At 38.9% G+C, this 72,089-nt stretch overlaps 1 protein-coding gene across 2 annotated transcripts; it reads right to left on the bottom strand.

Annotated features, from left to right (window-relative positions):
* Nucleotides 1-33,224: 33,224 nt before the first annotated feature.
* CRLF2 (cytokine receptor like factor 2) lies at nt 33,225-57,851 on the bottom strand. Of its 2 annotated transcripts, none has more exons than XM_069849970.1 (9): nt 57,740-57,851; nt 47,889-47,987; nt 41,977-42,088; nt 41,067-41,239; nt 39,376-39,515; nt 38,474-38,636; nt 36,782-36,896; nt 35,650-35,734; nt 33,225-34,451 (listed from the first exon to the last, which is right to left on the bottom strand). In XM_069849970.1, the coding sequence occupies exons 2-9, from the start codon at nt 47,962-47,964 to the stop codon at nt 34,179-34,181; spliced, it is 1,137 nt and encodes a 378-aa protein (XP_069706071.1). In that variant the 5' UTR covers nt 47,965-47,987; nt 57,740-57,851; the 3' UTR covers nt 33,225-34,178. The 2 variants fall into 2 exon arrangements, with proteins under 2 accessions (XP_069706071.1, XP_069706070.1); XM_069849969.1 differs by lacking the exon at nt 57,740-57,851 and adding an exon at nt 56,538-56,593.
* Between the last annotated feature and the right edge of the window lie 14,238 nt (nt 57,852-72,089).

Genomic DNA, 72,089 nt, shown 5'->3' with positions numbered 1-72,089 from the left:
TGTTGTTAAAGTTTAAGAAAAAAAAAAGAAGAAAAGAAAAGAAGACAGGAAACTGCATATCTTTTTGCTTCTGCTTTCTGGCTGGCACTAGGCACACAGGTATTAAGGTACTGCAAGATGGATATTGCCATCTTTCTTCCTTGAACTGAATTTAGTGGTTAAGCCTCTTTTCCTTTCTCTCTCTGAGCAGGGAACCCATAGAAAAATATGCGAAAACTGTGAATAAGGCTTTCTTGATTGAGAAGATGCGTCTTAGGGATCAGAAAAAATTTCTTGTCAAGAAGTCAGATTTATCATACAACCATAGTCTTTTCTTCTCAGACCCTAAATACACATAATTACCCCAGAATTCTGTCTCCTGTTCAGCAGGACATTGATTCTATAGAAGAGAGTAATGTGCTAAATCCACTGGAGATTTTTTGGCTACTGTTGTTGGTGTTTTGCAAGCATTTTAGTCAATAGCGATACAAGTTTAGTATAGACATCGGGCAGGAAGAATGCTGTACAGGAAATGCCAAGTCAGATCAGCATTCTACACAGTTCATATTTCGTTTCTAACAAAGGCTAGTGACAGATAATTCAGTCTTGGTCATTTAAGTAATTGCATCATCTGCAAATATTACCATCTCAGTACTCAGCATCCTATCCAAATGACTAGCAATTATGTTAAACAGTTCTACTCAAACACACTGAAGCAGCAAAATGCTAAGGTATGCAGTGGTGAAAACTGCACTTTTAATTTTAGCCTAGATTCAGCCAATCTAGCTTTAGGAAATTAGCTGAGGTCCAGGCTGTCTTCGTAGTTGTCATAGAAAGAAAAGCACTTATAGAAAGTGGATAATCCCACCTGAGTGTCCCTCTTGCAATCTGTAAATAGGCTGTCACGGAAGAGTCTACTTTACTCCCTCTCTTTGTAAAGACAGGCCAGCAGAACTATTCTTTTGGCAGCAAAACCAGACAAATTAGGAGTTACCTTTTCCACACCATAAGACTGCTTAGTTGATGGATTGGCTTCTATCAGTGACTTAGGCAAAGGCTTTCTGAAAGCCCTTTCTCCCTCTTTGGTAGTGAAAATGGTGGATATTGTTTACCTTGACTTCAGTAAGGCTTTCTACACTGTTTCCCAGAACATCTTCATAAAGAAGCTGATGAAGTATAGGCAGGAAAAGCAGTGATGTGAGTTGGAAAATATCTGAATGGCCAAGCCCCGAGTGTGGTGATCGGTGACTTGAAGTCTAGTTCGAGCCAGTAATTAGTGGTGTACCCCAGGGATCAGTACTGGGTTCAGTCATGTTTAATGTCTTCATTAATGATCTGGATGATGGGGCAGCATGCCATGCCCTCGGCAAGTTTACTGATGACACAAAACAGGGAGGAGTGTCTGATATGCCAGACGGTCATGATGACAACATGAGGGACCAAAACAGAATGGAGCAATGGGCTAATCGGGACCTCCCGAAATTCAACAAATGAAACTGTGAAGCTCTGCACCTGGGGAAGAATAATCCCATGGACCAGTGTATGTCATGGGCTGCCCAGTTGGTAATAAGCTCTGCAGAAAAGGTCCTGGGCTCCTGGTGGACTCTAAGTTGAAGATAAACCAGCAGCCTGCTCTAGCTGCAAAGAAATCTAGTGGTAGGATGTGATACTCGTTGACCAGCACTGGCATGTAGATAGGTTGGTATACACATCATCAGAAATAACGTGTAGGGCACATTGATGGAGCCAAAGGGTAGCATGGCTCTTACCCATATTCAAAGAGCATTTACATGATTGACTGCTGCTGTCAGATAACCTGGACATTAAATGTCCCTGACAGCTTTTCAGAGCCATAGCACTGTTTATGATCCTGTGTTTGGTATTGGTGATCAGGTGAGTCACTATGCAGGCATGTCATTACTCAGCCTTCTTACTACCTCAATAAAGTTTGGTATAAAACATATTGTGAGACGACGTTACTGTTTAAACTGCATAGTAACCTGGGCAGTATTAGAAGGAGTGTTGCCAGCAGGTCGAGGGATGTGGTCCTTTACCTTTACTCAGCACTGATGAGGCTACACCTGGAGTTCTGGATCCACTTCTGGGCTCTTCAGTATGACCAAGTCATGGACATACTGGAGAGAGCCCAGCAAAGGGTTATAAGGGTGATCAAGGGACTGGAAAACCTCTCATGTGATGCAAGGCTGGGAGAGCTGGAATTGTTCAGCCTAGAGAACAGAATGCTGATTGGGGTAGTCTTATCAATGTGTGTAAATAGCCAAAAGGAGGGTGTAAAGATGACAAAGCCAGGCTCAGTTGTGGAGATTGACAGGGCAAGAAGTAATAGGCACAAACTGAAACACAGAGGGGCCTATTTGAACACTGGGAAAAACTTATTCACTGTGAGGGTGGCTGAGAACTGGCACAAACTGCCTAGAGCAATTATAGAGTTTCCAACCTTGGAGATATCCAAAAGGCATCTGGACATGGTTCTGGAAAACTAATTCTAGGTGTCCCTGTTGGAGCACAGGGGTTGGATGAGATGACCTCCATAGGTCTTCCAACCTCAACTATTCTCTGATTCTTTGGTGATGTCAGAGAATTTTAGTTTAGAAATTATAGATACATGTCTTTTTCTTAGCGGATAGATTTCCTTCCCACTTAAACTAGCTCAATGTTATTGGTGTAGGTTGAAAATTAGTTTTGTTTTTACACTGATGACAGTGGCGATTGTTGGGCAGAAGCAAACATTTGCCTTCTGTAATGTGCTTGAACTTTCTCTTCCCCCACTTCTCTTTCTGTGGTTCCTCTTTTGCATGATCTTTAAAAGCCCATATCCTTCACTGGAAGGATTTCTTATCTCTGATTTTTGCCATTGTCTTGTATTTGCCCTTCAGTATGTGTTATTGGAAAGTAGACTGATAGCATCAAACTGTCTTTAGCTTTCATCCAGAATGATACCATGGGGCCATATATACCCAATGCTGCCAGGGCCAAAACAGGGTTTCCCTGTTCCTGAAAGTTTCTTCTTCACTTTAAAAAGCTGTGTCTTTAGTGACCACAACAGAGCTCAGAATTTATAGGCCCAGAGGTGAACTCGGGAGTTCAGTTAAAAGCTTCAAGGCAAGAACCTGAAAAGATCTCCTCATCCATGGAAGTTCTGAAGAGATTCGTGGTTCAGTGAGACTTTCCATCCCTTAACACAATTTACATCTAAGAAATTAATCCTGCACTGCTAAATTAAACACTCTCTGACATTCCTCAAATCTAGCTTTACTATCTAGGGGAGTCATGAAAGCAGTGATGAAATACTTCAAATTCTGGATATATATTTTTGGCACTTCTGAACCTAATACAAAATTCCAGCTGTAGACCTGCATGCACCTTGTATAGTCCTATTTCCCAGAGACAGCGTACATGCAGGTGTGATACCTGATACCTTTGGCTTCTGAGGAGGGTGGCACCAAACAAGTTACCATGCAGACTAAACCTACCAGATGGAGCCAAGCTTTAGTAAGCTGTTCATTTGGCCTTTTTCAATGAGAAAGAAAATGCTGGGGACAGGGCCGGGAGAATGAATAGAAGGGAAAAGTGATGACTCCACAAAAAATGAGTGAGTTTTGCTGAAAATGAGGTGAGCCTTGGGGCAAATCAATAATAGAATAGTAACTTAAATTGATAAAATACCTTTCAGCATGGTCTCAAAGCACTATACTGTTATTAAAACCTAATGCCAAATTTAGCACTACAATAAAAAGACAAAACAAAAGCAGTTCCACCATATAGAGATGTATAAAATTCCAAAAATAGAGTAACTCTAAACCCTGAACAATCTTACTTTCCCCCTAACTTTGGAAATATGAAGTGATTTCCAGGGCATTGAGTACGGGGCTACGTTGTTTTACAAAGACAGCCCTAAGGTAAGTAGACGGTACATGTTTTGGGGTAGGTAACGAAATGTTGGCAGAAAGTAAACCTACTTGAAATGCTGTAGACTCCAGGAAACAGGTTTTTAACATTGTTCATAGTCTTTAAATTTGAGACAGTCCAGGAGTTTCATCTTAGACAGGAAGGAAGGCAGGCAAGGAATCATAGAATCATAGAATAACCAGGTTGGAAGAGACTTACCGGATCATTGAGTCCAATCATTCCTATCAAACACTAAACCATGCCCCTTAGCACCTCATCCACCCGCCCCTTAAACACCTCCAGGGAAGGTGACTCAACCACCTCCCTGGGCAGCCTCTGCCAGTGCCCAATGACCCTTTCTGTGAATTTTTTTTTTCCTGATGTCCAGCCTAAACCTCCCTTGGCGGAGCTTGAGGCCATTCCCTCTTGTCCTGTCCCCTGTCACCTGGGAGAAGAGGCCAGCTCCTTCCTCTCTACAACCTCCTTTCAGGTAGTTATAGAGAGCAATGAAAAGGTGGTCAAGTTATTTGGCTCATTAAAAGATGTGAGTTATGCAAGAAATCAGGCTGTGATTTTAATGATCATTTTTTGTTTCAAGAACACGTGCATCTACCAATAATTATTTTTTTTATTGTGGGTATAACTGAGAAATATGGAGGATTTTTTTTGAAGCTTATGTCTGGTGTGAGCGTCCTGTTCTCTCCTTACAATTAATAGGGAGAAATGGACTTCTTCATGCATCATTCACCTGCCTTACTATATGTATCTTCATTAGGAGATGATGAATCGTGCCCTAGAACTTCTGTTTCCCTCCATCAGCTTTACAAAGAGTTTGGTAGGACAGGCAAAGAGGTCTTCATTCAATCAGATTAATTCTACCTTGGACTAGGACCTAAGAGAGAGAGAAATATTTTCTACTTGAGCAGAAAAATAGGAGGGGCAGAAAATACCACATGGGCCCAAACTTCAAATAGCCAACTTGGAAAATAATGGAATTTTGATGAGACTGTTGTAGGTGTTTCTCATCTGCCACCAATCAATTTTGGAGTAGTTAATGACCACATCCATTTCTAGGACATTTGTGTAAAACATTTTTCTTGCTTTACTATACTGAATGCAGTTGGCCAAACCAGAACTACATTCAGTTATCAAGACATTCATCTGTGTGTCTGGTAATTTATAAAATAATCTGTGTTCTCTGTTTTGTGCTTTCTTCCCTCCTTTTATCTCTCTGATTTGTTGCTGAGGGGTTAACAAAATTGTGGGGAAAATAATAAGACAAACTGTTTTTAAAAACTTTACTTACTGTATACACAAATTGAAAAATACTCTCACAATTATACCAAAAAGGCTTCTTTGTTTTCATATAACTTGAGCAACTATATTGTGACTGAAAGCTGAAGAAAAATGCAAAACCAGCAACCTCTTGAAATTAATATCCCAGAGGAAATGCACCATCCTTTCCTCTCTAGCTTCACTTCAGTAAGCTGATATCTAAAAAATGGCTGTGTAATCATGATTTGATAGTTTGAACTCAACTAGAAGGAACTGGGAATAGGATCAATAATCTACAGATACTGACTAAAAACTCCAAAACTATAATTAGGTATGGATGTGAAAAATTCAGTTAAGTGGATTTAGAACATAAATGAAGAAATAATCTAAAAATTAGCTGTTTCCCATAAGGCACAGAGGAGAGAGATTCTATTAACTGCTTTAAGTAATGATCTGCTGTCTTCTGCAACTGGAAACAGAAACAACAGTAAGGCCAGTGCTCACAGGGCATCTCCAAACTTCCTCTTTCCACAGTCCTTCTCGAACAAACCCAAGACTATGACAGTAAGTTTGTTCAAAATACTGAATTTTCAAAAGGTGTGGAAAGTCATTCTGGGAGGGCATGAGACACAAATGCTTCATGACCATAGCCTGCTATGAGGAAAACAAAGGAACTGAATGAGACAACAGCCTATATTAAAATAAATGAAAGACAGAGAACATTTTCATTTTGATGCAGTTCACGTTCTAATGTATTTTGCATATCAAGAACTGAAGCACATCAAAAATGAGAAAAAAGGAATGCAACTACTACAGAAACAGAAGTTAGTGGAAATGACCTGGAAAATTATGAGCCAAATTTGTCAGAAATGGAATTTTTTTTCAATCTAAAATTAACAAGGCATCATAGAGTAAGGAAATGAAAAGTGGTAAGTAAAAAGAATGAACCTCTGGTTGGTTAGGGGAATTAAGGTATAACTGAACAATAATATATATGGTAGTAAAAGTACTGCTATTGGTAAGAGAAATATGAAGAACGTGGATGTCTAAAAGCACAATTCTAGACCCAGGAAGAAAAGAAAGAGAGGTGGGTATATATTAACACAGGGAACGAGGAGGAGGATGACCAGAAACTTGAAGTAATCCCCCTCCCAGTTCTGCCCAAACACTGATATCTCACTAAACCATATGATGCTGCTCCTTCACCCTGATGGGGGGTAAAGTCCCTCCGGGTAGGACTTCATCTTGCAAGTGAAGAGAGGATGAGTGTTCCTCACCATCACCAGGTGAGGGTAAGTTTTTGTGTTTAGATGTGAAGTAAAATAGGATTGAGAAAAGGATTATTTAGGGATCCATGGGTGGACGTTTGAGTTGAGGAACAGCGGGGGTTGAGGAATAGTATATTTACCTGTTTGGGACTGTAGTTAAGAAAGTTAATTTTCGAGGTAGGTTGTATAAAATGATGAAAGAAGATAAAAGAGTAACCCACATATATGAGAAATAACCAGGACATTTATTATCTTTTCATTGTGAAAAAAAGAAAGCCAGCTTTGCACTATATGCTAGGAATTGCACCTTAACAGTGAATTGTCAGGTCTTAGCCTGGCACGGTCAGAATAACATTGTAGAACCAAAAAATAACATAATACAGGCTGATAAACTGTGCATTTGTAACTCAATAAAAACCATATTTATAAATGTTAAAGTTTCAATTGACCCTGTCAAGAAAAAGAGAGTTTTACAAGCAATGCAGGTAGATATATCAGGTAATATACTGTAAAATAAACCCATTTGCAACCTAGGGATAAAAAATAACTAAGAACAACATAGACAAACAGCACATTGTTCTCTATAAGAACTAACTGAGAAATTGAAAATCACTTATTAGCTAAAAGTCACTTTTGTTTTCAGAGTTAGTGTGAAGAATGAAGAGGAAGATTAAAGGTCATCTAAAGAGGAATGAAAACTAATAGTTTTCCTATGAGCCATAGGCAGAATCAATTCTTTTCTTTTTATTGTGTTTATGGTATCTAAATATATTCAGGGAGCAAGAGACTGCTGAAATGCAATAAACTTCCCCTTGTAGGTTGAGAGAGTTGAGTACTGGACAAAGGAAATGACACAAAGAGATAACAAAGTGTTAGAAACGCAAGGCCTGAATAATATTTGGAAAACAAGGAACTTTAAAATTACAACTTACATTATATTCACTGCCACAATACAGAATATATGAATATCTTCCCTCCCAAGTTCTCCTCGATGATCAACTGCCATCATCACTTACACTTGGAGTTAATATGCTGGTAATTAAAAAGAAAATAATACAGACAGATACTGAGCAGAATTACACACCCTGACCTCATAAAAGTACAAAAATTATACAAGTGCCTTAGAAATTACTAAGAGAAAATGCTAAAGATGAAACAGATTAAAAAATGTTATGGGTTGGTGGCAAGCATTAATGAGAGGAATCTTTATTACTGAAGTTTCCCATTTTTAGAAAAGAGAACAAGAACTAAGAAAAGAAAATATATTTTAGAATCCTGGAAGTTTAGAGAGTCCAATAATTTTAAGAAATTACAAGGAAGTGAGAAGAAATTTGACTTACTGCAAATTAGTAAAATGGAGAAACTTTAAGATACAGTTAAAACAAAGAATGTGACAAAGGAAAAGACAGGCAGATCTGTAACAAGAGGGCTTCAGAGAAAAGTCCTGGTTTGACAATAATTTTGGTTAGAGATAGTAAGACACTAGTATATAGTTCAAAAGAAACTGTATATTATTCCTTCAGGTTCCTAACACGAATACCCTGCATAACACAGTTCTCCAGAAAGGCTCTATTTCCTATTAGTAACTGAAGCAGGTATTGAACATGAGGACAACCTCTTGTCCCAGGTTCCAGCTCTGAAAATTTGCTAAACACAGAAATGTTCAAATAATATACAATTTCTTCTGAACTATATACTAGTGTCTTACTATCTCTAACCAAAATGCAAAAATACAAATATACAAATAATATACAGTTTGAGTTGGAAGAGACCTTAAAGATGGCCTAATTCCAACCCCCCCTGCCATGTGCAGGGACACCTCCCACTAGATCAGGCTGCCCAAGGCCCCATCTAGCCTGCCTTGAACACCTCCAGGGATGGGACATGGAACAGGGGATCTTGAGTGCTATCATACAGCACATGCAAGAGAACCAGGCGATCCAGCTGAGTTAACACGGGTTCATGAAAGGCAGGTCCTGCCAAACTAACCTGATCACCTTTTATGACAAGGTGACCCGCTTACTAGATTAGGGAAAGGCTGTGGATGTCGTCTTCTTGGACTTTAGTATAAATATTATGGTTTGACTGGCAATCTAATCTAGTCCTTATTCAGAAGAAGGTAAGATGACCTTCTGAACTTAGTGTTGTCTCCTCCAACTACCATGAAAGTAAATAGGCAGACACCACCCAGACACTTCCAGTTTATACAGGAATGGCTCCTTCAGCCCCTGTGGTTGAGCAGGTTAGTGCCAGCTGATCTGCAGTGAAGCCAATCTTAACTTCTTTTTACTGACTATAGTGAGCTTTGAACAAACTTGTCTGGCAAATTTAAGGCAGATTTTGAAAACCAGTTAACTTACCAGAGAGATGTAAACATAAGCTAGTATGGCAAAGCAATCAACTACCGATTGCGGGCAGAATAGCCACATTTGCTGGGAAGACCTCAGATCTGGTTCATGTTCATTATGTATCTCGAAGCTTACATGATATTTCAAAACAGTAGTATCACAGGTGGCACTGGCAGTAACATAGTTAAAAACATCTACCTTTCCCTAGAAGCCACACTTTCAGCCACTTTGTACTGCACTAAATTTTTTCTCACCGCATGCTGCCCAGCCTTTTGCAATCCTTCCAACAGGAAGTCAAGGAAGCCTGATGGAGACACTTCAGCATGTGAATTGCTGTAAAAAGTTTTATCAATTATTTGGAAAGAAAATAGAACCATCTTTCCCTCTGTCTGTGAAAATGGCTTGAAATTTGAAAGAAAGTATTATTATACCTATAAAATAATTATTATTTTCCTTGGGGAAAGAAGAAAATTAATTCATATATGCTCAAACTATAAAAATCTGGAAATCACCTCTTCAGAACTTCTTAAGAGGTTGGCTCCTCTAATCTCTGAGTAACCATGTGCATGTGCTTATGAAAACAAGGCGCATATGAATTGCAGCCTCAAAAAGGCCTTTACCTTTGCTTTCTGTGCAGTATGCTCAATGGCTGCAGAAACAGTTTCTGAATGCTTACACTGCTCACCTTGCCCACCTTCTGAGGATCATAAAGATTTCTTGCACTCCACAGTTACATTCAGGCCAACCTGCACTATTTTTCACTTGTGAAATAAACAATAGTGATGAAAGAAATGGATTAATACTGACACAAGGTAACAGCATTTTCACTAGTGTCCAAAGTGGTAGTCCTTCTGGTTCTTCCACAAAGTTATTAGGTTTTACTGGATAAAGAAATTAGGGAAACTGCCAGTTCTGAAGCTGGGAGCTAGCAATTTCTCACCTGTAACATTAAGCAATTATAATGTTTGTCACCCCACAATATACTTGCTTAGTAAAGAAATGTTATGATTACAAAATCTCAATGCAAAGAGGGAAATTAGAGAATTACAGTGGCTTGTGTGCATGCATTAGGATACCATCTCTAATTACACAGCCATACCCACCCACAGGACCCCTGCTTCATTCAATGGACAAAGCAGGCTGTGCTCACAAAATGAGCAGCCATGCAGTATTTCTTTTTCTTCTCATCATTTAATATGTGTCCCTATGCCTAATTTTCCACACACCATCCAAACCTTACAATGAATACATAATTATTCCTTTCCTAATGGGCTTTTCCCTGGTGCTTTTTTTTCATAGTAGCTTACTTATTAACAGAAATTAATGAATTTATCTTCATAATGTCCCTGTGGTATCATTCTCCCTATTTTACGGATAGGGAATTGTCAAAAGTGCCAGCTAATTTGGGGTGGTAATTTGAGATGCCTGAGGTCTGATTTCCCAGAGTATATAGCAGTATGTATGCTCAGAGAAGTGCTCCTATAAATCTTAGTGACTCCTGCAAAATAGCTGGCAATTCTTCAAAAAAAGATAGCATGATTGTATGTCCAAAATGTGAGAATAAAGGATTCATGCAATTTTCATAGCAAATATCTGACAAGGGCAGGATGGAATCTGGTTTCCCAGGAAAAGTAAGTGACTTTTATCAAACCTCTTTTTTATTTGTCTACCTCATGCAGTGCCCATTTCCAAAGCACCAAGAGCTCTTCAGTCATAACACAAAACTGATTCATGCCTAAGCACTGCTCATCCTATATTCCTAATGAAGTGGATGTCTTATTATTTTTAATTTCAATCCTCAGGCATAACACATATTCATATAGTGATGAATTAAACTTAACTTTATTTAGACATTTTCTAATTTAGGTCTAGTGGGCAGTTTTGCAGTTTAAAAATTCTTTCAATGCAGAACTGATTAATTTGAACATAAAGGATGGGTGAGGGGTGGGAAATTTAAACAATGCCCATATATGCATGCGTCTCCATAGAAGCAAATTCACTGAAGCAGAATCAGGGCTGTTGGGTGTGCAGAGCAACCCTTTATTCCTCAAAGTGTGGTGGAAACTGGAAAAGGAAGGAAAAACTTGCCGTGTGGACCTCCCACTAGAGGGGGGTGGAGGAACACAGTTGACCAGTAACTTTGGAGTCTTGTAACGAAGTGGAAATGTTGAGATTCTATAGCTGTTATTTGACACAATTGTTAAGGGTTATGGATGTATTGGAAGAGCACTAGGAAAGTTGTGGCAGTCTTATTTTTCCCCTTTCCTATACACATGTGCTATATGATCTTGATCACAGGACATCTGAGTAGTAGCTTCATTATTCCTTCTGTAGATATAGCTATACCCGGCTGTCCTCTACCTATGTCCTACAGGAGTGTGTCCTAATGGATACAATGTATTCTGTGTTCCTCCTCCTCCTAGCTCCAGGTCTTCCTTTCTTCGTATTTTTTCCTTCTCCTCACTCTCAATATCTGCTTTTAATTCTCCTCCTTCATGGTTTTCCATCTTCCAGGGATGGATTTTTCTATCTCTTAGCTCAGTTCAACTCCTGAAACCTTATTTTTCACCACATCTCTTTCAAACCTCTACCCCTCACTCCTCCATTCCTCCTTCCCACTCCTCTCCTCATTTCCTGCCCTGCTTCCAAGTTCATCTGTCCTGTGAGATGCTGCAGGGATGGAAGAATGTGGTGTGGTCTCAAAGTGAGTGCATGTGGCATGCATGACCAGCTCTGGTAGAGCCTACTTTGCTGTGCTTGGGATGAAGCTGCCCAAAAGGTGGCAGCCACACGGTAAAGCAGCAAGTCTGGCAAGATTTTACAAAGTGCATATCAGGTTTTAAAGAGGTGGGAGATGTATGATTTTACACAAGTTTATAATTTGAGCAAATTTACACAGCATAGTCCTTATATAAATATTACCTTTATAACAAATTTTGGAGGAGCCAGAACATTTCCAAAGCACAATTTTCTATTTTTGTCTCTTGTTTTTAATGTGATCTAAAGAATATTTTCTACATCATTCTCCAAAGTAGCTACACGATTTATGCTGAGCAACAAAGTGATGTCTGTTACTCAAAAACCTTAAAAACCATAATAGAAACAAAAATTTCTTTCAGCAGTCCAATGGCATGGGGCTCTTCAACTCTACAGTTGAAGTTTGTGAAGATATAAACAGCTAGGAAGTTTTGAAGTGTGTAGCGATGTGACTTTTAATGATGTGAATTAACATCATATCTGTTGCTCACCTCCTGCATTGTAAACCCACCCTAAACATTACCAGAGCTACTTTAGAAACTAAAGAGGAATTTTCAACCATATTTTGTACAGTTACCACAAACCATGAAATAACACAAGTGACAGATACTTGCTTGAATGAGTACTCAGTGAAGACCTGTCCGTTGATGGCATGTTCTCAATTCATATGTTTAAAACCAGGTTTGACAAAGTGCTCCATCCTCTCATCATAGTAAATTATTTTGGTTCCTCTGTCACAGCAACAGGATAAAGTGACATATTAATATGTCACTTAATATGCTCCTATAAGAGTGAGATCTGTCACACAAATTACACTGAATGTTTTATAGACTTATTGATCTTATTGTGGGCCACCAACTGCTTTAATAAGTTTGAAAGATATTCCAGCACTGATGTCAAGAACCTGTTCTAGAATGCCCAAATATAGAGACAAACTCATAAAAGTAGACACTCAACTTTTAAAATATTCTGAATGGCTATAAAGCTTTGAAGGAATACATTATTCAGATATATTTTTTTTAATAACCGAGACCAGAAAAGTCCTGCCTCAAAAAAATACAAGTAAAACTAATATTGAATGTCTCTACCCACATTAAAATTATTCATATTCGGTATGTTTTCATTTACTATTACTTATTTACATCTTTCAGAGAATTGTATTAAATTATAATAATAACTTAATTCTTGAGATCAAAAGAATCTGCATTTAATACTTCTTAGGGACAATTGTCCATGTGGTCTCATATTATCTTGTTGGAACATCAAAGCTTGTCTGAGATTTCTGCTGCGAACCCTGTGGGCAGATCCCATGTTCACATGGAAGCTATTGGTTGAGATTCAAGACTGACTTTCATGTAAGGGAAGGAGAAAAAGACTATCTCATACCTACACATGGACCACCAGGAGATGCTTTGAAGATGGAATGGAGACAAAACATGCACTGTGTATGAATGATTACTTAGGAACTTCTTTCATGTGACTGCTGGGAAGAAGTTTTTTTTCTAATGGAAAGACCTCTGACAGACAAGGAGAAAATTGACATTTCCATATGTTTTCTTTCCCTGTTTTGCCTGTGAGTGTAGGCATGTTTTGAAAGGCTCTTAAATGAGTAGTTGTCGCACATAGGAATATCTTTTTTTGAGAGATTATACGATGGCTATTGACTATGTAAAAGTCAGTGGAATAGACTGAGCTGGATGTCTTAGCTGCACTTCATTCAATTGAGAGGAATAGGAATCCCCAGAAGTTATCCACACTGTCTTAGATATCTCAGACAGGTTGAACTGCTCTCTAGAGATACTTATTGTTTTCCATAGGGAAACACTAGAAGATTTGTTTGAACGGATGGGAGACAGCTAACCTTGGTCAATTCAGTGAGCTAAATGCCATGCTTTGCTACTGGTTTGCTTTTGGAGAAACTGCTAAGGATGGCAGAGTGTTTGTCTAGGCCATTGTTCCTAAATATCAAGGTGCAAAGTACCACTCAAAGAGCCATCTTACTAGCATTTATCATTTGACTCCAGGGAAATTCTGTGAAGTTTGGTGTGACAGCTAAAGACCAGGCACAATACTATGGACATATCAGGTGATGCTAGATTCCTATGTGAGGATAATTAAATCCAGTCATAGAATCATAGAATCAAAGAGTAGCTTGGGTTGAAAGGGACCTTAAAGATCATCTAGTTCCTGCATTCAGGTACTTACGTTTAGATAACTGCAGCTCGGGGGTCAATCTGACCTGCACTGCTCACCTGGCATTAAGAAACTTCCTTTGTATATCATTTAATTGTTGATTCTGCAAGTGTATATATACTTTGAAACACCCAGAGGTCACTGGAAAAGGATAAAAAGAGACCTTAGGTAGCACTTATCCCAACTCAGTTTAAATGGTTACAGCATGCATTCTTAGATCTGACTAGATTGTCCTGAGCTTACATTGATATCAACAGAGAGAGACTCTGGTGTATAAAATACCTTATCTACTTTTTATATTTTCTTTAGGATTAAATGAATGGATCCCCAAAAGTGCTGGTTTTTTCTGTAGTGGTTATGAAAGGGCTGGAAGGTGACTAGCCCTGAGGTAACATCTGCATGAGAGCTGGTCAGGTCTAATGGTGAGAACCAGCTGCTCTGGCCACCATCCACCTAGCAGCACTCTCGAAAGGGCATGTGAAACCAAGTTATGTTTTGTAGAGGCATGACTAATGCTGAAAGCCGTGGAGAGAGGCTATGTGGCCCTCTTTGTGCAGCTGAAAGTGACATTATCAGCTCAGCAGAAAGGCTGAGTTTGCTGTATTTGACTGATCCTTAACCTCTTTAGGGAGGAAACAGTAGGATTTAATTCAAAAATGAATTGCTACCTTTTGTCACTGCTTATTTAGGAAGCTGCCTCTCTATCCCTTGGTTGTGTATGAGCTCACCAGTATGACTAAATGAATCCCAGGAAACCCTTATGAAGTTTTCCTCAATCAGATTTTTTTAAATTTGTGTTCACATGATGGCACTTTCTAATGAGCAGGAAAGCCGGTTACTCAACGTATGGGGTCCTGTGAGACTGATGGATGTCCACCGGGTTATTTGAATCATGTGCCTCACTACAGTGTGTGGAAAACTACCTTCAAACATCACTGTTTAAAGACAGAGAATAAGATTGGAGTTATTAGACTGAAATAAACAAAAAATTTTGGTAGCCTATTCTGCTGTTGGTAATTGCATAGTTTACACAGATACATGAAAAATCTTCCAAGTAAGCTGAAGGGGTACTCTAGTAACACTCATGCTTTAATATGAATTTAGAATAGGCAGTGTGAATTCATTTTTATACACTTATTCAGTTTTTTAAACTAACCATTCTGTTTCCAGATACAGTGATGATATCAGTGAGACATCTTCACTGGAGACTTTGAAAATGAAGATAATTACTAAGAATCCAGAAGCAAGAAATATTCTCCTGGAATACAATATAGGAGAAGAATAGCAAACAAACGTAGTTCTCACTTTTTGAGAAAGTTAGAAGTAGCACCAAACAAAATGGAGAGCTCGTTTTTTCTTATTTGGAAATACCTGAAAGATTATATTAGCCTTATTTTTTCAGTATTTGTGTAGAGAAGAAATTGTGTTGGTTTTTTATTTTTGTGCTGGAAACCTTGTTTTGCATGTTTACACATGTAGTATTAAGCCAGTATGTAGTATTAAGTATGCAGGCAGAAATTGAGAATATTCTTATGTACATGTCTCACTGGACTGTTAACATAAAAGCATGAAAAATTTTATCCCTGAATATTTCATTGCACTTGCTGGGATTGTTGCACCAGGGAGAAACACCTGTTTGGAAGGTGTTCTTAGGGAAAGTGGCCTGAGTGGTTTTTCATGTTGGGTTTGGTGGAAGAAATACAGGCTACTTCAAGCTATTTTCATCATGTAGCTAGAGTGTAAACAATATTCTATTTTGAGAATACATGATGTGCATATAGGTTGCCGAGTTGATGTTTTAAGTAATTTTTAGTGTTGACTGGAAAGCTACAGAAATCAAACTACCTCTTTATCTTCATCAAACTTTGTAATTTGCAGCGATATCAGTTCTTATGACCAGCAAGGCTGTTCTTTGTCTTCAGCTGTCTAGCACGTTTTATAGCCTTCTTTATTATGATGTGCATGCTCATGTTATCTAATCTGTAAGACCCATGAAGGCACCCTGCACTTAAAAAAGTTAATATACTGAAGCAATAAACTGAACTTCTATGCAAAATAACATAGGGCCTTGTGATAGTGATAATTTTCCAAAATACCCAGAGGTAGCTGATTGTACTGTCTGAGTACTGCAAGGACAGAAATACATCTGATACTAAGATGCATTCCATGTTGTTGTGTGGTCCAATAGTTTTTCTGTGTCTTAGAGGACATATTTTTATTAGATTTGCTAAATAATTTTGCCCTTCAGGCTGCCTTTGTTTTCACAGTTTCTTCCTTGCCTTCAAAGACTGAGCTGCAAACACCTATATAAATGCTGACACATTGTGTGAATGGCGTGAGACCATCTGTATTTCATTTTTAACTGTTTCTTCTTTTGGAGCCCTGAGAGTAAAATCCTATCCAGACTTTGTTTTCTACTGTTTGAGAGCTAAGTTTACTACAGCATGGGTGCTCCACTTTCCTCACCCACCTACCTCTCTGCTTCTTTTTTAGTTCAGCTTTTTGCTCTGTGTAGATGCTGCCTATAATTCTGTACAGTTCATGTGGTTTCTAGTACCACACAAATGTAGAAAAACAGAAAACCAGAAAATTGTACCACACAATTTTCTGTTTAATGATGCCTTACTAAACATGATAAACAATATTTTTATGCAAATGTTATTGCATATAACAATATATATTATGGCATGGGTGTTATCAACTGTCACCTCAATGTCACACAATGTCCTATTTCTTACACTGCTGCTGGTTAAAAAGTAGATTAACTATGCATTTTGCATTTACACAGTCTGTCCAAAATAGTTTGCTTATCTTTAGGCAGTGATCTTGAAAGAATGGAGAAACAGGGTGACAGGAACTTCATGAAGTTCAGAAAAGAGGTGCAAAGTCTTGCACCTGGGCTGGAACAACTCCAGACACCAGCGCAAGCTTGGGGCTGATCAGCTGGAAAACAGCTTGGCAGACAAGGCAAAGCTAATAAACTACAAGTTGACCACGAGACAGCAATGCACCCTTGCTGCAGAGAAAGCCAATGGCATCCTGGGCTGCATTAGGCAGAGCTTTGCTAAAATGTAGATGTAGCTGGTCCTTCCCCTCTGCTCAGCAGTGGTGAGTCACATCTGGAGTGCTGGGTCCCATGCTGAGATCTTCAGTGCAAGAGACACACAGCCCTACTGGAGCAAGTCTAGTGCAAAGCCATGGAGGTCATTAATGGGCTGGAGCATCTTTCATTCAAGGGAAGACTGAGAGAGCTGGGACTCTTCTGCCTGGAGAGGCTTGGGGGAAATCTTACCCATGTGCATGAATATCCAAATGAGGGCAGTAAAGAGACAGATTCATGATCTCCTCAGTGGTGCCCAGTAACAAGACGAGACACAATGGACACAAACCAAAAAAAGACAAAATTCAATCTGAATATAAGAAAGCGCTTTTACTGTGAGAGTAGTCAAATATAGGAGAAGGTTTTCCAGAGGGGTTGTGGAGTCTCCATCCTTGGAGACACTCAGAATTGAACTGGATGTTGTTCTGGATCACCAGATGTGGTCGACCCAGCTCTGAGCAGGTGGCTGAACTAGGTGAACTCCAGACATGCTTGGAAAGGAAAAGCAACATGATCTGTAACCGTCCTCTTGTTTTCAGGTTTTATTGTTCTCTAGGAATGATTAAGTTCTTTCCTATGCAATACTTGGAAGTCTGGAATAAAATTTAAATTTTAACAGCCAATGGAGGATGTTTATATTGCGCTGGTTATAAATGTTCTGACTCAGCTGTACAGTTAATGTGTTTGCAGTACAAAATCACATAGATGGCAACATAAGTGAGACTTCTAGTCGTCACTTTCAAAAGTGTCCTTTCAGTCAGATTGCTCTTCCTTTTTTCAAAGAAGACATCTAGTTTTTTCTATTAATTTCCCTGTTGCTGCATGAATGGCACTGGACAAAATGTTACATACTTTCACTGACTTTCAGCTCTAGTTTCAAAAAGCCACATCAAAATATCTTGCAATAAAACAAACACAAGCTGGATTTTCTTTCAGCATTTGACAGATATCACATTCTACTGACTGCCAAGCAGAATATGAGGAAATACTGCCGATCTCCAACATACAACAGTGCCTATTAATGCTGAAGTAGCTTTATGGGGATGTTGCAAATATTTTTCTTGGTTTCTTTAAAGACACTGTCATGTCAAACCAAGTAGTACTGTAAAAGGCTGATCTATAATATCTGAAGTAAAATTATTCTTTTGAAACACGTCATTCAGTTCTCTGAGCTTTGTCTCTTAAAGCTATGACGCTTAGATGCTCCCATTTTCTCCTTATTCCCTTGAATTCACTGCTGAGGGCAATCCTCCCACTGAGTCCCATGGTAGCAGAAGCAGCACCTGAGCCAAGATGTAAAGTTTGAAAACAATTCTGATTTGACTGATTTCAACCCAAGTTGTGGAATAACTTCATAGTTGTGGGTTCAATCAAAATTAAGAGGAAGTACAGACTCTTCTGACTGCTTCTCTTACCTCTTGGTTTTTAATCTACAACATATTAGCAGTTTTATCTGTTTTAGTCCAGGGAGGTGGTAAGCAGCTGAGATTTTTCTGATGTGGAGACCTTCTCTAGTACCTGGGTGTTCAAATCCTTTGTGTCATTGATTGTGATCTAACATCTTCTGCAAAATAGCATGCAAGACATATGAGACGTTTGCACGCATTGAGATACCATGAGTGATAACTCCACTCTCAAACATCTGTTGAACCCCTTGTTTACTGTTGCGCTTTGTACTGAAGTTCAAATATTTTGGAATGAATGGAGGGAAAATTGCACAAGAAGCCCCCAACTCAGCTTTAGTATTTTTATGAACAACATCTGCAGAATACGGTAGAAAACAAAAACATCTGTTTCTGGTGGCTGAGCTGTATTGTGCCTTTCTAGTGACTAATGTGAAAACCTGAAGCCAAGTTGTTTGGGGTGTTGTCTCCTTTTTATTTATCATGTAAAAAGTCCCCGGCAAACTCAATACACAAAGGTAAGATACTTACAAGTGGAGCAGGTATTAGTGAGCTCACTGTAAATCTCGTAACTTCATCCTGGCATCTTCTAAATGAAGAATATTTTGAATGGAAATTAAGATTGAGGTCTTGACTACCTCGTGAGACGGAAATCCCAAAACACATCAGTTTTCTGATGGTAAGTAACACCATTGCTCAGGGCAAGATTTAAAGTAAAATGGAGGCAGACTTTTACCTGTGTCTATTACTTTCAACTGGTCTATGACAATTTAATGCACTGGAAATGTTGTTTTCCTAGCAGATCGGTGTGCTTGGGTCTGCTGATCTGGACTGCGTTTCATTTGGAGAGCCATGAGATGCTGTGCACCGCCTGTGTGAACTGGTTAGGGGCTGTGGTGTCCCACTGCACCTATGAATGCACTTTAGTGGTGTTAGAATTAATACTTGAAAATATACTCGAAGAATTCAAGGCAAAAACATTACTTACTGTTGTAATTGGCCAAATATATCTTTGAGGTTTAGGCCTCATTGTGCATGCAAAATTGAAATGTTCCCTTCATTTTACTAGGGGGAAGGAGTTATCCTCCCCTTGCCCTCTCCCTGCTTAACTTTATAGCTCAGCAGCTAGAGGACTCACAGGAGAGTAAAAGTCAGTCTCTTCCTGCTCTTCTTTTTAGTAAGAAGGATCTCAAAACCATGGTTCATTTGTGTATGCTGCTCTCACCCATCTTTTGAAGCTCAACTCTCTCACAAAAATAAACCCCCTCCAGCTGAACTGGCTTAGAAGGGTAAAAGGATAAATGGTTCTGCAGTCCAGATATTCAGATGCCTACCAAAAAGGGAGCTGATTCCTTTTCTACACACCTCATCACATTAAAGCCATTGGACAATACAGAGCTGTTTGTGCTGAGATACAGCAGTGTAGGTGATGCATAGAATTATAGAATCATCAGAGTTGGAAAAGACCTCTAAGACCATCCAGTGTAACTATCAGCCCAGCTCTACCATACCTACTAAACCATGCCCCATCTACACATTTTTTTGAATGCCTTCAGGGATGGTAACTCAACCACTTCCCTCAGCAGCCTGTTCTAACGCTTGACAACCATTTCTGGGAAGTAATAGTTCCTAATATCCAATCTAAACTTCTCCTGATGCAACTTGAGGCCATTTTCTCTCTTCCTATTGCTAATTAATTGGGAGACCAACATCAACTCCAGTACAATCTCCTTTCAGATAGTTGTACAGAGTGATGAGGTCTCACTTCAGCCTCCTTTTCTCCTGGTTAAACACTCCAGTTTCCTCAGCTGCTACTCATAAGACTTGTGCTTCAGACCCTTCACCAGCTTCATTGCCCTCCTCTGGACACACTCCAGCACCTCAATGCCCTTGTAGTGAGGGGCCCAAAACTGAACAGAATATTCAAGGTGCAGCCTCACCAATGCCGAGTACAGGGAAATGATCACTTCTTTTGTCCTGCTGGCCACACTGTTTCTGATAGAAGCCAGAATACTGTTGACTTTCTTGGCCACCTGGACAAACTTCTGTTTCGTGTTCAGATGGGTGTCAACCAACATCCTTAGGTCTTTTTTGCCAGGCAGATTTCTAGCCACTCTTCCCCGAGCCTGTAGCATTGCATAGAGTTATTCTGACAGAATTACAGGACCAGGCACTTGGTCTTTTTAGACCTCACACAGTAGACCTTAGCCCATGGATCCAGCCTGTCCAGATTCCTCTGCAGAGCCTCCCTAACCTCAAGCAGATCAAAACTCCTGCCCAATTTGTTGTCATCTGCAAACTTACCAAGGGAGCACTCAATACCCTCATCCAGATCACTGATAGAAACAAGATTGACCTCAAAACTGACCCCTGGGGAACAGCACTTGTGATCAGCTGCCACATAGAATCGTAGAATAGTTAGGGTTGGAAGGGACCTTAAAGATTATGTAGTTCCAATCCCTCTGCCATGGACAAGGACATCCCACTAAATCAGGTTACCCAGGGTCCCATCAAACCTGACCTTGAACACCTCCAGGAATGAGGCCTCCACAACTTCTCTGGGCAACCTATGCCAATATCTCAACACTCTCATGCTGAAGAAATTTTTCCTAATATCTAGTCTAAATCTGCCCCTTTCCAGTTTATACCCATTTCCCCTCATCCTGTTACCACAAGCCTTTATGAGAAGTTCCTCTCCAGATTTCTTGTAGGCCCCTTTCAGGTACTAGAAAGTCATTATAAGATCTCCTCTGAGCCTTCTCTTCTCCAGGCTGAACAAGCCCAACTCTCTCAGCCTGTTCTCATATGGAAGGTGCTACAGTCCTCTGATCATATTTGAAGCCCTCCTCTGGACCCGTTCCTACAGTTCCATATCCTTCTTACTTTGAGGATTCCAGAACTGGATGCAATACTCCAGATGAGGTCTCACAAGAAAGGAATAGAGGGGAAGAATCACTTCCCTCAACCTGCTGGCCACGCTGCCTTTGAAGTGTCCCTCTCCATCTTACTATTGGTGGATTTAAGCTCTTCCCCAGTTAAGAGGTAGACTAAGGACACTTTCTTAAGGAGTCATATGCCTTGTATGGATCTCCATGCTTCTGTGCAAGTGACAGGTATTACAGGTATCCCATACTTTAAGGTAATTTTGCTGAAATGTTTCCTCTTATTTATATAATTCCTAAGCAGCTCACTCAGTCTCTTGAACTTACTAGACCTATTGCCTGCAATTTATCAACCCATCTTATTTCCTTATTAAAAAGCTGAAACAGATTATATTCTTTCCTTTAATAACCTTCCAAAAACATAGCAATAGAAGCTGCTTTTTAATAGAAGTCTTTTGCAGAGCAACATAGAGCAGGAAAACATTTAGAAAAAATAGTGATGTTTGGGCGTTTTGATACAAGGAAAAACAGAGAAGAAGAAAGCAAAATAGAGTGATGAGAGAATATTTGTTCTCTGCTATTACTTGTAATGACAATGTTACATGCTTCAGAAATGTAAAATTGTCCTTTTGATCCCTCCTCTGATAATATTTTCAGCCTGCCTAGTTATTTACAGGGAAATATTTTTTTATATGGTCCATTTTTTTTCTTTCTCATACTTATCCTCTAAGACTAGGACACCAGAAGATCCAGCCACAAAGCAGGTAGATATGAATCTTATCACTGCTCTCAGAGATTTCAGTTTGAGAAAGAAATGGTGTGATTTCATTAGGAAAGAGACACAGGCTCCTCCATCTGCAATCTGTGATAGAGCAACCCCTGTGGGGCTTTGGGGCATGGAGGGAGGCCGGGGTTTGCCTCCACTTGTTCTGCTGGCCTTACTGTACCCAGGTGAGGAGAAGAGAAGAAGCTCAAGCAGCTGCAGATTCTCCTGTTGCAAGTTTGGGTCTTCTTTCTAGTCTTGCCAGATGGCAAGCATGGATGCATGCAGGGACCAGATATACTCTCATCCTGAGTGCACATCTGCTATTTCCCATCCACAAAATCTTGTGTTAGCAGTTGCCAGCAAGAAACTGAGCATGAGCAAGCCCTGCAGATGACACTAATTCATTTCACATATCATAAGAGTTACAAGAAATCTCTACAATAGGATGAGTTATTATTGCATTTCTTCTCCTATTGCATAATACCACTCTTTCAACCACTGGATTACTTAGTAAAAGATGTCTACTTAGATACTCAGTGTCAAAAAGTCAATCAGGGTCATGTTTTCTTTTCCCATTGAAAAGCTGGCTATTGTCCATGGTATTTTGTCAAGTTTAGATTTGCATAGCTTTTTTTAAGAAAATGATTGTATCTAGTTCAGTTTTGCAAGTATTCAATGAATGTGACCCTCCATTTTCATCTTTGCAGTTCATACTGTTTTCAGGAGAAGGAAAAAAACTAAACCTATGTTTTGCATGACTGAATTTAGTGAGTTTAAGAATGTAACTTCTAGGTTCATTGCAAAAGAAGCAAGAAATTTCTGCCTAAAATTATGCATATATCCAAATTAATTGGAAAATATTAGTGTAAATTTAAAAATAAGCAACAAAAATAAGGGATAGTAGAAGTTGCAAGACTGACTTCAATAAGTCCTGTTACTTATTTTTAAAAAGCCATGTGGTTTCCTCCTATTCTTTCTCTCACTGAAAATCGGACATCAAAAGCAAAGGAAACAGTATAGATGTTCAATCTCTCAATGTAAATTGGCTCAGCAATGGTATAGCTAGCACATAAATTGCATGAGGAATAAATATACAGCTTGTTTGTTCTTCTGTTGAGAAAATACAGTTCAATTAGTCTGGACTATCGCTATGATGCACCGTTTCGCCCCTTTTGTGGGATATAATTAGGAACAAGATGCAGCATCTGAGGGACTCATGCCTTTGAAGAACATGACAACTTTTGAATAAATAAGAAGGAAAATGTGAAAGTTGCCATGTACCCTTCTTCTCACTGTGGGGAATTGAACAGGCCTTTTCCTGTCTGGCCATTTAATTTGCTCATTTGTAACTAGACTTGCATGAATCACAGTAAGCCTGCTCTGAGAGTCTGGCTGCATGGCTGTGTGACCGACTGTCTGGGAAATGGGAAAGGAGGAGAGAAAGACAGGAAAGAAAAGTGAACAGAAGAAAAAGTGGTGACAAAATGTTGAGGAATGGCAGATGAGTGTTTAGGGAAGCTTCCCATTATTCCCCTTCCAACTACTCACTATGAGACAGTAGTTGAAAGCAGAAAGCCAACCTACTATTCTGTTCAATAAACCATGTGGAGCAAAGGATCTTCAATTTTGCTACAGAGCTGCCCAACACACTCCTGCAAAAGCCAGAGGGTAAATGCAGGAGAAAGCTTCATTTTTGTAATGTAAAGAAAGTGTCTCTTATTTGAATAGTGAGGTAAAATGCAGCACTTTTTCACTGACTTAGAAAATAAAGTTTTGTTGGAGGCAGCTGTCTGTCCTGAAAGGCTTAGGACTAAAGTGATGCCCTTGCAAGCCTATAACCTGTGTGAGCTACAGTAATTATTTCAGACGATATGTCATAAAGTTGAAAACAACCCTGATACAGAGATGGGTGATTGGTTAAACCACATAACTGAAAAGAATAAACCACATAACTGAATAGAATATGTGTGCTCAAACTTTTCTAGCTTGCTAATATTTTTCTGTGTTGTGCTACATCCGTCCAAACCTTCTTAGGTTTGGTGTAAAAAGCGTACAATCGTATTTCCATGAGGCATTTTGTTCTCCCCTTCAGACGCTTTTTATTTAGATCAAACTTCTCATACTCTGTCTTATCTCTTGAGCTTTCACTAAACAGTGGTTCAGCCTGAAATTATAGTGTGCCCGGAAGTGCTGGCTCCCAGCTCTTAATTCTAGGAACTGGAGCAGAGTGTGACATGGGCATCATGCATCCTTCCTGCGGAAGAACTTCCTAGCCTGGCTGAGGGCTATCAGGGTCTAAATCTCAGCAGAGATGGGCTGTGGCAGGAACTGGGAGAGCTTGGGTTTTCCCAGTGTCCCCAACACCCACAAACACTGAATGCTGTTAATCTGGAAGTCTCGTGTTGTACCACATTTGACAGAATCATCATCAGTATTTCCTGTTGCATAGATCTTGTTCTTCATTATTCTGTAAATAATTTTCTAGCTTTCCCCAAGAACGGAAATTTTTCCTTTCTTGCTTTATTTTGAATTTCAGTGATTCTCTATATTTTATTATCTTCATAAAGGGGTGTTATTAAAGTTAATATCTGAGATATGCGGGTAATTTATTTGTTTTATTTCTAGTCCATTATATACAATGTGAATATGATTGTTTATATACACAAAAAGAACATTTATATCTGTAAAATACAATATAAATATCATCATTTGCAAGAGAGACTTAAATGCCTTTAAGTCAGGAATGCTGCTTCAACAGCACACTCCAACATGATTTTCTGCTTGTTTTTTTCTACAATAAAATTTCAGGAATATATACTAAAAGGTTTTTAATTCAGACAGAAAAGCATTTGCTCAAAATTAAGTGATTTAATTAGGGTATCTAGCTAGCTCCATAGACAGCTGTACATATGCTTGGTTCAAATGAGAAGTAACTAAACAATAACTTCTGGGCCTTACCTCTCACTTTATTGTTTGAATCATTACTGGAACAGGTTCTTATCTGTTATAAATCACTGTGATTTCTTTGGTTCTCATGTAATTATGCCAGTTTGTATTAGATGAGAAGAGCTGAGCTGAGCTAGATTCTGCTCATCAAATTATATGCAGCTTGTATTAGTTTAAAATCCATCACGCTTTGTGGGAGTGGGAGTCGGACCCCGAGTAACGATGAAATCTCAATGTGAGTATAGTCGTTCTCCTTTATTCATAAACACAACACTCCTTATATACTTATTCTAGCAGAGCACAAGCTAATAAAACAACTTACAATTGGTCCTACTGTACTGTCCATGCACCTTAAGTAGTTACAAGATTGGTTAAAAGATGTTAAGCATGAGAAGGGGGCTGGTACAATGGTCTTGGCGTTTTAGGGACTTTCCAGCACTGAGTTCCGTACTTTTGTTATGCACTTCTTCTATCAACATACCAAGGTCAGTTTTAAGGAGGAATGCCAGGCCTAGTCACAAGTGTTAACCCTGGATTGTTCATTGCTATCAAATCACATCCTCGGTTGTCGAGCCATCCTTCCACAATTCCCCCTTTTTGTTTTTGAACAAGCCAGGCTTCATTAGTTATGTGCAACAGCATTTTTCTTACACATGAGATGGATTGTGACCATCAGGAGGTTGAGTGCCTGTGGGTCAAAATCAGAGGAGCCCACCAGAAGGTAGATTTTGTGATGGGAGTCTGTTACAGACCACCCAACCAAGGAGAAGCAGCTGATGAGCTCTTCTATGAACAGCTGCGGTCAATCTCTAGATCGATGCCTCTCGTTCTGGTGGGAGACTTCAATCTGCCTGATATCTGCTGGGTGTACAACACAGCAGAAAGGAAGCAGTCTAGGAGGTTCCTGGAGTGCGTGGGAGACAACTTCCTCGCACAGCTGGTGAATGAACCAACAAGGGAGGGTGCCCTCCTAGACCTGCTGTTGCTGAACAGAGAAGGCCTTGTAGGGGATGTGGCGGTAGGTGGACGCCTAGGACTAAGCGACCATGAGATGATAAAATTTTCTGTTCTAGGTGAAGTGAAGACGGTGGTTAGCAAGACTGTAGCATTAAATTTCCAGAGGGCAGACTTTGATCTCTTTAGCAGGCTGGTTGGTGAAGTCTCGTGGGAGACAGTACTCAAGGGCAAGGGAGCCCAGGAGGGCTGGGAGCTCTTCAAAAGGGTGGTCCTAGCAGCTCAGGAGAAAGCCATCCCCGTGTTCCGGAAAAAAAGCTGGCAGGGGAGAAAGCCAGCTTGGTTAAATAGAGAGATCTTGAGGGATATCAAGAAGAAGAGAAATGTTTATGGCCTCTGGAAGAAGGGACAGGCCTCTTGGGAGGACTACAGGAGGGAAGTGAGATTGTGTAGGGAAAAAATCAGAAGGGCTAAGGCTCAGCTAGAAATTGGATTGGCCAAGTCAGTGAAAGATAACAAAAAATCTTTCTACAAATATATAAATAATAAAAGGCGGACTAGGGAGACCATACAGTCCCTATTGGACACAGAAGGAACAACAGTAACAGGGGATGAGGAAAAGGCCGAGGTACTTAATGCCTTCTTTGCCTCAGTCTTTAGTCGTAAGGAGGGTCGTTCCATCTGTGTACTAACCCAGGAGCTAGAGGAGCATAATGAGGCTCCTGTGATCCAAGAGGAGGTGGTCAGAGCCTTGCTAGCCCGACTAGACACCCACAAGTCTATGGGGCCGGACGGGATTCACCCTAGGGTACTGAAGGAGCTGGCAGATGTGCTGGCCAAACCCCTTTCCATCATCTTCCAACAGTCCTGGAAGACTGGGGAAGTCCCACTGGACTGGAGGCTGGCTGATGTTGTGCCCATCTACAAGAAGGGCCGCAGGGAGGACCCAGGAAACTACAGGCCTGTCAGTCTGACCTCAGTGCCAGGGAAAGTCATGGAGCAGGTGATCTTGAGTGCTATCATGAAGCACATGCAAGAGAACCGGGTGATCAGGCCCAGTCAACATGGGTTCACAAAAGGCAGGTCTTGCCAGACTAACCTGATCGCCTTCTATGACAAAGTGACTCGGCTGCTGGATGAGGGAAAGGCTGTGGATGTGGTCTTCCTGGACTTCAGTAAAGCCTTTGACACAGTTTCTCACAACATTCTGCTTGAGAAACTGTCAGCCTCTGGCCTGGACAGGCGCACACTCTCCTGGGTGGAAAACTGGTTGGCTGGCCGGGCCCAGAGAGTGGTGGTAAATGGAGTTAATTCCACCTGGAGGCCAGTGACAAGTGGGGTTCCCCAGGGCTCAGTGCTGGGTCCAGCCCTGTTCAATGTCTTCATCAATGATCTGGATGAAGGCATCGAGTGCACCCTTAGCAAGTTTGCGGACGACACTAAGCTGGGTGGAAGTGTCGATCTGCTGGAGGGTAGGGAGGCTCTGCAAAGGGATCTGAACAGGCTGGACCGCTGGGCTGAGTCCAATGGCATGAGGTTTAACAAGGCCAAATGCCGGGTCCTGCACTTGGGGCACAACAACCCTATGCAGTGCTACAGACTAGGAGAAGTCTGTCTAGAAAGCTGCCTGGAGGAGAGGGACCTGGGGGTGTTGGTTGACAGCCGACTGAATATGAGCCAGCAGTGTGTCCAGGTGGCCAAGAAGGCCAATGGCATCTTGGCTTGTATCAGAAACGGTGTGACCAGCAGGTCCAGGGAGGTTATTCTCCCTCTGTACTCGGCACTGGTGAGACCGCTCCTCGAATCCTGTGTTCAGTTCTGGGCCCCTCACCATAAGAAGGATGTTGAGGCTCTGGAGCGAGTCCAGAGAAGAGCAACAAAGCTGGTGAAAAGGCTGGAGAACAGGCCTTATGAGGAGCGGCTGAGAGAGCTGGGGTTGTTTAGCCTGGAGAAGAGGAGGCTGAGGGGAGACCTCATTGCTCTCTACAACTACCTGAAAGGAGGTTGTAGAGAGGAGGGTGCTGGCCTCTTCTCCCAAGTGACAGGGGACAGGACAAGAGGGAATGGCCTCAAGCTCCGCCAGGGGAGGTTTAGGCTAGACGTTAGGAAAAAATTCTTTACAGAAAGGGTCATTGGGCACTGGAACAGGCTGCCCAGGGAGGTGGTTGAGTCACCTTCCCTGGAGGTGTTTAAGGCACGGGTGGATGAGGTGCTGAGGGATATGGTTTAGTGTTTGATGGGAACGGTTGGACTCGGTCATCCGGTGGGTCTCTTCCAACCTGGTTATTCTGTGATTCTGTGATTCTGTGATGACATTACACAACTAAAAAGTGCGATCCCTATAACTACCATTATCAACAACATTAGTCCTATCTTTAACATGCTTCTTACAAGACCTATAAAGAGGCAATATTTAGCGTTTAAAGAGTCCACAAGCTCAAGTTCTTGTGGCTCAGGTCCAATTGGAAGTTTATCATCCCACAGGTCATATGAGTTAAATACGTGACTCATGTTATTCCACCTAAAAGGAATTGTGCTAGTAATGTTAAATTGTCATTTTAACATTTGCATCGATTGAATAAAGTGTAAAATATTTCTCATGGGGACTCCTATGAGACAGGTCACAAATGGTGCCAAGCTAGCACAAAGGCTAGTGGTATTTAACGCTCGTACAAGAATAACCCAAACATTTTGTCATAGATCGAATAAACTAGGATGATAAACCGCAATGACCAAGTTTAAAAATCCCAAATACAGCCAAAATTGCCTCATTTTTGTTGTTGCGTCCAGTTATATTATTTCTGTTATACCCTATTACCTTCACACACACACCTTTTTTTTTATAAAATAATTAACAGATTAGTATTTCACTAATGATACTCCTCGCTACAACTACTACAAGTACACAAAACCCACAGGTCACAGTTACTGTGATCGGGACAACAAAGTTCTGATCTCTTCATTTATTCACTCACGTTGTCTTCTTGTGTTGACAATTGTTTACGTGCCAAAGATGATTCTTGATAGGGTCAAATACTTCTAGCTGGTATCCATTTAGGACCACCCTCTTGCGGATGCTGTGAATGTATTTTCCCTTCAAATCCTAATAGGGCTTCCTGTATTGTTGTTGCATTTCGTAACCACCATTCCAAGTCTATAGCATTAACTGGGATGCTAATATCTGCAGGCTGTTGTCCACTGAACTCAATGATTCGAGATCTACCTTTTTGTACCAATTCTGCTACAGCGTCAGGTCAGGTTTGAGTACTCGTTTTTGGTTGTACTCTTAGAAATACCCATTCCAAGATGATAAATCCATCAAGCTCATCTTTGTCAGTGGCATTACTGTCTAGTAAGTGCGATGATTCTATAGGTAAAGTAGAGAGTGTCTCCTCCTTTTTGTTTTGCCATTGACAAATGACGGCATATGGTGATTCTAAACCGTTACACACCACAAGCGAAATACGTATATCCACGGTTCGCTGGGATGACCAAGATGTTTACAACTTGCAAACAATCTTTTGTAACAGGTTATGATGTTTTGTAGTAAGTTCGATCTCATGAGCTGGATCCGCATTGCGTAATAACGCGGTCAGCGGGGCAATTTCGGTGTTTGAAATCCCCATACAGTTACGTATCCATTGAATGTCACTTAACAATGTCTGTACATCTTTTACTGTTTTTAAACAAGTTTTGAGCTCTATCGTTTGAGGCCGAATTTGAGCATCAGTGATATGCCAACCCAAATACTTGCAAGGGCTTGATCTTTGCACTTTGTCAGGTGCAATAACAAGTCCTTTTGCTGTTAACATATTCACTAACGTTTTTAATGCTATATCATCAAAAGGGGCCTCCTGACAACAAAGCATATCATCCATATAATGATAAATGATTGGTTTTGACCATTGTTGACGAATTGGTCGCAAGGCCCATGCAACGTATAGTTGACACCAGGTGGGTGAATTTTTCATACCCTGCAGTAACACCACCCATAGGATTAAGAGCATCCATAATGTTAACGTCCTCCTCATTCTTGTCGACTGCTTTCGTGGCTGGGGCTTAACAGTTGTCACACAGCAACGTGGGCTTGATCCACCTTGCAGGTGCCCAAACTGGTCCTTTATCTGTTAAAACACAAGCAGAACCTCGTCCCCATGTTAGTAGCTTATACAGACCTGTCCATTGCCCATAATAACTGTTTTTCAATAGCACTTTCAAATTGTCTTATACTTGCTCTAATTTTGATGACATGGTTTGTATATGCTTCAACTTGGACACAATTTGATTATCTCTTACTAATCGCAAAAAATTCATTACATATTGCACCTTTATCAATCTGTTTTGTCTGTTTTGTCCCTCCTGATTCCCCTCTTTTTTTTTTTTTTTCTCTTTGTTTTGTTGTTTTGTTAATAATGTTTTTACTACTTGATGGGTATGTTCAATAATAACATGACTTGGTAAATGGATATCAATACTTCCTGGATAATCTATTAGATCTACTTGTAAATTCAAAATACTTGACATGCAGCACCTAGCATATGCTTTTGTCATTGGGATATAAATGATTGTCGAGCCTTGGCCTAATAACTGAACAGTTCTTTTTTCTTCCCTCGGTGATTATCATTGTAATCATTTCAAATCTAGTGACTATACTTTTTTGGGGGTTAGTGTGGCAAAATATCCACTCGATAATTTGTAATGAATCACTTAAATTTTCCTCTATCATTGCCTCAATTATCCCTAAAGGTTGTCTGCACCAGGACCCAGCAGCCGCTGACTAGTTCCAGTGAGACTGGAATGCGCAGTGTTCTCACAAATTGGCATTCCCCTAGAGAGATAACACCGTTAACTCCTCTGGACTTCTTCAAGGCTGAAAGAAAAAAAAACTTAGAAAGGAAAGAGAAGGGTGGGAGGGCGGGGGGTGGGGGGACACTCACACACATACAGCTGCATGTTTTGCTAGGCATTTTAAAACTTTTTTCTTTTACTAGGTATTTTAAAACTTTTCCTTCTGAAACCTTTCATTCCAAAGATCCCCAGGTAAATCTACCTGTTTGCCGGCTTAGTGGACATTTGAGATTGAAAGGTCCCAGAGATATATTTTCAAGATTAATCAAATCCAATTTTTAAGCCTTATAAATGTTTGAAGCGCTTCAAACACACGCACACACATGACCACTCATTTCTCAGCCAGCTGAATACATTCATAAGATGTTGGTTATCACTATTGGATCCACAATTTTTCCATGCTATGGATATTTAAACTACACACGGTACCAGGAACATATAACACTTAAAATATGTAGATGCATTGCCTAGAAAAGTCACATGAATAACGCCATTTTCCAGATTTCTTTTTTATCACAAATACAGGTGTGTTCCAAGGACTATTAAATGGGACTGTATGCCCGTGATCTATTTTGTCTTCCACTAAATTTTTCAATGTACCCAATTTTTCACTCGTTCATAATTCCAATGCCTATTCCCATTGTATTTAGCACATCTCTCCCCCACTAGATTAGTGGAGCGTGCACAACTAAGGGTTACACTACACTTCAAGATAAGAGGCCGAGTTTGTAGGGACTAAGCCAAATGTATTTCAGGGATTCTTATGGACTCAAATCCTTGTGAGCCATGCTCTACAGAGTCAGCTTGGAACACAGCTGCCTTGGTACAAGCCTCTAAACCATGCTTTACTCCTGGTTTTCTGACAATACTTTCCCGTTCTTATCCCATTTTGATTTACACCAACTGGTAAAATGTTTGCCCTTTCCACACTGAGCGCAGATTTTAGGCCCTCTCTCCTGGTGTTGCGTGTGGCAGTCTCTTTTAAAATGTCTCTCCTTGCTGCATCTCTAACAAAATGTATTTCTGTCCCAGATTACAGTCAGGGCAGCAGCTACCAGCTGTGCTTGATAGGTAAATGATCCCAGCTGTTGTTGTAGGTAATTGAGCCATTTCTTATCGTATCTGTTAACAGGCCCTTCTGTAACGCTGAAACTGTCCGGCGGCAGTGGTGGTGGCGAGCGGCGCCCCCCTCAGCCCAGGGCAGAGGCCCCCCTGCGGCGAGCCGCTCCGCGGGAGCTGGAGGGGTGGGGGGGTGGGGGTACTGCCCTCGGCCGGGTGGCTTGGTTCTCTTTTTGCAGTTTTTGGAATCTCCTTTATTGCTTCGTCACTAATTAGTTCCCAGCGCAGACCGCCATGCCGCGCACAGATCAAAGCTTGCAATATTTCAACTTCTCCCTGCTCCTGTGCCTCCCCCCTGGCTTGCACCCGTTGGTCTGAGGGACGATGCGGGGAGGGAGGGGGTGGATCGGGCTCCTCGTCGGTGTCTACCGGACCCGGATCAAAGGGATTGTCGGCCCTCCTGTTGGAGGGTGCACAGGCAAGCGCAGCCAGTTTAGGGGGGTGGGGAGTTAGTGCAGTTGTTGACGATCCTGCACTCGGCTCAGAATGATTGCTCTGCTTTTTAGAGCCGACATTTTTACAGACAGTTCCTTTCATGCCCTTCATCTCTTTTAATGTCTCTAAAACGAGACGCCAGTCTCCACGGATGGCTTTAACCTCTTTTTCTTCCTTTTTTGATCCCAAAATAGTTTTTTGCCATAACGTCTCTCCGTAGTTTCGCCAGTCCGAGACTGAAAATACCATATGCAGGTCTTCAAAATGACCCCATCTTTGACCTAACTGTATCAACCTTATTACCTGCTTTGCGGGTATATCATGCCCTCTCTTAGAGAGGATTCCCGCAAGCAATGTGGCCGCAGCTTCTGTTTCCATAGCTGTGCCTAAGGGATGAGGAGCGACCTTACACCAGCGTCTACCCTGCTTTTGCCCAGGCAGCGCTTCCCTTAGCCGTAGTTTCCCACTCGCCCCTCCTCTCGCTGCTTACCGCAGTCTCAGAGAAATTAAAAAAGCCATAAACCATCCTCTGCTACCAGATGTGGGAGTGGGAGTCGGACCCCGAGTAACGATGAAATCTCAATGTGAGTATAGTCGTTCTCCTTTATTCATAAACACAACACTCCTTATATACTTATTCTAGCAGAGCACAAGCTAATAAAACAACTTACAATTGGTCCTACTGTACTGTCCATGCACCTTAAGTAGTTACAAGATTGGTTAAAAGATGTTAAGCATGAGAAGGGGGCTGGTACAATGGTCTTGATGTTTTAGGGACTTTCCAGCACTGAGTTCCGTACTTTTGTTATGCACTTCTTCTATCAACATACCAAGGTCAGTTTTAAGGAGGAATGCCAGGCCTAGTCACAAGTGTTAACCCTGGATTGTTCATTGCTATCAAATCACGTCCTCGGTTGTCGAGCCATCCTTCCACAACGCTTTTACAGTGCAATTGAAATTTTGCGTAGTTAATTTATTTAAAAAAATCTAGAAACATGGGATATACAAGAGGCCCCAAAAATTGTGCACACCTGGTTTAGATAGGAAAAGGCAGCAGAGTTTTGAGGATTATGGGAAATCATTTGTTAGCATGTTAATCTTACTATAACAGTTTGAGAACAAGAGGTCAGTATACATAACATAAATAAGAAGTCCTAATTTGGGTCTACAGCTGCTGATTACACTGAGTACAGTTTGAACTAAATGCAGCTTACTTAAATATAAGTACTGTTTAAATGACCTCTGCTTTCTAGAAGTTGCTTAGCCATACAACAACTATAAAATACTGAGGACCTGACCTCAGAGGAGGGCATGAAGCCCCACTGTTCTGGAGAAAACTGCCTACACAGGACTATTTACAGGATAAAAGGTGACCAAATACTGTGCATGCTCACTCTCTGTTCCTAGGCATGAGGCTTATTCTTTCTCTTTATAAGACTGTTTAAGCATGTCATGAAGCAGAGAATTTTAAACTGGGAGAAGCAGCTTGCAAAACCAAGAGCTTCTAAAAAGAGCTTGGAAAGCACATCCTACACCTGTAAAAATTATTAGTGTATAGTCTAGTCTTTGTGAGACAATGATCATTAGGAGAAAAATCTTTTTATTTTCTCTCTTCATTTGGGAAGTTAACAGCGTGGTTTGCACTGCCCTACACACACCGTAAGTGCAAGTACTGAGTCTTGTCTCTGTGAACATGTACTATGGAGGATCTTTTGTTCTGTTCTGCCAATGGCAGGAAAATGGGTCTCAGTTTAGTCTTAGAGGTAAATCGCAATTAGAACAACAAATCCTAACTGTATAACTTACCAGAAGTTTGTTTTAAACACTGTTCAACTGTCCAGAAGTGTTGGGAAAGTACAGATCCGAAACCAGACAGCACAACCTAGTGTCTTTCTTGATGTGAATCTACTCATGACAACCTTTTCTATTCAGCCACTCTCCTAAACTCATTAGGAACTTCTACGCAATTTCCAACACATTCTGCATTATGCAGATTTTAAAACATCACATACATGTCATCATTCATTAAAATCTGGAAGCCAGCAAAAGAAGCTATAGTGTTGGATGTTGGCCTCACGCAAGCAATCTGCGTTGCTTTGGGGTCGTCATTTTCAGCTTCTCCTGAAAAAGGGAAGGGATTTTCACGAGGCCCCTGTTTGTCACTGTTCTTGTCATCTTCTTGCTGGCTTTCTGCTTCAATAATGCACTCTGGCTCTTCATATTCTAGTTCAGTTTGCACCACCGCAGGATCAGTTTTGTCTATCCATTCCTAGGAAAATGAAAATGTTGATCTTGGCAGGGACTGAGACATCAATCAAAAGAAACCTGGCTGTTCAGACACTGGTTTCCCTTCAGTAACAGCATCTTTCCAGGATAAGCCACAACAGAGAAGATGAAAAGGAAGCAAAACAGACAAGTGAGACATAAGATAGCAGGACAGAAGAAAGGCAGTGTGTCAAGAAAGCAGACAGGATTCCGCAAGTATATACAACCTCCTAGTTACTATTGAAGCTGTATTAAATACATCTTCATATTTAATCAAGGCCTTTAGAAAACCTTGGATATGTAAGATAGCTGGTGGTCCCTCTTTGATAGAGTCATGCATTCTTTGACTCAAGCCTTGATGTAATTTGAATAAAGACTAAATTTACATGGATATTTGGAGAACATAGCTTTTCTGTATTAAAGCTTCAGTAATAATTTGCATTTATATATTTCTTCTCCAGTTTCAGTGTAAAGCTATCTTATGAATAGAAAGTTTTCAGTTTGTCATTGAAACTTTATTACTGCTCTTAGATGTTGTCATTGGGTTTGAAAAGATAAATATTTGACCTGTTTCTACTCAGACAAAACTTAGTAGTAATTAACATAAAGACAGCTCAATCGGTACAGAAAAATAAATCTCATATGTGATGTTATGGACTCAAGAAGCAGTAAGAAAACAAAAGCAGAAACTGTCATCTATTCATTTGACAGCCACTTTGTGTCTAAATGTTTAGGAACCATACAGCTCTGTGGCTGAGAGGGTGATGCTTTCTACTGTAACTGATATTTCAAAGGCATTGATGCCATCACTGGCTCAGCACTAAGTCTCACAGCATGTCACAAACGTAAAGGACAAGATCAAGTTGAAGTAAGTTCCCTAGGTCTCCTGTGCAGGAATGATATAAACACTAGAATGGCATCTGACTGGATATTGTGCCTCTGGACACCTTTAAATTCTTCACCAGCAATTTCCCTTTCTTTTTCTATAGCAAGTGTCTTTTGACAGTGCCAAAGAAACACTATGCTGATTGTATAAGCTCTGGTATTTGCTCTGTGGGTCCTCTTGGTGATGCCGTATGAGGGTGCTTTTCTCTTGGGTCAGTGTGCTTGCAGTAATGTTTATGCAGAGCAAGTATTAGTAGCTACTTTCAAAGTATTCTTGACTCTAGAGTTTACAGCCTTGATAGGAAGAGAAAGTTTACCTGGAAGTTTCCATTATGATCACTGAAAAGATCAGCAAATTTGTATTTTGGATCTGGTATAGCAGGCATGACTGACTTCTGAAGTCTGCAAAGAGGAAATGAAAATACAAATTGATGCTTTCTTATGGTGCAGTCATTCAGACAAAAATCTACTTCCACGCAGTTCTGTAGCCAGAAATGTATTTTACATGACAGTACTCTAGGCCTGATTTATTTTAAATGTGTTCTAGAGATGAAAAGCAGTTATAACAGTCTGATAATGCCATCAGACTAAGAGTGATTTTCCTGCTGGATATACAGCCAAGCCATCTGGACTCTATACCAACCTCCTGCTAGCCACCAAGTGCTATTCTGCTCCGTGGTGTAGTCAGAGCTTCACATTCCCTGGCTGCATTTCCCTGTGCAGGGAAGATGTTGCAGCAACCACCTGCACTGGCACACTTAGTGAACATAAATGTAAACTTGAAACATATAAGTATAGGAGAAACCACTCAATTTATGATCCAAAAAGAATATTAGAGTTCTATATACTTGCAGGTCTGAAAATACTGCACGTTATTTATTTCTTTATACACAAAAAAACCCCCAACCAAACCTCAAACTTGGGGAATTTGCAGGTTTGGCTTGTTTTTTGGTGGTTTGATTTTTTTAAAAAATCTAGATCCTAAATAAATACAGTCATTCAACTGCAAATCCAAATAATGATATAGTCTTATTAAAGTTGAATACACTCAAGCTTACTTCATCTTACTGCAAATAGACATTGAACCTGACAAAAGATGCAGAAAAGAATGTCCATTCAGAAGAAATAATCATAATTGTCTTCTTGGGGTTTAAGTAGATTTCTAAAGGAGAGAAGAAATTAAGAGTGGAGATAGATATTTTAGATAGAATTTTAATTTGAAATACTGTCTTGATATTGTAGAATTATTCTGATTTTGAAAATTAAAGAAGAATATTTGGAAGGTCAGGATCCATTATCCTTCAAATAGTTATTCATCTGCTAACTTCTGCATCTTCATTATGGCTTCATTTATCAGATAAGAATTTTGAGTGCTGAGACTTGAACCCGAATGACAGCTGTATTTTCATGACATGGTTATTTAGTAGTAACCAATAATATTATATTTACCTCTGCCATTTACATAGAAGAATCGAGAGGATAAGCATCAATAAAAGCACAGCCAGCAGACAACTTAAAACAATTACTGTGTTTGACTGAGATTTTATATCATCGGCACATGAATCTAGGAATAATCACAAAAAAAAATTGAAGAAATAAATTTTGCTTAAAGAGTGAGTATTGCTAATCATGCTAGAAAAATGACTTTTCTTTAAAGAAAAACAAACTAAAACAAAAAAACATGAAAGTTTTTAAGAACAAATAAGGCAAGTTCAATTGTTCAATTGAAACAGAAAAGAAAAGACATCCTTCCTCAAAATTTGCAACAAGAGAAAGATGTGCTTTCATTTATCAGAATTCACCTGGCATGTTACAAAGAATCTGGCTTACAGGCAAAGAGAAGAGACTTTATGAATGAATTGAGTATTTCTTCTCATCTTCATCACATTGCATTGACAGTGATATGGCAATTTTGTGTTAAGGCCTATATTACGTACTCAGAACCATCAAAGCTACAAGTGCCATTTTACATGGAGCCTGAATGTCTTATTTCCCAAGATAAAACAAACAAGCAACATCTCTTCATCTCAGTCAACAAAAAGCCAGCAAACCACAAATGCTGAAAGTAACTAGTGGCAGGATACCGTCTAACACATAGGTATATAACACTAGTGCACTTTTCAGCACTCCCAGTGTTTTTCCCGCGGCTTTTGTAATGGCACCTAAATACTTCAACCTGGACCCTCATCATGGTCTGTAGCTTCCTCAGAATGGGAGGAGGAGGAACAGGTGCTGATCTCTTCTCTCTGGCCACCTGTGATAGGAATCAAGGGGAATGGCAGGAAGATGTGCGAGAAGAGGTTTACATTGGATGTTAGGAAAAGGTTCTTCACTCAGAGGGTGGTGGAATGGGCTCCTCAGGGAAGCTGTCATGCCACCAAGCCTGACAATATTCACAAAGCACTTGGACAACACCCTCGGACATTTAGTGTGAAAGAGTCTATGATATTCTTGAGCACAACATTGTTCATGGCTTCCTCTGACATTATTTGGAGTCAATAATAACTAAAGTCCTGAAGTAAAGTGCTCATCCCAGTGCAGATTCTGTGCCGTTGTTACTTCTGATCCAGGGGCACCCAAAGTGACTGAACCATTAATCTGTTTCCTCTGGACTTTCCTTCCTCGTAGTTGCCTGCTGACAGTGTCTGGTCGAATGGTCCAGGTAGGGCTGTTAGGTGTTCGTCTCTCAGAGGTGCACAGGCAGACATTGCCCTCTGTTTTCCTAAGAGCATTTGCCAGCTGCAGCTGAGGACATGCTTGCAGGCTCATTATTTGCATCACGGAGGAGATTTCTCTTTAGGTCAGTACTGTTGCTACTACCAGTGCACAGCCTACATATACCCATGCTCCAGGATTTTACCCCAGCTTTGTGTATATAGTTATTCTTCAGGTGAGCTAATAGTCCAATGCATTCTACAGAACTCAGATCTGGGTGCACTGGACATCTGGGTGTCTCTTAGTCCTAATAAAGCCTAATAAAGGAGTTAAACATGGGCAATTAGACATCCACACAAACTTTCTTTGGTAACAGAAGATGGAGAACAATCGAAAAACAATAATTTGCTGCATGTTCCAGCCTCTGTTGCAGTTACCTCTTCCCTATTTGTACTTAGCCAATAATGAATGCAGTGCAGCTCTTACCTAATAATGTGCCATTCATCCAAAAGGTTTCTGCTGCCCAGTCACTGCTGTAAGGAACTACATTGCAGTAGGGTACTAGCCTCTTCAGTCTGACCCGTAAATAATAGCATTTCTCTGGATCAAAGCCTTGCTCTCCAACACTGCAACACTTCGCAATTCTGGACTGAAAAGGAAGGTGTATCATCATTAATCTTGCTTTTCAAGACAGTGCTTCAGAATTCTACACTCATTCATGATCACAGCTAGGACAAGCGTTAAGCCAACACAAAACCTCAGCACTGCATTTTCACTTTTCTGAGTTTCAAGGAATTCTACATCTTGACTGACTCTATACTGTTCATAGTCATTCCTCATTATCTAATGCTGAGTCAAAGGTCATAATTGTCATTACATAGCACACTATGTTACACTTGCACATTTACAATAGGCAAAGACACTTTGATCTACAAAATATTTACAAGTTATATTTGAGACTGGAAAGGTTTAAGGCAATGAAATCATATTTAGAAATAATTAACAGTTCACATTAGAATAAATAAAAATCATGTGTCATCTCTTTTCTTTCATTCAATTTATGCATTTTTCTCCTGTTTTCCTTTCTTTTTTTAATTTATATTTTGCTTTATGCCATTATCTTCTGAAACTCCTCTATTCTGAATGTATGACATTTCCTTTAGATTTTCCTCAGCTCTTTGGGTTGTGACTAGGTATAACTCAAAAAGTAAATGATTTCTGATGTGACAAGGATCCAATAGCCTAAAAATATAACCATTTTCTGCTACCAGCTATATTTGAAACTATTGGATGGGAGAACACTTTGAAAACAACTTCATATTGCATTCTACAGAAATGTTACTTCCAGTTCCTTCCAAAGCTGATTAAAAATATCACATCCAACTCACTTGCCAGTCTTTGTCAAATTTGCTTTTGTATTGAAGCTCAAGTGTCAAGCACTTCACAGCTCTGTTTGGTTTATTACAGGTGACAGTAACAGTGTCCTCTTTCCAGGTGAAGGTCACATTTTCTGGTGGATTGGGCTTTACTAATAAGAAGAGAAACAAATTATGTTGTAACTGCTTTAAAATAAGTATTTTGCAGGTAAAACTATTGCCATTCTTTCCTTGTCTTGATGTTTCTCCAAGTAGTAAGTGAAGAATGTTGCCTTTCTTCTTGGAGGATGTGCTTTTGTAGCTAACCTCCCTATTAAACATCAAAATGGAATTTGACACCATGACACTGTTCACCATTCGAGGTGCCACATTCAAAGGTAGGTACTGTGTTATGTCAGGAACCTATTGCCAGTACTTAAGAAAGGAATTCAGCCTCCTCATACTCCCTGTAATCAAGAGAAAAGAAGAGACTTCTTTATTGGAAAGAGACTGACAAATTCAGCACCATAAGCCCAACAAGACACCATTGTGCACTGCTGAAGACTATGTGGGATATGATGGGCATCTACAAAAAGCATTGGGTACCTACCTGGGCACAACTGAATTTAGGCCTCACTGTTTTCACATGGTCCAAAGAGTACGCAAAGGTTTAGTCTATGTACCTTGTTAGTCTTCAGTAGTGGGAAATAATGATGTGAAGAATGTTCCCTCCTTTCTCAATCCTTCTAGTTGCCTTTTTGTATTATGAAAATTCTGCCTTCTTAATTTAAAAACTTGAGTTTCATCCTTGGTATCTGTGCATTTTTACCTAACCCTTTCGTAATTTGTTTTACTATCAGTGAGTGTTTAATAGCCAAAATTTGAGGATCAGGCTGCATCTTTCAATAAATTACCTGATATTGATAAAATCTTGATATATAAATGTATTCTCAAAGTTAGATGCCTTGACAAGCTTTTGTTTAACTCCTTTTGCTAAAACAATATTAATAAATGCTAAAAATGTATTTGGAATATATATATTTTTTCAGATAATTCTGTGTTGGATCTGCATGATTTTTATCAGAAAAAAAACCCCCTTCACTTTAAAAGCTGCAACTATGTGAAATTCTGGAAGATTTTAATAAACTAATCCCACACTAGATGCAAAGTACATATTTGAAGGCAATAGGGTTTTAGTAAAATCAAGAAAATCATCTCTCTGCTAGTAGGAGGATGTCTCTTATGTTGTTAAACTGTACCACAGCCAATCAACTCATTTCTGTTGACATCCAGTGATGGTTTTATGGCAGCCTGTTTGAAAAGAAGTAGTTTGCTGCCTTGCATCCCATGGAAAATGACAAAAGAATAGAAATTTGAGAATATGAGAAAGGTCACACAGCCGTCACTAAGACAAGAAACTATGGACTCATTCATTCTCCTGAAATGAATACCAAGCACACTTGCTCTAGACTAAGCACATCCATGTAATTTAGCATTTTCGTTCCAATTTTGAAATTGTGTTTTGGGAAAAATCTGACTGTCCTATGTAATCGCAATGACAGCAAGGGACGAAAATCAGAATAAATAACTGTAGTTTGGTTTTGGCACATGCATTAATAACATTTTATATACCCATGTAACTGATTTCTTCTAAAACTAAAGACAACTACAAAATCAGTGAAAATGCGGAGACTACCAAAGTAGTTGTCATTATGCATACTTACTATAAAAATCAGATTTTAGTCTTTTAGAATAAAGCTCTTCACTTCCATTGCTGTTCCTGATGGAGATGGCAAGAGTGGGTCCTTCTGTGTCAAAAAGACATCCATAATTATAATCTTGATCCAATAAATAGGTGGGACATGGCTTCCAAATTTTGTGATTGCCTTCATCAAATCTGTAAGTCAAATAATAATGGTCAAGAGTACACTCCTACTAGCTAACACAAGATAATTCCTTCCTGTTACTGTTCCTTCCTCTTTATTTACTTCCTTCTTTTAATTATTTTTTCAAATGTTCCTACCAAGGAAGTCCTCAGGATTTCTTGAAGCAGCAAAGTTCATTGTGATGTGAGTGGACTGATTATTCAAACCTCTTTGATTTTCCAGCACTGAGTTTTGATGTCGTCAGAAAATATCAAGTTTCCTTCAGGTTATTGTCATTGTTTTTCAATAAGAGAATGACTTGATCAAGCACGTGTTTTTATGAACCTATTTCCAAGATTGGACTGCTAGAACTTCTTTCATATATACCACTCAAGGAAGAAAAAGGCCTATGACTGTTTTTGACCAAAAAAGTCGAATTTCTACTAATTATTAATCACATCAGTTAATAAGGAAAATAGATACACGTATGTGGAAAAACCACTGTTGGTAGTACAACTAGCATTAGCATTTAGCACCACAGCAGAGGAGGGACAAATCTTTCACATAAGGTCTATTGTGACCTACTATTCAGCAGACATAGATTTGTACGCTTCTATAGCAGGTTATGAATATAAACAGGTTTATTGCTGGATGGTTGACAAAAGTTGAAAGCATTTTTGGATACAGTTCACAAAAGACTCAAATGGATATAATCATTTCAGCTTCCCAAAGTAAATCCTTTAAGAAGGGAAGAACTGCCAATACTCACGTGTAAGAAAATGACACATTCTCATGGGGAAATAGTTTTCTTGCTGCCCATGTGATCTGCATCTTCTCATTATTGGAATTGATTATTGTGGTGTGGATGGCATCTTTTGAACCTACACAGGACATGGACAGAGAATGTGATTTCAGCATTGAGTATGAAAACTATTCCTTAACAACGGTAGCCATGAGTATTTCAAAAATACGTATGCAATAGTCTCAGATGCTCATAAAATAAGAAGTAAGAATGTCTAAAATGCAAGGAAACAGAGTAAAACAGCCTTGAGAGTTTGAAATCAGAATTTCAGAATAGGAAAATGAAAGCATACACAGCCACATTGGCCCATGTTCTCTGGGCCAAAAGGCATGGGCTGGTTCATGTGTATGTAATGCATAAGGCCTATACCTTGAGGCCAACTTTCCCCTGTGATATCTGCCAAGATTTTCCTGGTAAAGAAAATTATTTGGGAAATAATGCCCCATAGAGCCTTTGTGTAAACTGCCACATGCTTATGGTAAGAAACAAGGGACTAACACCACAAATCAAGACCGTAGGCATCCAGAGTAGATCAGCACAAGCAGGTGTGCTGCGTATTTGAGCTAGTGGTTCTGGCCAAGTTCACTTAACAGACAAAGATGAAGACTCCACACAGACATTATTTCCTCTCCTGACATTCTCCTTATTGTAGCTCTTGCTAGGGACACAGGTATTTTAATTCTGTGTCCATTAGGATTCCACAATCAGACACCGAAGACAAATCTGACATCGAATAACAGAGAAGTTAAGGAGGCAGGGGGATTAGAAATCCGTTTTATATCAAGGAAAAGGACAAATTATTTATTTTGCATACTGTAAGATGTGAAATCATATTTATATGAGGGAACAAAGAGGAAGAAAATCTATCCTGAGCATCAGCAAGAAACCACTTGAAGGTATAACTTGCAGGCTGCTGTCTTCAGAAATGAAGTGTCTACCACCAAAAACTTTTACAGGAATATTCCTGCCTAGCGGGAGAATAGAGGATTTTAGTTTTGGTTGCAGTCTGCATTTTGTACCACTCCAGACTTTTAAAGAGGTTTAAAGTGGAAACATTTTAAAACCTTTCTTATGAGCTTTTTGTCACATACAGTGATCTTGAATGTTCATGGGGATCAGACCTAACTATCCGCACAGTTGCTATCTTTTACTCACTATTCAACACTAAGAATATGAGAAAGGCATGTGGATTCAAGGAATTGTTTTGCTTATTTTCATGGCCAGGGAGGTGGTTGAGTCATCACCCCTGGAGGTGTTTAAAAGACAGGTGGATGAGGTGTTCAGGAGCATGGTTTAGTGGTTGATAGGAATGATTGGACTTGATGATCCGAGGGCTCTTTTCCACCCAAGTGATTCTGTGATGTCTGCGCTGCAGTTTTTCACAACTTCTGTGATTAGAGTTAGTCAAAGCATTTTTGAATAGATGTAACTGTGTTGCAACTTGTTGCTTAGTCAAAATCAGTGAAGAGACAGGAACAACAGAAATCCAAGAGGCACTGGACAGATGTAGATGCAGGTCCCTGCTATGTGACCCATGAGCTCTGGTAAAAAAGATTCTGCTCTTACTGAAGAGAAGGACTTAAAACTAATCTTCTATCTCCTAACTAATGCCTGTATTGTTTTCTCAAACTGAAAAATATAATTTGTTTTTAAGAATGGGGAACTCGGTACTATTACACTGAAGCAAAAATAGAACTTCAAAACTTCAAAATCCAGAAGAAAAAAAAAAAGGCATTTTTCCAGCCAATTCTACCTCTGTTACAAGAGACTACCTAGCCCTTGTTTCGTAACTCCTCAAGCCATTTGTAAATCCTCTTAGCAAGTCTAAGACGTGCTCTTGTCTGTAACTAAAGACACTATGATGCCTAAGTGCCTAACAGCGGATTCTTGGTCTACAATTGCAGTAACACATTTTCATTTTTATGGACTAAATTCTATCACGGTTGTACTGTGCAGTATCTAGTGTTTTGCTTATTGTAATTGAAATCCATATCACTAGTTGGACTTAGATGTACTATAAATATAATTCAACATATATTTAATGCATATTTAAGCATATATATACATTATCCATCTTTAAATAAAATTAAAATAATAAAAAAAAAAAGAAATATTAGTAAATGGACCATACTGAACTGTCCTGAAATGAGTATAGAATGAAGACTTTTCAGTTCTCTTTATAAGCAATAAAATATGTACTTAGCACTTTTTGATAATTAGTCTGATTGAGGGTATTTTCACTTTGAGAAAGAACTGCTAATGTCTATGCTTCATTTATGAAAATAAATCCAGGAAGAGTAATTACTTTCTTAATCACATATTTTCAAGGACAATTAATTTCAAAATTAAGTTACAATACTTCTTCTATGTGCAAAACAATTTGGCACAACAGCAAAATCCTGTTTGTAGGGCATGTTATTAAATAAATTTTTGAGTCAAAGATGAATGAAATTGTTCAATTTAATCTCAGAAGATGACAACATTTCTGCAAAGAGCTGCACACACACATTTTCCTGTGCTTGACAAAAAGTTTTCAAATATCTATGTGCTAAGCAGAGAGGCATGCAGTCTTGCTGGTAGTACATAACAAAGAGTAGGTATCTGAAAGTCCTACCTCAGGCATAGACAACTAAACCAGGCTCTGTCAGGACCCTTAATATGTGAAGGGCACCAGCTGAAGTCCCTCACTTAGACTTGGGAGCCTGAGCAATCCCACTTGAAAATACAGCAGTGTTTTTTTCCATCGTGTAGAGTGAGCTCAACAACCAGCATTTGTCTCATTACTCTCCGGCTTTGAGGTTGCAGCATTTGGCCCAAGAAGTGAAAGGTCTGCTTGCATTGATTTCTAGTCTTAGGCAAATTGTGTGGGTTCAGTTTTTACACGAGCCTGGCCTCAAGTTGCTCAGTATTATAGAGCTACTAGTATCTGAAACCTGAAGAAAGCTTTAAAGCAAGGAGATAACTTTACTGTTAAAAAGTAGGTGTTTTCAGATGCCAAATGATCAGTTAACATTTTTGGGGATCGTGTAGAATTTGCCACAAAAAATGGCTTTAATCACTTTGAGATGTTCAGTCAATTTCATCACAAGGACTGTACAGGAACGGAAAAAAAGGAAGGAAGAGGAGAAAGGGAGTTTTTAACGTAAGTATGTAACACCATTTAAAGAAGGTACGAAAGGAGGGGAAAAGCTTGCTTTAAGCACCTCCAAGAATGAAATACTGCAATACTATTAGTTTTATCCCTCCAAGTTCAGAGTAGTAAAATAATGTTCTCTAAGGTCGCTTCCAACCCAAACCATTCTTTGATTCTGTGATTCTATGCTTAGTCTTTCTGAATGAATTTTCTATTACTGGAGAGTGTAAAAACTTTTTTAAAAATAAAATTATGTTTATAGAAAAATTGGTGGAATTACCACAGTTAGCACCAGTGCATTACTTTAGAGAGAGCACAGAGAATTTGCTCATGCAGATATTTCTGGATACACCTAGCAAAATCCATGGTGCCAATATTTAGATTGAATTTGTCTGCCAAATAAGTGATGTGTACTTGAGAAGTTCCTCGAACTTATTACAATGTGTTCCACAACCCTGATGCTGACAACAGAGAAATAAAAGCATAAAGTAGAGAAAACCCACCCTTCCATCTCCATACAGACTAACTCTTGAAATCCTTTTTCAGGGTGTCACATTTTCCCTCAATTCTAGTGTAAAAAAGACACCAGCATCAAAACCCTGAATCCCATAAAGTTCCTTTAGCTGGGTGTTCGATGTCATCAAACTCACAGTGAGTGAATCAAGGCATGAGTGGCTCTAGAGATGGATAATAAGGAAACCAGAGGGACCATACAAGATTTCCACACACTAAAGACTTGACACTAAGTAAAACCTGAGCGTCTGATCTGAGTAGCACATTTGGAAGGCAACAGAACCCACCAGATACCTAGGACAGAAAAGGCTTTATAAATCTTTTATTTTTAAAGACTGTACTTCTAGAGCTCTAGTGAGATCAGCTTTCTACTGTTTTCTAATTTCAAGACTTATGCAGCCTTTTTGCATGTGATATAAGTTACATTTTGTAAGTGTTCCGTAAAATTTTTGTCTACCTTTTCAAATTATAGCATGTTGTGTAATTCACATTTCAACATGAAAAGATGAATAGTCTAGGTTATATTTTTAAAATTCAAATTAAATTGACATCAAATCCTCTGAGGATACACACCGGTTATCTGAAACATTGTAGTTCCTTGTTCTTTCTAATGTTTTTTCCTTTGCTTTTAACTGAAAAGGTGTTTAGTTTCCTTTTTCTTTTTTTACTTTTTTTTTTTTTGATGAAGTACCTATACTGCTAGAGGCAGAATCATTCATATCTTTTGTTAATGGAAAGACTTAGAGAGAAAGAAAATAGAAGGGACCATTTCCTCTCCCGTTCTTTATGATGGAATTTTTATTAGTCTTCCTGAACACCGTAGATCTTTCTCAGCTAATGTGCCATCTCTTCTACAGTAACTGTAACTATTTAAAGCATTCTTCTCTTAGTGATCCTAGAGATAACAGACCAAAGTAACACATTTATCATTATTCTTTGTATTATGATGATGGGTAGATGGAAAGGTTGAAGATGGCCTTCTGGTCTAGCTAGGTATGCAATATATTGCAGTGCTGCAGGACACATTCTGGTACTCTGGAGCATATACTCAGAGAAAATTATCCTAGTCCACAAATTTGGTAAAACCAGACACGGACTGGTAGGGATTCACAAAGGAGGCTAATCTCACAGGTGCTGCTGGGTACCTAGTTCTTCTCAGGAGAGAGAAGTGTGGAAAATCCCACTATGTCGTGTAGAGAAAAGTACTTTTACAGGGGGGAAAAAAAGAAATTTCCTTGAGCAATAAGTTATGCAAACACAACCATAAGCAAGATTATGAGCAAGTACATTCCACCTCCAAGCCACTTTTCAAAGTTTGTTTTTGAGAAAACAATACTATTAAAGAGGAACATTGTAAAAAGGCTGAATGTGGTGGAACAGATCAAAAAAGAGAAAAAGGAGAGGCAGAATGTCAAACTGCAAAGATAACAGAATGGAACATGCATGTACTGGAACAGTTGCAACCTCATTGAAACATAACAAAGAAGAAAAACCACTTTTGATTTCCTTACACTGATGGAACTTGATAAGTAACCACGTGTTGAACTTCCACATATTGCAGTACACTGTGTAGAAATGACTGCAAAGCGAGACACAGATATGAGCCTACAGTCTTTAGTTGGCCTTACTACTACTCATTTATAAGAACAGTTTAATTTCATTAATTGGAACACATGTGGATGAAAGAGCAACTCCTTGAGTACAAGATTGCTGAATTAAATGCACAACGTAGAGACTGAATTGAAAATCTTTTTTGAAGAAAGTGATAGTTTTTATAGACATTTTGAGGCAAGGCATAATTCTTATAACCCATCAAATTGAGTGCTTTTTTGCAGAAGATAGCCAGACATTGTTAGGCATCACCACACTATGCATCAAAGAAGCACCACAACCAATTTTCAACTTCTGTTCTACAAAGTTGTCTCATCAGTATGGCATGCTTAAAGAATCGAATGTTTATCTCTTTAGCAGAAGACACAATCTTTACAAATTCTGCCTTCATTTTTAGTCAGAAAACTTTCATAGAAATCTGTTATTATTATCATCATTATTGTTTTGTTATTTTTTTTAAGAATCCACTTTCATCTCTGCTGGATATCAATTTCTGTATGATTGATTCTTTTCACCCAAAAAAAACCACCTGAATATGGTAACACATAAGGTAAACTACACACAGAAATATTATGCATTAATTATCAATTTCTTAAATAAATATCTGTGGATTTGAACTTACCAGTAGACTGAGACTGAGAAGCCACCAGGTTGCCCAATGTGAAGATCACTGAACATGCTTCAAAGATGAGTCGCATGGTGGTTGGAATGACACAACAGACTGCGAAGAGATGAGAAATCGTAATTTCTGGACTTTACTCTTTGATCATTTTATACCAGAACTGGAGGAAACTGGAGGAAATGACTAAAGGAAATAAAAAAATAACACATCTCTAGCTATAAACAAATCAGAAGTGCGGGACTTTGGAATGCACACCTTCTTAATTATTTGTTTAAAACAAATAATCAGTTTTTGAGAATATGAATATCTCTCTTGTCAGTACTTGGTTTTGTAATTTCACGGTATTATCAGGGGTGATCATAGCCCTGATCCAAATGAGGACCAGGTAGGTGTGCACAGCTATGACCACATCATGTCAGAGTTGAAGATACTGATCTCAAAGTGCCCAGTGACCCAAGAAAGAGAGGTACGAACAGTCTGCCTCCTCACTTACAAAGCAGAAGCTGCTCCTGCTAGCAGACGTTTATACTGCCACTTCACATACCTTGTGCTCCTCAGCTGGCTTGAACAACTTCTGTCCCCAAATTACAGGCAGAAGTTGTGGCCTCTTTTGTGACAGAAAAAGCTGAGCTACCAGGGGTAGGGAAGCTATTACAAGAAAAGCAAAACTAGAATGGATTTCTTCCTGTGTTACATGGACATCTATGCTACTACAGCTTCCAATTATCCATATACACAACATTATATAAATCTGTAATATGCCTATGTCTTATATATCAATACGCTTAAAATTATACATGGAAAGTGGAAAATTTAAGTGTTTTACTTTAGATTAAACATATTTTAGAAACAACAGAATGCAAAATATGATAATTATCACAATTATCATGTTTAAAGAGACCTGTTATCTGTAGATCTGCAATAAACTGGACTTCAGCTATGTCCATATAGTAGTACAGCAAACGGTAGTGATGAAGCAGAGAGGTGAAGCAGTTGGTGCTGTGGACTCCAGAGCCACACATTGTGCATGCTGCCAGGGGAGTGGGGGGAAAAGGAGTTTTCCCTAGCACCAGTCCAGCCCCATCGGCTGAATGTCTTTTAGTAGTCAAAACCTGCCAGATGTTCTCCTGGAGTTCATTTTCTGGACTAGGTTCACCCAAAAGGAACCCAGTGCTCTACTGTGTGAACAAAATCATGAGGATGATTGAGAGATTCATTTCATAAGCACAGTCCTAAACTGAACTGAAAAAGCAGCATAGCCCCAGTCTGCCACCCTTCTCCAGCAAGAATGCAGGAACACAGACCTGAGTGACAGAGCACTCTCTTCTCTAGGCTTGCTGGCTGCTCCTTTCATATTCTGGTAAAAGTTTACTGCTTACTTTTCCAGGGACACGTGAAACAGGCAAGTACATCAACTTGTGGGAAATTGTTGAGATTAAACGTATTTTAGAATTTTGTTGTACTTACAACAAAAATAGAATTTTGTTGTACTTACAACAACAAATCTAGTTTCTACCCTCATTAAGAATCACATAAAATAAGCTACTCCATAAAACCAACAGGTAAAAATATAAATGGTTGACCTCCATTCCTATCTTTGTTTCCTAGCTGTTCTTAAGTTTTCTCTCTGCTTGCATCAGAAAAAGCACAGGAACCTTCCTTTCACACAGGGGCATGCTTGGGCAGATGAATGATTCAGTCGTGCTGCAGGCAAAGTGGCCTGGGCACATAGACCATAAAGCCTTCAAGAGACCCCATCCCCTAGACAACTTGCTGCTTCAGATTTCTCAAGTACAGAGAGTGGAAGTTTTCTGATTATAGTGATACTACCTAGGGGGCTGGATTGTAGCTGGGAATACACTCTGGACTTCTTCCATGATTTCTGTTTAGGCTTTTTTTCTCAGAGCCTTCCCTAACATGTTCACTGTCCTTTTTAACCAAACAGTACTGTTTGTGAGATGATACCCTTATCAGCTTCGTCATGTCAGCAAAGTCTCCAGCCAGGTGATGTGGCACCACTTTTGACCCAGCTATTCACCTTTCTTGGGTTGACTATCATACCTATGACATGTCCTAGGAAGACCTTTTCAAATCCCAATGACTCTTTGAAAACCCAGCATGACTGCTGGACACACAAGCAGTACCCTGTTAACTCTCTAGTCCCTGCTTTGATCAGGTTCCTCCAGGGATGCATTAATTCCTGGAACTAAAATAACAAGTAGCACAGAACTGAAATACTAAACTAGGTCGTAAGTGATAGTTAATGGAAAGCTGAAATCACTCATGGTTTCCACAGTCAGCATTGCAGAAGCCAGTGTGACATATAAATGAAGGCAGAGAGCCAAAATTCTTTTGTTCTCCAGGACAGGACAACTCCCACATGTCTTCATTTGAGTTAGAGCACATTTTCCTTCCAGAACACAAGTCTTGCCTCCTCTGGAGTGTGATAGACACATTTGTCCCTGTCTGCTTTTTATACAGGTAGAACACACTGGACCATAGACTTCTTAAGACGGGTCATTCATTAGGGGAAAGGGATGTGGAGGACCATATGCAAAGAAAGGCAAATAATTGTGCTGATTCTGAGACACTGCATCTAAAATAAGGTCTAATTTTCAAGTGATGACAATGCATTTTCGCTGATTGTTTCCTCCTACTAGGTATTTTCATACCTTAAGTAACTGTCCCTCCTACCAGCTTCTACTTCCTTTTAAGATACTGAGGGCCTCTTGAATTACACCTTTTAGTGCTTCTGAAACTGAAACCTAGGGCTGAGCTCCTCAGGAATTAAAAACAACAGCAACTGGGTCAAATAAACTGCTTGCTTAAAGCTGATGCACTGTCAAGCTATTTTTGCTGCTGCTAAGAGAAACGTCAGATTTGGCATTAGAGGGATGTAGGGCCTGGGCATCTCCCTCCTATCCTCCTTGCAGGCAGGCACTGGCCCAACAAGTGGGCCAGTCTTGCCTTAGGTTCCGCTTTCTGGAAGGCAGTTCTGATTACTTGGTTCGATTTTTTTCAGATGTGGATGATCTCAGACCATGAACTGAAATGCTTCCTGCGAGCCACAGGATTTATTCTCCCCTAAGTCTTTCTCTGCCTGCCTGTAGGAGTGTAATTGATTAACTTGCCTGCATTTCCTGGGTCATTGCTCCCATGTGGACAAGGACAGAGCATTTTCACAGTGTATCCCCTCTTCAGAACTCATATATAGTGTTGCGTTGGCTTGTTTGGCCTAAGAAAACAAGATACATCCTAGTATTGCAACTTCACATAAAAGGGAAAGCAAAGAGAGAAAGTGAGTTGAAAACTAGCAGCCAGGGCTTGTGATTTTGACTGCCAGTAGAGGCAACTCTTATCAGGATATCCAGAGAACAAAGACAATCCAAGTGAAGCAAGTAAATCAAAAGAAGCCCTTTTGATTTAATTTTGCACTTTGGATCAAACCACACAAACAGCCCTTGGTCCTCTGCCAACTCCCCCACCCATGACAGCAGCTCTCAGAGGTGGCTTCACTTGCCAGCTGGAACCTTCAGCACCTTTACTGGCTTCCTTCAGCTTCCTTTCTCTCTTTTTACTCCTCTTCTTATTATTGGGTTAATGCAAAAATAATTGCCTATTTGTTGTCATAAAATGTGATGCTTATTTTAGATTAAAATTTTATTTAACTGTATTCATGTAATATACGATTTTAAAGCACAAAATTCACTTTACTTTTTTATGCTAATGTTTTGTTTTCACTGTTTATTCTTTTTAATATTATGCTGTCAAAATAAAGATGGGAAAAAAGCAAAATTGGGCAACTTTTCTTGTATGAGTTGAAAAGGGGATGTAAAGCAGCAGAAACTGTTAGCAATATCAACCTAACATTTGGCCAGGGTACCATCAATGAATGTACATCTCAACATTAATTCCAAAAATTTCATAAAGGAAACAAGAGCTTTGAAAATGAATCCTTCTGCAATAGACAACAACCAACTGAGGATCATTACTGAAGGAGAACCATACAAAACAATTCAAGAGCAACAAACAAAGCTGGTGAAGGGGCTGGAGAACAGGCCTTATGAGGAACGGCTGAGAGAGCTGGGGTTGTTTAGCCTGGAGAAGAGGAGGCTGAGGGGAGACCTCATTGCTCTCTACAACTACCTGAAAGGAGGTTGGAGAGAGGAGGGTGATGGCCTCTTCTCCCAAGTGACAGGGGACAGGACAAGAGGGAATGGCCTCAAGCTCCACCAGGGGAGATTTAGGCTGGACATTAGGAAAACATTTTTCACAGAAAGGGTCATTGGGCACTGGCAGAGGCTGCCCAGGGAGGTGGTTGAGTGCCCTTCCCTGGAGGTGTTTAAGGCACGGGTGGACGAGGTGCTAAGGGGCATGGTTTAGTGTTTGATACGTATGGTTGGACTCGATGATCCGGTGGGTCTCTTCCAACCTGGTTATTCTATGAGTCTATGATTCTATGAAGAGGTTGCAGAAGAATTAAATGTTGGCCATTCAAAAGTTGTTCAACATTTGCACCATATTGGAAAATGAAAAAAACCTTGACAATTGGGTGCTACTTGAGCTGAATGAAAATAAAAAGGAAAATCACCATTACAAAGTCTGCTCTGCACTTATTTTGCCTAACAAAAATGATCCATTTCTTGATCACTTTGTGGCATGTGATGAAAAATGGATTCTATTTAACAATTGACAGTGTTCTAAACAGTGGCTGGATCAAGGTGAATCATGAAAACTCTCTCCCAAGCCAATGCTGCATCAAAAGATGATTATGCTCACTTTTGGTGGTTGGCAAGCTTCCACAACAGCTTCTTGAATCCTGGCAAAACCCAAGTGTACACTGTCCTGGGCAACTGGTTGTGTTTGATCCTGCTTGAGTACATGGATTGGACTAAATGATTTAGAGAGGTGCCTTCCAACCTCAGACATTCTCTGATGTGATAACACAAGTAATACCACACCGCCACTTTGCATTTACACATCTGAAGCACTAGAATTCTTATACCTCCCTATCCCTTATTTCCCAAGGGTGTGTAGAGTTAGAAAAGAGAGAGAAGAGCAACCAGAAGCAGGGACAAAATATTTAAAAGGTAAAAATGGAATAGTGTTTTGCTACCTAGGGGAAAAATAAAAAATTATAAAAAAAGACTAAGTTGATAATTGATAAATGTCTCAAGGTTCGTGAATAATGAAATTGTAACTAAGGAGTGACTGTCTTTTCTAACAACATGGGCTTTCCTGACTTCATAAATTAAGTTAGGAGGCAGCAAGATTAGAACAAACCTTAAATAACACTATTTCTGAAAATATCTAGTGAAATGTGTTCCATAGTGAGCAAATTTCAGCTTGGGAACTGATATTTTATTTTCCATAGGCCTAGGAATGCTGATATGGCCAACACCAGTAAGCAAGAAATAAGAGACAGCAGACAGTAGATGAAAGAGGAAAGAGAGAAAAACATCACTTGTCTATTCACAAGGAATAGAACTCGACATGATCCAAGAAAGCATGTTCTTGCACCTGAAATTTTAATCAGTATGGATAAGAAAGAGGAAAAAATTGTAGAAAGTGGGACCTAGTCATGGATTTTAGTACCAGTTTATGACCAAGGGATCCGACTTCTTAGGTATGATAAACCAGGCAATTTCATCCCATAAATCCTGCACAGACAATGTGGGCATATTCAATGTCTAAAACTCAACATTCACATTTTTCTTTCTCTGGATGAGTCTGCAACAATTACATCCAAGCAGTGAGTATGGAGAGTCAAAATAAAATGTGACTCCCTTAAATAGGCAGGCTGATCTCTGTTGCAGGAATTTACCCTGAAGTAGGAAAGTAGAGATTATTATAGATGAAGCAATGATTAATTTGTGTGTGTGTGCAAGAACATTGCCTTTCTAGCTTTAAAGCGCAAGTAAGCTTAATTACAGATCCCATACATGACATTGCACGTCTGCTTTTATCTCTAAAGAGCACTGAAAGTTTCATGCTGCTTTGTACTTGTTTGCATGATATGATTAAAATCTGCTCAACAATAGTTATTTTCTGAACTTACTGGAAACTTCGAGCTTTCATTCATTCTCAGGCATTTAAGGTTAGTCCAGATGATAAGGTCAAACCAAATGATCCTTGTGGTCCTTTCCAACCTGGTGTTCTATGGTTCTGTGATTGCTTGTTAGCTAGTAGCTACAATAAGTAGGCATTCAAAACTGTGAACTCACCAAAAATACTGCAGTGAGCAGTATGTAAAATCCTAATCTGCAGTCATTTGACCAGTGCTGTTCTCATTCAGCACTGTCCTAAACCTGCCTGGTACTCGACTGCCACCAGTGACTGTATGAATGCAAGGGAAGAGGAACATTAAATCAGACTACAAATGTACTGTATCAATAGGTAAAGCTGTCTCAGATAAAATTATTTCCGAAGGTCATTATTAGAGCTGCAACATCAAGAATCCCAAAGTCAGAATGAAGAGTGATATATAAACTAAACACTTTTTTACACCCCTTTGGTCTTCATACAACTTAACCACAGAGAGATGAGTCCAGACAGCAAAAAGAAGTTGCTTTTTGAATGGATCACACATATGGATCAAGATGGAGTCTTTTATGTGTAGGATCCTGCTTGATGTACTAAAGAATAAGGAAGTTATATGCTGAATGAATATGGGTGCTGCATACGTCCTGATAAAGATAGTTACATGCTGTGCAGGGCATTTGTTTATGCAATTGAAGTTCTTCACTTTGATAAGGTCTGGGACTGATTTAACAGCTCTCACATAAGGAGGTGAGTCATCTTCCCTGGAGGTGTTTAAGGGAAGGGTGGACGAGGCACTAAGGGGCATGGTTTAGTGTTTGATAGGATTGGTTGGACTCGATGATCCGGTGGGTCTTTTCCAACCTGGTGATTCTACGATTCTTTGATTCTATGAAATTTCAAGTCCTTACCTAAGAGAATAAACAAGCTTGGCCGTTACAAAAAAACCCAAAACAGTATCAGCAGAAACAGTTCAGTGTCAGCAAGCAAAAAAAAATCAGTCCTCAAAGAATAGACTAGACTAGACTAATTTTGGTTGGAAGGGAGCTACAATGATCATCTAGTCCAACTGCTTGACCACTTCAGGGCTGATCAAAAGTTAGAGGACATTGTTAAGGGCATCTTCAACATACCTCTTAAACACTGACAGACTTCCAGGTTCAACCACCTCACTAGGAAGCCTGCTCTTGTGTTTGAATACCTTCTTTGTAAACAAATTTTTCCAAATGTCAAGCCTGAACCTCCCTAGAAAAAATAAAAAGAAAAAGAAATATTTCAGCTGAAGTTAAGCATCTTTTAAAAAAAACTTAGACATGAGCAAGTACTTGACATAACACAAATATTACGAATGAACGGTTCAAATTTTAAAGTACTGAAATATTATAAGTAAAACAAAACACTTTTAATGTGTAGTACACAATTAGTATATTAGGAAGCATTACTTGTTTCATATAGTAAAAGTAATTTCATTATTCCTGTCAATAGTGCGTGTTTAATTTTTTGATATATCGCTTATTTAAATTTCATCCTTGCCACGTGTATCCTTAAAAACACTTGTAATAGGTACTACGTTTTTATTCTTAGTATTATGTTTTTCTTTTATGAGGAAGAGAAAAATAAATTCAGAGATGCAACTTCTCTTTTTGGGGCAACCTGGATTTTTGGAGTGCTCTCATCAAATAGACACCTGACAGTCAGGTACATTTCTCTTCTCTTTCTTTTTCCTTTCTACTTCTATTAAGATCATGTGCGGGGTCCTTAAATTACAAGTCAAAATACTGCCTTAATTCCACATCTAAACTGAAAAATGGCAAAGCAAATTTACTACATGATCTATAAAACAATCTACAGAAGGTGGAGTAGTTGCATACAAGTGCATTTGTGATGATCTTTTGACTACATAATCCTTATGATTATATGAAGTTAAGATCCGTAAGGTTTTAATAATATGCATTAATAATAATAAATAATAAGACTATGTAATTATGTAATTACAGCATAGCAATTGCAGGCTAAAAATAATTTATATGACTTTCAGTCGCACTTCTTTGAAGAAATCCATTTCTTCCGTCTCCCATCATTGATTAATTTTGAAATTTCCAATCCTCTAGCACATTTCTTTCCAAAATACCCAGGACAGCTTCCCTTGCTCTCTCCTGGTAAAGGCAGAGCCCTTGTCATCCTGGAACAATTTTGCATTACAGGCAAGAGTCTTTATTCTTGTTTGCTAAAAGGGTAAAGAAATAGAGTAATGCAACTTGAATTTGCACTCAACACACCTATATGGGACAAAGGTTTGACTTATTAAAAAATACATAAGAAATAATAGGTAGGAAATTATGATAGATTGTACAGGAGAGGAAACGTAAATAATTATTTGTATAATTTGAAGAAAAAAAATGTTTTGCTAGAGTTAGTGTATCTTCTCTGTCTGTACCTTTCCCACATTAAAAAAAAAACAAAACACAAAAACAACCAAAAGAAATCAGAGGAGAAAATAAGCATCCCCAAGCCAGGAAGCAGTGTTCCACCAATAAAAAGAAGGAGCAAGTAATGGAGTCAATAACAAATCAGTAATCTTATCTATCTCCTTTATCCCTGAGTCCTCACCTGATGCATGCAGTGAGCAGGAGACCATGCCAGGAACACATCAGGATATTATTTCAGCTTTCAGGGTTTGAACTGTTTGGGAACACAGCAAACAAAACTTGCAAGGCAAAGTGGTGAAACACCCCTTAGAAATCATAGTATGAATTAAAAGGACCTGAGAGTCTAACAACAGTTTCAAGACTGTTTCACAGTTACTCACTGGCAGAGGCTATACTTCTGAGATCCTGGACTGACTTTCAAATCATGAGAAGAAATACCATTGTTTCTGAAAATGAGCTTTTATGCTTTCCACATGAGGACACTGTGCGTTGACCTATCTGTTGGAGAAATTTGTAACTATCACTGTAATCATTTCAGCTTCTGGAGCTCATAATGGTATTTTGTTCTCATTTAGCCAGCTACGTGAAAATTAACTTTAATGGAAGGTAAGCTGTTAGCAAGGATAAGACAGGGAAAGAATAAGATTTGGTCTAGAGTTTCTTCTGGTTTTATACAGAATGATCATCCCTAAGAGTGCTCTGTGAGGGATGAGCCTGGTTGGAAAGCAGGCAAGTGGGTTGACAGCTGAGAGGATTTTGCCTCCAGCATGCACAGATGGTTGTTAGGGCACAAAGAAGATGGGAATGAGACAGGCATCAGGCAAGCCCTGATTTTCATTCTGGTGTTCTTATAAGGTGTTGCAGGCTCCCATGTGGACTCATGAGTCCCAAATGCCTGGGAAACTCCATGAAATGTACCCTGGAATTTCCAGCCAGCTTCCCTCCCCCTCCTCCCTCCACTGCTGAAGACATTGATGGGGAGGAGATAAGGACATAGTGTAAGAGCTTTTCCGGAGAAGCATCTGCACATTGGAGATACTGAAACTAAGATAAGAACATTGAGAATTATTTTTTCCATACTACTTCTAACTTCTTATGAATGTGGTAGTTTTCAAGTGTTATGACAAAATGCAGTTGTTGGATTTTTCTGCTATTGAGTGCCAAATTTGATGTTCTGAGTCAAATTAGGTTAATAAAATACATCTGTTTTGTTGTTTACCATCATTTTTCCTTAGAAAAGGCCAAGTGACAAATGGTTTCTGCTGCATCTTCTGTGACTGCAGTGGTGCAAGCTACAGCAATAGCAAAACCAGTGCTTAAAACCTTCCAGACAGAAGTTCATTACAAGAAATTAGGCTCAGATTACAATATGCACTGACTTACCTAGAAAAAAAGAAACCCCATCAGATTTCACTTGTTGTTGATATAAAATGCTGCTGGTGTTTCAGCAGCTCAGCAGTGGACAACATGTTGAAACAGGCTAAATACTTGCTACACTTACTGTTTGTGCTCAACTGTTAGCAGCAAACTTTTGTGGTATATGAGAAAAAAAATAATTAATTAACAAAAAAAAAAAACAGCTGATCTATGTGAACTAATTCTAGACTGAGTAGTCAGTAATCTCAGGATGAACAAAGATGACTGCAGATTCTTATCTTCGAGAACTTTTTAATCCTTCTTTCAGGTATTTGTTTTGAAAGATGCAGGTACCGCACTCATCAGACAGTTTATTGCATGACTTTTTATCTTTTTTTAGATAAGATTACCTCTTCACAAGAACAAGTTATCCAAAAATTACAGCATACTAAGAATTTCATTTTTCTGAAACTACTGAGCAAAGACTTCCAGAAACATAAGATTTTATTTTCAGAAGTGGAACTGATCTCTGTTCATACTTCCTTTTTGAGAATTTATATTTGCTTTCTCAAAACACTACATTTTTTTTCAATGACGAGTTTGACTGAGGAGTAATATTTTTAATCACTAACGTGTAAATTCAATCATGGAAAGATCTTCAAAGCTGGTGCTTGGAATCAAGCTCTGTGGAATAGGGATGCACTGAACAGTTCATTCTAGTTTTCATAATAGATTAAATCTCTTATGAACCAACAGAATTTGCTACTCCCAAAAACTCCCATATTCCACCATTGTTGTTGACATTGTCCTAAAAATATTCCAGACTGCTGTTATTGTTTGAACATATTTTAGTGAACATATTTTATTTTGAACTATTTTACCCATTTGGGTGAGTTACAGAGCAGTACAGAAATCAAAATACTAAAGCAGAGGACCACAGAGAGTAAACATGTAGGGAACAGAATCTCCATATATCAGTGTTGCTACTCAGATGTTGTTGATGTTGCTTGCAACTCAATTACAGTGGTGGATCACTACCCTTCACTGAGTCATGGAAATAAGAACAGATCTTTTTGTGCAAATAGCACCTGTACTGCACTAGTAGCATGTGCTACCTATAGTGACAGTCCTTAATTATGTAAGACTTTAAACACTAGTCAGTTTTGCTAGAGTATAAGCTTTTGGAAGAGGAATTGAATCATACTTAAACTTTGGAGCACCCTGAAAAGAGCCAAAAATAAACAGTAAAAATTAATTAACTCTTTCTCAGGAAAGAGTTCGCTCTGACAATTATTGTCTGCAACAATCAGGAAGCAGCAAGAAGAGATCCCTGATCTCATAGGCCAGCATGTCACCTGAAAAAACAGAGAAACAAGACCTTTAAAATTTGTGCTTGCTCTAGGTAAATTATATTTTTTACTTTCATAGAATCATAGAATCATTTAGGTTTGTAAAGACCTTTAAGATCATCAAGACTAACCATAAACCTAACACTGTCAAGTTATGTACTGAACCATTCCCTTAAACAACACATATATGTCTTTCGGATACCTCCAGGGATGGTGACTCCACCATTTCCCTGGGCAAGGATTGAATTTCTACACTACTTCTCCTAATTCTTTTATAAGCATCAGCTATTTTGAATGTCTGTTCCAGAACAGACATATTTCCACTTTAACTTAACCTGTATTTAAGAAACAGTGATTTCGATCTGACTAACAGCAAGTACTAACATTTGGATTGGATGATCTTACAGGCCTTTTCCAGCCTTAATGGTTCTATGATTCTATAATACTTTTCAAGCAACCCTGCAGTGAGTCTTAAAATGAGCAGACAAGGCACCCTAGCAAGTGCTCAGCTCTCTGAAGTATTGCTTGAGGGAGGGACAGGAGTTATGTCTTACAGGGACGAGCAATAACCTGGTAAGCCTCCAGCATTTGGCAAGCTAAATGGAAGAAGTTAAGGCTCTGATGGGTCACAAAGGGCTTTTAATAAATGAGAATTCCCAAAAAAACATGGTTCACAAGACGATCAGGTTTGATCTAAACAAACTAAAATATCAGGAGTAAGATTTGGTAGTTTTCATAAAAGAAACAGGTAAAATAACCACTTTTTACAAGTTACCTTAAGGAATTCTGTCCCCCATCTGTTAAAACTGGGCTGATTTGAAGCATGCCAAGCTACACACACATCTGTCCACATCGTGTCAGGAATAAGGTAGTTTTTCAACTGCAAACAAAAGGAATAGACTTATTTGTGTGAAGGAATGGTGAAACTGACTGCACCACTTTTAATACTAGAGTAGTATATTCTGGACTCAGACTGTACTGTCTGAGTACTTGGGTTCACAACAGGAGCAAAGTGACAATTAACTGGGACAAATAATATATATTCTTTAAACATATAAGGCATGTTAAATTAAGAACTCTGGCTTTGAGCCTGAGATCAAAGAGCAGAAATTTGAGTTTCTGAGACACTAAAGTGACTGATATATAGTACTGATTTTTTAAGTTAAAATGATTTTGCTCAGAAGAATAATGGATGTTTTTAGTAAAACTAGTAAAAACTAATTCAAAGGTAGTCTATAACAGCAGTTAGAGTAGGAAGATGAACATGCCCTTATATTTGCAACTTTTCTCACTGCTTCTCCTTTTAAGCCTTATCTTTCTACATTATTGATGTTTCTAAAGTGACTCTGTAATGCTATTGATATTATTCTTCCCTTCTTTTTTATCTGCAATGTAGATGCATTTTCTTGTTTTCTCTCCATTTAGTTGCAGTCTCAGATCACAGCACTCTCTTACTCACTTTACAACTTACTCAACATGGCAGAAAATCAAGCATTAAAGACCATTTAATGGGGTGAAACACAGGAGTTTACAGCCCCAAAGGTATCTCTATACTGGAACAACAGCTCTTCCATTACAAGCATGCAGCTGCAACTTGCTCCAGTAGCCCTGTGCAGCCCTGAAGATCATACAATGTAGGTGTGACTCCCATACTGGTAAACACATATTCCATTGTTAACTAGCTTTTCTGTTTGAGCTCATGCTGAGTTTTTTAGCCACTTTCCTAGAACCTAGACCTTGCTGTCATAATAAACTGAAATACACCGTAGTTTGCACTTGCAGCGTTACAATCCATCCTGACAATAGAAGTTCCATTGCTGAGGGCAGTCACTAGTTTGGTCCTGATCATCTTCAGCATGGAGCAGTATGAAAGTCAGCTGCTGACAGACTGACTTGCTCTCTGAAATTGAATTACTGTGGGAAATAAAATATGACAAAAGTGTTAATTAGCCAGTAGTAGGCAGCTTCTGTATCACACTCTGCAGTTCTCTAACAGGCAAGAAGAAGTTGTATTATATATCACTCTAACTGCAAAGATCTTTAATGTTTGTGTGGTGTTTTAATGATCTTGAGCATATATATGTGTGCAGGTTTTTGCACACATGCATACATGCATCTGTATTTATAAGTTCTGTATAAATAGTGACATAAATACGTGCATACTAATGGCCTGTAAGGAGCTGTTGTTATGCGTACATATGAACACACATATACATACACTCATATATAGTTTATTATTTTACCCCGGAATGAATCAGATACTCATCATTCATATTTCTAAATCAAATGAAATGACGTTTTTAAAGTGACTTCAGTGCTCTCCTCTAAAATATAGTTCTGTACCCTCTAATTTCCTGGAAGAGTCTGCTCTGGTTGCACAATCCCACTTACTTGTTGGGGTTGTTCTCATTCATATAAACTATATATACACAGAAAATGAGAGAACACACATAGGAGGTGGAGTTTCTTTCTCAAGAAATGTGCCTTCAGATGATTGACTTCATACCTTTAGCATCACAGATTGAGCCCAAATCTGACATTTTTTCCTTACGTTTAACCAGATGGCTAATGCCAGCTGGCAAGTATCCTGGCTTACTGACTGTGTCAGTCCCAGCCTCACGAGGAGTTCTTAGGGAGACAATGGCATCCAATGACACCAGCCTTTGCCCAGTACTCCTCAATACCCCATCATCACATCCAGTGTGAGTACAGGAGAAGCTCTGAGAGGATGAGAGCTCTAGCTTTGTGCTCAGGCTTCAAACAGCCTCTTCTGCAGGAGGACACAGCCATTTGAACATACATCTTTGGTGTAAGAATGAGGATGAACTGTGTGGTGATAAAGTCCTGCTCAGACTTCTTAAAAGAAAATAGCATCTACTTAACATACTACTCCATTATCCCTAGCTATGATAAGTTGTTGGACTAATAAGTAGGAGCTTCATGGCCCTCAAGCAGGGGTACTTCAGGGAACACGTGAATATAAAATTGTTTGAATGTTTAAGTAACTGAAATGTTGAAAACCAGCTAAATTTTAGAACCAAACATTTGAGTTTACACAGAGCTGAGGTGAAAAGTGTGATACAGCCAGGTGCATGCATTGAAAAAGCTGAATCAGCTCTAGATGTTCCATTCTGGAGGCACCAGCAAGGCTACAGTCACCTGTTTCACTTTGTTAAATAACTGCGATGCTTTTCTTTTCCCCTGTACTGTGTTCCACAATGAAAAATGGAGCACAGCTTCCTTTAATTTGTTCCATCAACAAGGGTTTCAGTCTTTTTTCTAAAAAAAAAAAAAAATAATTAATATGTTTATTTTAGTAGCAAACAAAATTAAAAACATTACTCAAATTTATATCTATTGAAATTATTAAGGTATTTAAATCATCAACTGTAAAGCTTTCAGAAGAGAAAATGGTAATTTCTCCAAAGTTCCAATTTCATTAAATGAAAAATTAAATCATAATTGCAGTAATGAATTTAAATATTTTTAATTAAAAAATAAAAATGTTGAGAATTGGGAGGACCAAATATGTAGTCATCAATAATATCATCAATAGTGACATCAGTATGTTCAGAAGAAACTTTCTTTTTTGGAAGGTAACCATACCCAGATGAAAACGTTTCAGTTTTTGAATATTGAAAATTTTAGGCCTCTTTGAATGTACATGAAAGAATATAAGCCACCACTTAGCTGACACAGGCAGACACAGAAGTTCTGTCCCCCATGTGAGATGAGACTTCCAGAGATCTGGTTACAGGATTAGTGAGCTAAGGAAAGTAAAAATAAATAAACAAAAACAACTAAATGCACAAAAATAAAGAAATAAGATATTTTAAAGGGAGAGGAAAACATTATTGATTTAGAAATTTATGTTGTATTTCTGGTTTGCATTCAGGTTTCAAATGTCTTCCAAAATACACTCATGATTTCATGCATAATCAGTGTGACATGAAATTACAGTGACGGCTGATGCAAATGAGGTAATTGTGCATGCCAATTATGTGTTACATGCCTGTTGCATTGTTTGAATAAGCAATTACTGAATTTATAGAGACAAGCATGTTAACTAGGAATGCATATTAGGCGCATAATTACCACCACTTAATTCAGAAAATCAGGCAAAGTAGAATTTAGCTGGGGGAATGGTTATGAATCTTGGCATTTGTCCTAGGCATAAAATTCTAGTTTCATTATATGAATTTTTTTCATTTATACCAGCTTATGCCCCAAAGTGATTTAGAAAATTAAATAAGCTCAGTAAAATCAGACGTGTGCCTAGCTGAGCATATGAATGAACATTTTGATTACTTTTGCCCTTCTCAAGTTTATTGTCCAAACCTTGAGGAAGCAGTTACCTGTGGATTTGGTTGCCCCACTGGCAGATTAAGCAGTCCCACATGACGTAGGGCAGAGGAGGTAGTGAAGAGCCAACACAATGAACTTGAAATTTTAGCAAGAGCAGCATCTGATGCTTTCTGCCTTCAGAAGCTTTGCAGTCTTAGATTCCCAGGCTGCATTTTCATGCCCAATCTGTTGCCACACCACGACCAATGGAATGGTGATAACTCCAGGATCATTCAGAGTCCTACAGAGTGCTTTAACCACTGCCTAGTCTGAATGGACTTGCTGGTGATTTCTAAGTCTCAAAATGGCATGCATATGTACATAATAAGCCACAATATGAATTTTTCAGCTCAAAAAGAAAAGCATATATTTAGTTGCTCCTGATGGTGTTTTTGTCAGTGGGCACAACGCTAATTAGGTACTGATAATCCTTAAACATGAATAGAAGACATAGAACAACTTTTCAATGGCTTTATAACCTATTTACATGTCTAATTTTATTAAATAATTATTTTATAATTATATCAAATTATAAATTAGATGTTTTATAAACATTTATAACTATTCCAAATGATAACACCAATAACTTGGTACTCTTGGAAGAACTTTCAAATGAAGGTCTCAGAATTGGTAAGAAATCTCTTCTAGACCCAGGCTCACAAATCTAGATTTTGCTCATAGAGCATGCATTTCAATTAAACTGCTTGCATGAGGAAGACTACATGTGCAAGTCATGAGGATAAGACATGTATTTAAGAAATTGCCTGAAGATCCTGATTATATTATATATATATATAGCATTACTCCAGCATTACAGCACTCAAGATTCATGTTGCTTAATTATACTTGTAAAAAGAAAATGGTAAGACATAGTTATCCAGTTGGACATTTTTCAATGGTCAATATGTTTTATTCATTCAAGTTCATACTTGACATAAGTTTCCTCTTTTTATGACAAGGTTTAAGACCTTTTAAGACCTTATCACTTCCTCCTGTGGTACATCTCTTTTCATTACACCTTTCTGATGAATATACATTGAACCGATAGTAATTGCTTGCATCCTCTATGATGCCTTAAGGTTGCTGTATCTACTTCAGATTTCTAAAAGGTTTGCATGCTTAAAAGTTTCTCTGTGTTCTTTATAGGTCTGTGAGTTGCTGTTGTTAAGTTGCTTTCCAAGACAATGTCTTTCCTAACAAATATATAGACCAGCATATTCTTAATGAAGCATTTTTAATATTAAAATGTTCCTATTAAGAGGAGTTTGACAGAGTTGTTTTTTTTCCCCACAGGTCACTGCCATTTTGCTTACTTTTCTCATAGAAATATGACAAAGGAAAACTAAAAAAGTTTTTTTTCTTTTTTGACAACATTTTTCATTGCTGCGTTTCTCACAAAGACAGATTTGTTTTAAATTTGAAAGATCGGATTTCAAGTAAATCTTCTGAACACTTATAAAGTGCCATTCTGGTAAGTGTGTTTATAAAGCGTGTAGTTTTTGGTTTTGTCATGTAGCAGCTTTTCCAGGCTGGGTTTTGTTTGGAGAAGTTCAGCCATCAATGAAAGCCAGCAGTGCTGCCTTCATAAAAATAAGCAGAGATACACATAAACATGTCTGTTGCTTGATGAAGGCCTCTGATTATTTATTTATAGTCATATATTTTAACTATTTCTAAATTGTTAAAAAATACTATTTCAAGTAACAGAGAAAGTGGCAAAAATTGAAATGTTAGTGAAACACTGCTCTCAGTGTTGTGAGGTTTCACAGCCCCAGACTTCTCCTTTGCATAGCAACATTTGATGCAGGATTGTGTTGATTCATGTCAGTCTTGTGGCGTTTTACAACTTCTTTCATCTGTTCTCAAGTGAATCCATATATGTAAAAGTTTATGAAATTGCAAAAGAAAGTTAACTTCATTCATCAGTCTTTCTTCTGGTTTGCATTTTGAACAAAAAAACCCAACAAACTGTAACCTGAACTATTTGCCTGTTTGTTTCAGCCCATGAGAACAAAACTAAATTTTTTCAGAAGACTAAAAACATTATGAAAATTCAACACGAGAATATATTTTTTCTTTCCATTATCATAAAATGTTATAATAAACCTCACAGTTTTTTGAAGTCTACACTGGGATTCAATGTTAGTATTTTATGCATGGTTTTATTTTTTTTTCCACATACTTTATTTAATGAGATTTCTGTTCTTTGTTTTCTTTCTCTGGCTGATTAACAGTGAATTTCTAGTATAGTGGAAACTCTTCACATCTACTTACCACGCCTTATTAAAAACTCCCATGTCATGTTCATCCACCTGAAATTCTGGAGTCTCTCTAAAGGCAATGTTGTCTCAATAGTCAATAGACAGTTCTGGACACCTTGTGAGATCTTCCTATCCTGTCTGGCATTAGCCTAATCTGGTATACCAGAATGGGATATAACTGCCTGGGGAGAGCTTGGACTCTGCCACTGTGGAAGACTTTGTAATGGCAAAGAAAGCAGGGATATAAATGGACATTTACTGATACTCCTTGTACTGACTAAATGGCTGCCCATCATCCAACTGTCTGCAGAGCTTTCTGCTCCCTGAGACCCTGATTTATCTGTGGTTTTGGCAAATTGTGCTGGAATCACAAATTTCAGAAGGTAGTTATTCTGTTACTCTTATGTTATTTGTGCTCCATGTGGTACTGAATCTTTAAAGTAGGTCTTGATAGGAGAGCATATGTGGGGAGAAGAGAGTTAAGAGTCCTATTTCTTTATTATTTAGATGTAAAGGGGACAAAGATGCAGTTCCAAACTCTGGGGATCTGGTAACCCTCTGGACTCATGGAAGAGAATTTTACATTGGGGAATGTTCTTGTTGTACATCTTTTGCTATCTGTTTTTAACAACAAGATGTTCTTGTACCTTTTAATGACCTTAATTACACTGAAGATTTCAGGTATCTAGAAGAACAATCATAAAAAAATACACTAAAAGAGGGCTGCATGGCCAGAGCATTTTGATATCTTAGGTCACTGTAACTCAGGAGAGTATGAATCTTTGTCTATTTTTGCACAAATATAATTTAATTTTGGGTTGGAGTGGGACTCCTCAGCCTGAATATCTTCTTGCTTTTTTACCATACAGTCCAGCTTCAGTTATTACTAACCGCTGAGAGAAGTCTTCAGTACAAGTCTAATTGAAAGTGAAGTAAGCAGAAGAAAATATTCTTAAATAGGTAAATCTGCTTAAAGGAGGAAGGGGAAAGCCAGCCTCTAGAGACAATCTTGCACCAGCAGCAGCTTTGTCTTTTTTATTTTTTTTTTTTTACAGTCCCCATTTTGTTTTCTCCTGTGAGTTGTTTTAAAAAGGAAGCAGGGGCCCTTCTCAGAATTGCAGTAAATGTAATTGAATTCCAAATGTTGTTTTCAAACAAACAAGCCATAGAAAAGTTGAGGATAGGGAAATCAAAACAAAGTTTTCTAAAATGTTGCTGTACAGGCAAACACATGTTTTGAGTTAAGTTAAGCTCATTTCTGGTAACAGTATTAACTTTTGCGATGATCGTGACCAGCAGGCATATGGGGAATGGAAGATGGCAGTTGTTATCAAATTAGATCTAGAGGGGAAGAATGCATATTTAGCATCTTTTTTTCCTTATTGCCTCTTTAAAAGGCAATCTGGAAAGGGTAAGTAGAGGCTGGGAGGGCCTATGGAAAGATCATATTGTTCTGGGGCTTGAAAGGAGGGGTCTACTTTTGTTAAAAGAACATGTTCTCAAGATGTCCTTTTCTCTTTATTTCAGTTTAAAATGTAGTACTGATGTGGAAAAAATCATGCTGAAAGGTTGTATCTGCTTTCCCTGAAAATATTTGCTTTTTCTTGGTATTTGGATATGACAGAGCCCTCGTGCATATGAGTGTAAACAAATTAAGTTTTATGCCACACTGAAATTTCATAGCTAGATTGTTGTAGTCCATGCTTTTAGTTTCTGAAATCCATTCAGCTACAGAGAATTTCAGCAATCCATGGATAACTACAGGGAATTAATGTCTGAACCCACCCCTTGCCCAGTCTCAGTTATTTCTGACGCTTGATGGTGTTTCAGCGATACGGAGCTAGTAAAAACTAGTCTTGGGATGTCTAAGTAAAAGGGGCCTCTTGGGATCATACACTCACAAAAGGCTGGAATGTCACGTGTCTATCAATTTGCATTGCTGATGAAAAGCACTTCTAAAGGAAGGAAATTATATCTTTGAATGATTTTGAAGCGATAAATACAAGCTTTCCGCCTACGCTGCTTCTCCTTTGCACTGCCCCTCTGCCATATAAACCCAGCCATGTAGTTTTAACTGTGTAGCTTTCACAGTAGAAGCTTTCTTTGTTCATTTATGCAACAAGAGAACTAAACTAGGACATCTTCACTCACAGCTAAGGAAGGGTCAGCCTGAACACTCAGTGCCTTGTAATGCATGCACTGATTCACGGCTTTTCTTAATGAGTGTAAAACAACACTGTAAGAGAATGTGTTGGTTTTCTCTTGCTTTCCCCTAGTGTAAATTGCAAGCCGGCAAAGTGGATTTTTTTCAGTTTTACTCCCTATCTATCAGTTATCTGCCATGAAACTACAAAACACAAGTTTTTTCTTGTTCTTCCACTAAAAGAAGAAGCCTCTCCTTATTCTCTAAGGAGATCTGTGGGCTGGCAGCTGTGCCAGTGAAACCAGCTCAGGCTGCAGCCCATTTCTGCCTTTCCACTCATGTGGAAGCAAATTAAGTGTCAATTAGGCTCACACTCTGTCCCAGTTCTGTGTTGAAATACGAGCTTAAATTAGGGATGAATAAATTCAGATTAGTAGCAATGACAAAATGGACAAAGTCTAAAAAATAACTAATAATTTCTGCTGAAATCAGTCTTGCATTAAGTGAAAGAAACAAAATTTAGTGACAGCTAACAGGTAGTACTTACAGGGGAAACAAATACATTAAGTTAGGCCTTTTTGCTTTTTTCTCTTATCTCCAGTTTCATTATCTCCTTTATCAAACAGGAAAGAAAAGATAATAGAACACATTGGGCAAGTTTAAAGTTTTGTTTCAAACAAAATGGAATCTCTCTGCTGCAAACCCATGCTCAGGCAGCATCTTTGGACAAGAATTTTTCTTTGCCAAGGGAGAGGTAGAAGATGGAGGAGGGAATGAAAACAACGATGGTAGCTCTCTAACTGGTGCTGTGCCTGCACCCACAACCCAAAGGTAATATCTCTGCCAGTATGGTCTTTAAAAAGGCCCCCCAGAAGGTTGTGTGCCTCTGCCCAAAATCATGGGTGGCTGTTAAGTAGATCATTACTATGTTAGGTTATGTTCTAACTTTGCTTACCACTTTTAGGAACATTCTACAGCCCTTTAGTGATCAGGTTCCAGGAAGAAGATACGTGCCATACCTGCTTATACCACTAAAAACTGATGAGCTTATCTACACTTCAAAGGTTACATATTTTCTTCCCCTTGCCACGAGGTACACAAGAAAGAAAAGGTAGGAGTTCAGCCCTATGTCTCCTCTGTACTCTCTCTCAGGGAGGGCATGGCTTAGTCTCCCAAATGCCCACTCCTCCTCAGACAGACAGGGCAGATCCTTAGCCCCTCCATATACAGTCTGGAGGACTCGATGTCGAAGGGCAGGCGGGGAGGGCACCTTGGACTACAAACCCAACCGCTCCTCCAGCTAACACACTGCAAGAGGCCAAAGGAGAGTGTAAGAAGGGGATAAGTGTGGCATGCAGCCCCCTTCTGTCTGGCTGATTGTAGCTCAGGGGCTTCCTGAGTCACAGAAGTGTGGTTAATAGCTCTTGATGAATCAAGGATTACTGTATGAGATTTTTTAAAATCACATTTTAAACCCATGTTGACCATTAGCATCCACAGAACTCCTTGGCAAAGAATTTTACACCTTAAGAATGCGTGTTGGTGGAAGAGATGTATCTGATTGGTTTACTTTATGCCAGTTGTTTAGTTTATAGCCAGCATAACCATCCCTCTCCTTAACTACTTCTGTTGCAGGCTGAAGCATCCTAGACCACTTACTTAGCTCCCTCCAAAGTGCAAGCTCTTTCACAACTTTCATCGCTATTGTCTTTCACTTCCTAGATTTACTGAATTCTTTTTAAGCTGGACAATCAGACCATGTAGGTTTTGAGCCACTGATACATCTTGAATTTTTATAATGTCATTATAATATTTTCTGATTTGCTTTTTATTACATTCTTATTAATTACAAGCATTCTTGAAACCAATAAATAAATAGATAAAAAGCACACCCACACTCTGCATAGGAAAAAACTAGATAGACCATCAGTTTGTCTTGACAGGATGTTTGTGTTACGATCCAACAGATCAAATTGCTGCTTTATATCAAGTATCATCTAGCTTTGGCAAAAAAAAAAAAAAAAGAAGCAAAGAGGAAACAAAATAAAACCCCAGACAACCAACTCCAGACAGCCAAGCAAAATTTTTTTTTTATCTTTTTTTTATCTTGTCTCCTATGAGATTTTTGTAATGGTGAAATAACTTTTGTTTCAGAAACTTAAAATTTGTTATGAAATAGTTCCTGTTTGCATAATTATGCAGGCTTTTTAAGCCAGTGAAAGTACATCTTCATCCTGGTGTGATACTCAGGTGGCATCTGCCTCTTCCTCCTTCTGTGGATGATACTGGGCACTGAAATCAGGCCCAGCTTTTCTGCACTGAGCAGCCAGGTTTGTGCAATAATTATGCTTACTTCCTGGTGTTCTAATGGAACAAAGAAATTCCATATACTCAGAACTTTTCTATTAGTTTCTTTCAGAGTAAGATTGGTGTGCCCGCATGAAGTTTACATCGTAGTTTCATTTCAATTCACCACAAGTACGAAAAATATATTTTAATGACAGGGAGAGCTGAACACGCCATAAGGATATGTACCACCACTACAATGAATTGTGTGCTTTTAAAATTAGATGTGTAATAAACCCAAACCTTTGACAAGTAATATCAAGTTTTTATATGCATTGAAAAACAATTGAGTGTTTTCAGAGAACCCTTTCACTCAGCTTCATTTAAGAAAAGGTCTTCTTCTACAAAGGCAAAAAAAAAGGAGCATTTTGAGTCTGTGAATTATTTCACTCCTTACTAATTAGAAAAGTAGAAATTAGTCTTCAAAGATGTAATTAAGTATGAACCATACTAACCCACTCTTTTACTGAAGTTTTCTAAGTGTGTGTACGGCTAATTTAATTGAGTTCAATAAATTTATTTGACCTCATTAAAGGTCAGGTCTTAAACATGGCATATTAGAATTTGATAATTTCACTTTTCAGAGCAGTAGTGTATTTTCAAGAACTTTGAACCTGATTTGTTAGTTAAATGAGGTTGGACTGATCATGCTGTGTGTGGATATGTACCTATTTTTCTCAGTCACCTCTTCATTTTCCTTTAATCCTTCTAGTCAGATTCAGTCAGCATTTGACTGAAGGTAAAAGACTGATAAATATTCAGTGTTCACAAACATTAGAGAAGTACTCATCAAGGGAAAGGGCAGAGTCTGTGTCAGGCAGATTCATTCAACCTTCATAGTCATGAAAGGATACCCATAGGCGAAGGATGTAGACTCCTTTTGTTACAGTGCTCATTTGTTTTACTTCAGCAGGAAGACACCAAATTCAGCTTCATATAGCTAGTTTGGAACAAAAGACCCACATGATAATTTGGAAGTATATAATTTTTTTGCTTATGGCGGTATCTCTCAGATCAAATCAGCTTAGAATCACATGCTTCATGTTCTGACCTCCATTTCTTAGTGAGGCAAAAACAGTACTCATGACACCATGTCAGTCTTAGGCTTTGAGCATATAATAAGTCCAAAATTTGTCTCACTTTTCTGAAATGCTTTTAGATGGAGTCATAAATAGTGATTTCAAACAATCAGGAGGCATGTTTGATGTTAGTTATCAGTCTTGCATCTGCTCAAAAGAATAAATATGAAAGTGACAGAACTTTCAAATTAGCAGGTGTATATGGTCAAGACAGGGCACCTTCTGATACTAGGTCTGAGGACACAGGGCACCTGAAAGACATTTTCTTATTCACCATTACACTGCTTTCCCCTGTCTTTCCATTTTCTACCTTTTAACTATGTTTTCTGTTTGCATTGCTACATCTTTGACATAGCTAATATATTTCCCCTTTTTTTTTTCAACTAAGCTTATGTGCTGAACTAGAGTTCTTGCAGTAAGAGGGAGAGTAAAAGGGAGCTCTTGCAATCCAGGGAGAAAAGTAAAGTGAAACAGATATTCTCATGGGGAATAAAGCACCCTTTGGAGGTATCTCTTTCTTTGTGGGCTACAGAGGGGTTCTGGTTTTCTAACAGAGGTGCCTCACTTAAGTGGGATGAATCTAGGTACAGGTGTTTGCATATCGATGCACACAATGTAGCCTTTGTATTGGTAGAAGTCTGGCCATACAAATATGTCTAGTTTTTAGTGATTTGAGTAGCTGTCATGGCCATCAAGATGATGCGCAGGTGTAAAACCTGAAGCAAGGGGAACAAGAAAGGATGGCCAAGTGATCACAGTGAGGAGATAGGTACATAGATGAGGAACTAATCACTGCTGGTTTTTCCCATCACCAGGAAAAAAGTACTAAAGCCCTGATGAGAGATCAAACAAACT

The sequence above is a fragment of the Phaenicophaeus curvirostris genome, chromosome 1 (assembly GCF_032191515.1).
Source record: "Phaenicophaeus curvirostris isolate KB17595 chromosome 1, BPBGC_Pcur_1.0, whole genome shotgun sequence".
Classification (NCBI taxonomy): Eukaryota; Metazoa; Chordata; class Aves; order Cuculiformes; family Cuculidae; genus Phaenicophaeus; species Phaenicophaeus curvirostris.
Note: the sequence above shows the minus strand (reverse complement) of the source record. Positions and strands in the feature narration are given on the sequence as shown.

What these genes read in the sequence shown, in the direction of transcription:
- CRLF2 (XM_069849969.1), bottom strand. Translation starts at nt 56,565, where the DNA reads ATGGTCTCCTGCTCACTGCATGCATCAG. An exon ending in GATGAATGGCACATTATTAG is followed by an intron (nt 36,897 to 38,473) that starts GTAAGAGCTGCA and finishes GATTATTCCTAG; the next exon opens with ATTCATGTGCCGATGATATA. An exon ending in CTTCTATGTAAATGGCAGAG is followed by an intron (nt 35,735 to 36,781) that starts GTAAATATAATA and finishes TCCTCTTTGCAG; the next exon opens with ACTTCAGAAGTCAGTCATGC.